This window comes from Spinacia oleracea, chromosome 1 (assembly GCF_020520425.1).
Source record: "Spinacia oleracea cultivar Varoflay chromosome 1, BTI_SOV_V1, whole genome shotgun sequence".
Classification (NCBI taxonomy): domain Eukaryota; kingdom Viridiplantae; phylum Streptophyta; class Magnoliopsida; order Caryophyllales; family Amaranthaceae; genus Spinacia; species Spinacia oleracea.
The window spans coordinates 122,930,641-123,002,077 of record NC_079487.1 but is presented as its reverse complement, the minus strand read 5'-3'; the positions used below and the strand labels follow the sequence as shown (position 1 = coordinate 123,002,077).

The 71,437-nt window shown below is 35.3% G+C and overlaps 6 protein-coding genes and 1 long non-coding RNA gene across 9 annotated transcripts; 3 read left to right on the top strand and 4 right to left on the bottom strand.

Moving 5' to 3' along the window:
* Positions 1-1,070: 1,070 nt before the first annotated feature.
* On the top strand, positions 1,071-8,186 carry LOC110775225 (protein EMBRYONIC FLOWER 1). 3 transcript variants are annotated; one of them, XM_021979834.2, is made up of 6 exons: positions 1,071-1,489; positions 2,932-3,131; positions 3,392-3,771; positions 4,041-4,136; positions 4,260-5,587; positions 6,092-8,186. In XM_021979834.2, the coding sequence occupies exons 2-6, from the start codon at positions 2,974-2,976 to the stop codon at positions 7,721-7,723; spliced, it is 3,594 nt and encodes a 1,197-aa protein (XP_021835526.2). In that variant the 5' UTR covers positions 1,071-1,489; positions 2,932-2,973; the 3' UTR covers positions 7,724-8,186. The 3 variants fall into 3 exon arrangements, with proteins under 3 accessions (XP_021835526.2, XP_021835534.2, XP_021835518.2); XM_021979842.2 differs by having other exon boundaries at positions 1,073-1,489; positions 2,920-3,131; positions 4,263-5,587; XM_021979826.2 differs by having other exon boundaries at positions 1,073-1,489; positions 2,920-3,131.
* Positions 8,187-12,130: 3,944 nt separating this feature from the next.
* LOC110775241 (L-gulonolactone oxidase 3) lies at positions 12,131-16,258 on the bottom strand. Its single transcript, XM_021979852.2, has 4 exons — positions 15,969-16,258; positions 14,895-15,332; positions 13,855-14,110; positions 12,131-13,040 (listed from the first exon to the last, which is right to left on the bottom strand). The coding sequence occupies exons 1-4, from the start codon at positions 16,236-16,238 to the stop codon at positions 12,211-12,213; spliced, it is 1,794 nt and encodes a 597-aa protein (XP_021835544.2). The 5' UTR covers positions 16,239-16,258; the 3' UTR covers positions 12,131-12,210.
* Positions 16,259-27,724: 11,466 nt separating this feature from the next.
* On the bottom strand, positions 27,725-29,730 carry LOC110775247 (U-box domain-containing protein 26). The gene has a single exon (XM_021979856.2). The coding sequence runs from the start codon at positions 29,198-29,200 to the stop codon at positions 28,130-28,132; it is 1,071 nt and encodes a 356-aa protein (XP_021835548.2). The 5' UTR covers positions 29,201-29,730; the 3' UTR covers positions 27,725-28,129.
* Positions 29,731-30,216: 486 nt separating this feature from the next.
* On the bottom strand, positions 30,217-37,663 carry LOC110775256 (uncharacterized). The gene is made up of 12 exons (XM_021979865.2): positions 37,452-37,663; positions 37,221-37,348; positions 37,066-37,128; positions 36,132-36,253; positions 35,670-35,779; positions 34,768-35,575; positions 33,540-34,271; positions 32,290-32,511; positions 32,097-32,192; positions 31,812-32,006; positions 31,617-31,730; positions 30,217-30,727 (listed from the first exon to the last, which is right to left on the bottom strand). Exons 1-12 carry the CDS (start codon positions 37,556-37,558, stop codon positions 30,467-30,469), a joined length of 2,958 nt encoding a protein of 985 aa, XP_021835557.2. The 5' UTR covers positions 37,559-37,663; the 3' UTR covers positions 30,217-30,466.
* Positions 37,664-42,344: 4,681 nt separating this feature from the next.
* LOC110775267 (probable beta-1,4-xylosyltransferase IRX9H) lies at positions 42,345-47,972 on the top strand. The gene is made up of 4 exons (XM_021979875.2): positions 42,345-42,609; positions 43,072-44,070; positions 46,900-47,140; positions 47,777-47,972. The coding sequence occupies exons 2-4, from the start codon at positions 43,139-43,141 to the stop codon at positions 47,951-47,953; spliced, it is 1,350 nt and encodes a 449-aa protein (XP_021835567.1). The 5' UTR covers positions 42,345-42,609; positions 43,072-43,138; the 3' UTR covers positions 47,954-47,972.
* A 5,132-nt stretch (positions 47,973-53,104) lies between these two features.
* Positions 53,105-54,403, bottom strand: LOC130472388 (uncharacterized). Its single transcript, XR_008932539.1, has 2 exons — positions 53,951-54,403; positions 53,105-53,547 (listed from the first exon to the last, which is right to left on the bottom strand). It is a non-coding gene; the product is annotated as an uncharacterized lncRNA (long non-coding RNA).
* An 89-nt stretch (positions 54,404-54,492) lies between these two features.
* On the top strand, positions 54,493-62,166 carry LOC110775274 (tocopherol cyclase, chloroplastic). Its single transcript, XM_021979880.2, has 10 exons — positions 54,493-54,950; positions 56,034-56,278; positions 56,776-56,855; positions 57,853-57,929; positions 58,634-58,803; positions 59,291-59,388; positions 60,163-60,264; positions 60,902-61,018; positions 61,265-61,414; positions 61,821-62,166. Exons 1-10 carry the CDS (start codon positions 54,643-54,645, stop codon positions 61,995-61,997), a joined length of 1,524 nt encoding a protein of 507 aa, XP_021835572.1. The 5' UTR covers positions 54,493-54,642; the 3' UTR covers positions 61,998-62,166.
* Positions 62,167-71,437: the final 9,271 nt, after the last annotated feature.

The following is a 71,437-nucleotide window of genomic DNA, read 5'->3' as shown; positions in this document are numbered from 1 at the left end:
TATAAATAAAAATAAAAAGTAAATTTTTTAAAAATTACCCTATAATTTATTCCCCCACCACCTTTAAAGGCCCCAGGTTTTAGGGTTAGATTTCACTTGCCACAAATTTAGGGTTTTTTTACCTTAAATATCTAGGGTTGGTGGGACAAACCAACTCAACTTTTTTCCCATACCTTAATCCCCTTACAACATACCCACGTGCATTACACGCTCCAATAATATTCCAGATTTGTGGGGGATGTATGGCATCTAATGCCAAACCTCTGACAAGATGGCGCGTGGATCCCAATTTCTAGGGTTTTCCAACATTTTTTCTTCCTTATTTTTACTTTTTCTTAAAATATTATTATTATTTTGAAAAAAGAAAAACATTAAATGGATTGTGATAAGAACGCACTAGCTAAGCTAGCACTGTAGTATAGCCAGATAGAGATAGAAAATTAAATAGTAGATGCCTTTCTTTTCCCTTTCTTTCTCCTTTTCTCCCCTCTCTCTCTAAAACATGTATGGTATGATACATTTTAGACAATAGACATGTCATGTCTTATCAACAAATAAAAAAATTCCGTAATTTCATTTTTTTTAATTTTTAAATTTAAGTAGAAGAACTTATAATAATTTATGTTAAAAATTAAAAAAAATTAACGTACTTCTACGAAGAATAGTCGATCAAAGGTGTTAATATGGTAAGATATCATGATACGTTAATTTTTTTTTAAAATATGGTAAGATATTATCGGTTTCACATTAGAGATGATCATAATAAGTGAGATCAACTTACAATAATTCATTATATTATCTGTACAGGTAACAACTGATCGGCGATCATCAAAATAGTAATGTATCTTAGGTTTCATATTGGATAGGATCGTTGGACATGAGACGAACTAACAATAACTTACCGTTCAGGTAATTATCGAGCATAATTTTTTAGTATAAATAGATGGAAAAGGGAGGGTTAGATGGGCATAGAGATGTGTGTAGTTCAATACAACAAAACCACCTTTCAAGGACAAACACCATCAACTAGACTATAAAAATAAAATAAATAAAATAAAAAAAAGGATAGAAGCCTCTTTCTCTCTCTCTTACCCACACCCTTATTTTTCTCTCTTTCTCTCTCTCTCTCTCTCTCTCTCTCTCTCTCATTTTCAGTCTCCCCATTTTCTCTCACTACACTTTCTCTCTCCTCTTTTGGAGAATCGAAACCTCATCTCTTTCATCCAACCCCAAATTAAACCCACAAAAATCAAATCCAAATTACAAGAAGTTTAGGGTTTTAATTTAAGCAATTAAAATCTCTCTCCTCGAATTCACACAACCCAGTTATGAACTTCTGATTCATCTCTCTCCTGGATTAAAAGCTCCCATCTTTCAGCTATTTTAGATGGTGGATGAGCTTAAAACGGTGTCGTTTCAGATCCAAGCCAAGCCCGAAGGCCCGACCCACTGGTCCTTTTCCCCCCATTTCTGAGCTCACCCGACCCAGGTCAGTTTTTTTCTTCAATTTGTTTTATGATTATTTATTAATTTAGTTCAGCTCAACTTTTTTTTTTTTAACTTCTTATTTTTCTTCAACTTTACTAATTCTATTTTTTTAGTTGGTAGTTAATTAATTCCCTGTATTTCTTTGCTCATAAACTTTTAAACTTCCCATTTCTAATTAATGTAATTTTAGTAGAATTGATGAACTAGCATTTTCTGAAGGAAACCCTAGATTTTTTATTTAATTTTTTTGGGTATTTGGGTTATAACCCTAAGTTTTTTGATAATCTAGTATTAAAGTTGATACCTTTCTCTGACTTGTGAGGCTAAAACTTTGTAGTGTGAAATGGGTTTTGGGGGGTGTTCTCAATTTTGGATATTTCTGTGGTTTTTATATTTTATGTGCAAAATGATCCCATTTCCATTGGAACAAAACCCTAATGACCTTATCGAATCGAATTGGAGAAGATTTTCTTTTGATTTCATTTGTTGGTTTGTTAATTAATCACTTACATTAATATGTCGCGAATTAGCGGATTCAATTGATTGTGTTGTGGTTGGTAACATCTTTGCTATCATTTGAGATCTAGGGTTTGGATTTTTTTTTCTTGACTTGAATTCATTTTGATTGGGTTCATCATAAATAAAAATCTAATGTACTTTTTTTCAATTGCTTTCAAACTTTAATCTTTGATTGAGTGCCTTGATAGCATCCACAAGTTTTGAGGTTCGCGCTCCGCTGTCATGTCACTAATGCTATTCATAGGTCAAGCCACTAATTGAGGCCTTTGGGGGGGCCGGGCCGGACACACATTTTGTTTCATTTTCAAACTCATGGTCATGGCATCTTGTTAGCTTTTGTTTTCAATTTGCTTTTTCTTTTCGTGTTTCGAGTTAAATGTTGTTCATTTGTTTCTAAGATGTATCATAGCTTGATTCATTTCATGATTTCATGTGAGGGTTTTTGATGTCATTTAGGTTTATAATAACCAATTTTAACGGATAACTTAGGTTGAGTACCCTTTTAAGTTTTAACACATGTAAAAGTTAATCCAATGACTCATAATTCCAACAAGATTCAGTTCACATGTAATCTAATGATGGATCAAGATTTTATTTTGATTTGAAAACAAGGAAGGAGCTGGGAGTAGTTATATCCTACCATTTTTGTTTGATTACGTGATCTTCATTTAATAAACAACAATTATTAAAACATCTCGACTACTTAGCTTAACAATTCAGACTCAATCAATACCAATAAGATCTTTTAGTTGCCTTAGATCAATTAGCATACAAAGGTTTGTGTCTTTATCACATATTCCAAAACTTTTGAGTTCAGTCTTCATGCGAATGGAGTCATAGTAATTTGATATAAATGCTTTCACGACAAATCTACAATATCATAACATTTTCTACTCTTACATGGTGTTATAGTGATCGTATCAGGAAACTTCTGAAGGTTTAGCTTGTGTATGTTGACCATCCAACATGGCAAGCGCTATGGCGGAGTTAAATCAGCAAAGTGTCTCTAATCTTGCTTCCAAGTCTACAAAACAGCAAGCTCAAATGGATGTGTTACCACTAAATAACCTTTCTGGTGAGAAACACAACGAGGTCAAAGTAAAGTGCAGCCATTTCTCCATACGGTAAGATTCAGGCCTCACCCGTAGTTTTATCTTCAGTTTAATGCTTATGCTTATGCATGTAACTGATGTCTACTGAAAACTGACAAAACTATTTATGACAAGTTCAACTCAACTGTCAAATTGTCTTTTTGTTTTGTTTTAAGAGTAAGATTGTATGTTTTTAGCATACATCAGCTTGGTTACATTAACAGACTTCATTGTCAGCATTTAGTTGTAAACTTATTACTGAACCAAACTGTTTCAACTGCTGTTATCTGCAGTGGTTATGTATCAGAAGTTCGCAAAAGGGATCCAAAAGTTTGCTATCCTTTTTCGCGGAAGGACTCCACTGAACCACTATCTATCGAGCTGCCTCCTATGGTGGTTCCCAAATTCCGGTGGTGGCAGTGTAACAGTTGTGTCCCAGAAACTAGTGTCATTGCTGATAATAAAGAAGCTCAGAAGCCTGGAGAAAATGTGAATGCTCAGTTGGCTCTAGTAACGCAACCCTCAAAGGTCAATGTTTCTAAAGTAGGAAATGCTGAAGCTAGTACCTCTCTCGATTCAAACGATAACAGAAATTATACTCCAATTAATATAGTTGCTGATCTTAAAGGGAAAGGCAAAGCTCATGTTGAAGATGAGCCTGCACCACCCTCAGGTTTTTTCCATATACCCTTTCAACTCCTTTTTCATCTAATATCAATGTACTTCATGTATGCTCTGAATTGTACAGTACATTCCCATAACCGTACTGTTATACTGTCGCGGCTTATTGGTTATTGACTAAAATTGTCAAAAATTTATAATCCCTTTTATGCAGACTGAATGGAAAGCTTTCCGAAGATTCATTTACTATTGAGAGACTTAATTTTTATTTAGTGGAAAAAGGGACCTTGAACTAAACTGTATGCTCTTGTTTTTCCTCAGCCTGGGAAAACGGCTTTCTCAAGGATTCAAGTCGGAAAATTCTGCAACAAACTACTGGCGAAATTGAAGTTAGCATTATAGCTTCTGAAAGTGAAGGTAGTGCACATTACACAAAGAATTCTTGAATAATTTGTTCGAGGCAGTAGCAGTTTTATTTCCCCTTTTGTTATTTGGTGTCTGGTGAATGAGTGATATTGAGGATGATATTGTCTTTTGCAGCAGATAAACTTGAACTTGGATCAAGATGCAATGGAAATGGAGTCATCAAAAATCTTCAGAAAGACAGCAGAGTGGGTAGAATTGAAGTCAGACCTGCTCAAGAATATGTGAACCATAATGGGGAGTATGCCAATGGAAACTATGGAGAAAAATCACAAGCTTCTTCAGAGGACAGCATTGCAGATTCACCAACAAACAATATGGAGGCAGAGGTAGTTAGAGTAGGTAATGGAGCTAGCAATGACAGAAAAAGTCGGGTAGTAAACTTGCCAGATTTGAATGAGTGTAGTGGAGAACCTTCTTTGTATGATGGAAATAACGAGGCTATAATCACAAATAGTAGTAATGATGTATTCTGTGAAGATGATGACGATTACTTGGGGGCAGAGCGCCGGAAATATCCTAAGGTACGGCTTTTGAGTGAATTATTGGGGTTGAAAGAAAACCCAAGTTCTGGTAGGGGGAGAAAGAGAAATCCTTCATTGGCTAGTTCTTTGGATGAGAGTGTCAAACGAAGGAAGGTGAGTTCTCAGGATGAAGGATCAAAATCTGTGGAGATCAGGGTTTCAAATGATGAAACCAAGAAGACAACTGATTCAGAGTATGCACTTGATTCAGATGATATATCAACAGAGGTTATCTCCAAGGCTTTGGCAAAAAGGCGGTGCAAGTCTAAAGTTCCTGTAATTGAGAAGAAGAATAAGAAGAGTAAATTCGACCATGTCGGTTCTTCTTCAGTATATCGACAGAAGCATATGTCTAGATCAGCATGTCATGAAAAAGGAAGCACTTCTGAGATTCTGCCTCAAAAAAGTGCTGTTTCTGACCAGTTAGTTGAGAGAAGCTCAGTTATGACCAAGAAGAGAGGAAAGGCCTCTCAGTCAAGAAAGGATGTGGGTTCTGTAAATCCCTGCAAAAACCAGACTCCGAAAGACTTTGAATTCGCCCAAAAAGATGACAATGCTGATAAAAACCCTGTTCTGCAAGTTCAAAAAGATTCTGAAAGTGTTCATTCTATCCCCAGAAACTATATTATTAAGAGGCACTGTCAGGTTCATGATCCTTCAGGGGAGGAAGGGTTACATCTTCCTTCATTTCAGGCAGAACCGTTGCCTAGTAGTGCGAGAAAACATCAAGATAACATAAATAATGTTGGGGAGACTAGTGTAGATTTTAGTACTATTTCTGTTGGCACTCCTTCTCCGGGAAATCCATTTAATGGAAATGTAGAGAGAAGCAATTATGTAAAGAATAGTTTGAAGGAGAAGAAATCTGCGATCCCTGAAGCTGAAGAGGGCAGTCCTCTGACACAGGATATCTGTTTGCAGGTTTGCATGTCTACTTCTGTACCACTGACTTTTGTCATAGCGCTTCTGCATTTTTGCTATGCTATTGTATTTTTTGGTTATTGCGTGTTAAGTTAGTCATGTCTGAGGTCTGTCTATCCATGCTGCAGAACAATTGCCGTGAATTTAGAACTTTAAGGTGCAATTTATCTATGCTGTGGAATGCAGTTAGTTTACCGCTTAAGCTCTGTTGGCTGTAATACATATGTGGTGAAAAAGAAGCCAGTAAATAGCCTTTTAATATCCAGGATCAACTTTCACATGTACTTTTTCCAACTGATTCATCCTCTGTTGTATAGATTGGCTATCGTTTGCCTATAAGTGAAAGTAGAGTTGGTGATTCTGGTACAAGCACGGGTCTGGTTTTGGTTTCAGTTCCAAATTCTTTCCTTTGTGTTTGTTGGTTTTCAGTGAAATTGCTGTCTAGAATATCTCTGTAATTATCATACATGTTCTAATTTTTAATTTATTTTTTGTAACCTCTAGGTGCCTAACTCAGTTGTGAATCAGAAGGTACAGACAAATGAAGTTCGAGGGCGTATACATGATATTGATATAAATAGTATCCCAACAGATGACAAAGTAACAGACCAAGGCGTTACTGACGATATACCTATGGATATTGTGGAGCTGATGGCTAAAAATCAATACGAGAGGCATCTAGGTGACCCAAAAGGGAAGCAAACTCAGCCAACCCCTTCTGGTAATTCTGGAAGATGCATCAGAGATAACCAAGTCAGTGGTTCGCAATGGAAAAACACCGGACAATCCCATTTTCTCAGCATGCAAAATCCGCCATCTACTGATGCTAGAAACTGTATGGTGAATGGAAATTTGGGTCACTTCTCAGACTTCAACCGCAACCCTCTAGGTTCCCCGGGTTGTCTTCCGAGAGAAAATCAAGTTCCTGCAAGGTTTTTGTCTCTTTCTCAAGGGCAAGAGCAAAGTCCCCCTTACCCTCCATGTGATTTGAGTTTAAACAATTGGAACGGGAATATTAATGTGTCCGCGACAACACAAAGGTACCCTCCGAGTTTTCTCCAAGCAGTAGAATCATATAGACTTCAACCTTGTGCTGCACCGAGACAGAATGCTACAACTGGTGCCGCCTCCCATGTATGGTCGTCTGTTGTAGCAAGTCGCATGCCTTTGGGAATTACAAACCCGCAGATGATCTCTCAAAGTACTAATGGTCTGAATAAAGGGAAACTACACCATCAGAGTTCTGGCAGTATTTTAAACTTCAATTCCCCTGCTTCTACCAGCTATGGGAAACAGCACAACCTTAATTTCTCAAACAGTTACAACAACATTGGAGGCTATCCAGAAAGTTCTGGAGGAGGGTCAGTTGATCCGTATACCAATGATGCCATTTCTGCTATGCATTTATTGAGCATGATGCAAAATGCAGCAAAAATGCAAAGTGCAGGGTTGTCCTTAGGCCCTCAGAAGGCGGTACGGCCTAGTAGCTCAAGGCAGCCCTTCGTTGAAAACAACTCTCGTCATCATCCGTGTTATCCTGCTTCCGTTCCCATTCCCACAGCTCAGCCTTTTGGCCCGTCGTTTCAGGGTGATGTGGCCAACACAAGGTTTATGGGGCCAATTCCATTGACATTGCAAGGGCAAAGGAACATGGACAGCTCCCATTTCTCCCTCCAAGGTGAAATCCATCGACCTCAAAGACAACAAATGGGTTCTTCCCTGCAGAATCAGAATCAGAATCAGAATCAGAATCAGAATCAGAAGGGGAAGGGGAAGGATATCTCTGTCATTTCACACCCCCCTTATGTCAAAAACACTTCACAGGGTATGAATAAGGATGCTGCACCTAACTTCCTGAGTAGAGAGAGTGTTAGACGAGAAGAGAAGACCACTCCACCAACTCCTGATAAAATAATTTGCAAGTTAAACCAGAATCCAAGTGAATTCAATGACTTGAAGGAGTTGTCTCGGTATATGATCGGACCAGATGAACTGAGGCCAAGGGAAATTGCCCGTGATAGTAGATTAGCGCAGTCCAGACGAGATGCCAGGAGACAATTCATCAAGCAGAACAGCAGGCCTATCCCTATCCCTATCCCTTCCGGTAAAGACCGGGAAAGGCAGAGGAAATTCTGAGCATGCATTGGAATTGAACTTAATTAATTAAGGCGGCCTTTTGATTATAAATAAAATTAGTGGATCGAGCAGTTCCCATCAAGGTAGTAGAGGAGTTTCCTCAAGGAGAAATATTAGCACACAGTTGTTTTTGTTGGATAAAATTAGGGTGAGTGAGACTATTTGTAGAGTAGTACTACCCCTTAACCTTTGGAGAAAATGGGGTGGGTTGAATTTAAATTACTGTTTTTATTATACTGTAATGTGTATTTGTTGAAGCCTTTGAATAAGACTGAGGATGCAGTAAGTTAATGATGTTTACAGAGTATAGTAACTGTCCTTTTGTAACAATGGTCATGTATTACATATATAGGTTTTTTGTCCACTTTTGGATGGTATTATTGGTCTGTAAAGCTGAGATTGGAACTTCCATTTTGCTGTGTTTTTTTTTTTACTGTAATGGTAACAGAGTCTGTTCTAGCAATTATTTACTGGCCTGCCATATTTGGGGTGAAATATTTTCAAAAGAATGATTAAGGATGTGAAATTGTACATGCGCATTAGTAGGCTACCCCCTTCGATTCATACTAAATGTAATTTAAAGGATGTGAAAAGTCTATACTAAATGTCACTCCATATATGCTAGCCTGGAGAGGTGATAAATGGGTCGTTCTTATTGAATTTGAATACAATAAAGGTAGTTTATGTTTATTATTCGCGTTGACAAGGGAGCTTTGTTAGTGGCGGAAGCCGATTAAGGCTCTTCACCCGGAGGACTCCATCCTATTTGATGAAACTTCTGTACTTTAAGAAGGAATCAAAAGTGTGGTGGCAATTGGGTGCAAAAATCTCATTATTGAAGGGGAAAATTAACTTGGTGGTGATCAATTCAATGCACAAGATTTGTCAGGTCTCGTGGGAGATTAGTGGGCTTGTTGAGGATGCTAGTCGAGATTTATCAATTTTGGTTTCATTTTCGGTCATTCATTATTACCGGGAAGCGAATCAAGCGGCGGATTTATCAATTTTGGGCTCTTGTTCTATATATTATGTCGTTATGGTTTTCGTCTTTTGATCATTATTTTTCCATTATCATCCGAAATGATGATTTAGGTTTTCCCTCTCAAAGGGATTAACCTGATTTTTTCCTTATAAAAAAAAGAAGAGAGGTTTGGATCAATTTTGACATGCCTTTTGAAGAATAAATAATGCATTGCTACTCTGAAAGAACAATGTATTCAAAGACAATCATGCATTTCTAGTTTCTACCTCAAAAAAACAATATATTCAAGGACAATAAGATGTGGCTGCTTCTGATATCTTAATATAATTTCCCCCTTGATGGGTTACTTAAAAAAAACAATATATTCATGGACAATAAGATTAACAAGTCCATCGCTCTGAGTACTTCCCTATTTTCTTAATAAGTCCATCACTTTTTATATTGATACGGAGTAATTTTCTACTCCGTAATATTTTTTCATGGCTTCTCTTTCTTTTACCATGGTCCCACTGGGATACATTTACCGGAGTATTCAATTTTTATTTATTTATTTATTTATTGTGTTTTCTCTCTTTAATCTACTTCTTCGTCTTTTTACTTGGACAATTGTATTGGGATAAACATAAGAAACAATTGTTTTTTAAGAGATACATAAGAAACAAATTAGGTAGAAAACGTTATACTTCATATAAAATATGTATAAGAGTAAAATGGACAATTAGTATGTGAACACAAAAAAAAAAAAAAAAAAAAAAAAACATGTGGCATACTATGAAAGAAAATGTTGGAAGTAATAGGCTACTTAAAAAAAATGGTGCTAATAAAAGAAATAGAGGAAGTACGGAGTACTCCGTATTAATTTTCAGTTTCTTTACTTATTGTTTGTTTTCTTATATAAAATATTTATTAGAATAAAAAATTCATCTGCTCGCTTGCCCTACTTTCAGAACAAAACACTTAATTGCATGGAGACACGGAGTATAACTGTATCAATATGTATGAAATCTCCTACTCCGTATTTTTTATGTGTTTACGCAAGTGGAACATTTATAGAAACGGGTGGAGGGTAATTAATTAAGTGATTATACAACAAAATTAGACAAAATGTCCGATACGGAGTACAATTTACAAAAGCCAAGGGAAAAATATGCTGATATGATAAAAAGTAGTGGAAAAAACAAGTGGGTTTTGCTGGTAGTAATAGAATTATGAAGTACGGACTAAGCATTTTCTCTCTCCTTATCTTTGAGTATCCCAACTTTTTTTTTTTTTTTTCACACAAAAGAAATACAGTTTTTATTCAAATGAGAACTTAGTTGTATCTTAATTAGAGGAAGATCTAGCAACAAACTACTCCCTCTATTTCTATTTCTATTTGTTCTTCGTAGTTTGATTTTTTTTGTCTAAAAGATTTTAAACAGAAAGAAGACAGACGGAGTAAAATTAAAGAAATTAAACGAACAAAAATCAACACATTATTACAGAGAGATTAAGCATCGTAATGCCACATCCCTAAGATCCTTCTCTAAAATACAACTATGCTCTGTTCTGTTCGACTTAATTTGACTTATTTAAGACTAAATAAGTTCAGATAAGTTTAGTTAAGTTCCGATAAAAGTTCAAATAATATAAGTTCAGCAAAAATAAGTTTTTTTCAGACATTTTCACACACAAATAAGTTAAATTCAGATAAAATAAGTTCAGATAAATTCAGTTAAGTTCAGATAAGTTCAGTTAAGTTCAAATAATATAAATTCAGTCAAAATAAGTCCAATAAAACGGAACATAAGTTCTAATGGAACACTTTGAGATTAAAGAAGTAGATCGAGTACAAATAAGTAGAAATCATTAATAACAGCCTGCCCCAGCAATGTTTGTACTCTTTCAAAATCTACTTTCCTATCTAGAAGATTAAATACTTCACTTTTTTCAATCGAAGGATCACTGTTTTTTGTTTTTTTTTTTGGGGTTAGGATCATTGTTTATGGAATTATGGTGGATCTTAATTAGTACCTGGGTTTAAAGTTAAGTTAAACAAATTACCCGATAAATATAGACTACTGTTAATAATTGAAGCCAACTAAAAGTGGAAAAGCAATGTCGTTCACTTGATTAATTTAGTTAATTAATGAATGTAGTTTAAAAAAATGTTAATTAATTAATGTTGTTCAAAAAAAGTTAATTATTTAATGTAGTTTCAAAAAAATATTAATTAATTAATTTGGGACCATGTATCAAGTAAGACAGCTGTTAATATAGGACTAGAAATAGAGAAAACCTAATTTAATAGTTTTAAAATGTAGTCTGGTAAGGTAGCTAATAGGTCAATTTAAATCCCAATCCAACATTAACCTTTTTAATTTTAGGTATTCAATAGTTTCCTTAATTTTGTTCATGGTCAACTTTATTACGGAGTACTTGTAAAAGAACCTCTTCAACAGGTGGTACCCACCAATATAATCAGATCTCGCCTACATCATTTGCTCTCTCCATCATTCTTACGCCAAAGAACATAAACAATGAGTGAGTTTGAGTAAATTATAATTTTAAACCCTTTATGATATACACATTGATAAGGATTTAGTAAGATGGTGGAAAAAATTGAACATCGATTCGGCAACCCAAAAACATAACGAACCAATACATATTAAGTTGTACATTAATTGTTAGTCAACCCAAAACATATACTACCTCTGAAAGTTTACACTTTCCATTTTAGTATGTTCCTAAAAGTTCTTTACACTCTATTTCCTTCTATTTTTAGCATATAAATTTTACATTTATACCCTCATTTGGCCCACTAAAACATACAACTTGCAATATTTTATCGTGTAAATCCATCATAAGCACCCACAATATTTTAATATTAATTTTCATCAACTTACATTGTTGGACAATTTATAGCCACTCATTTCCCCGGCCCATTTGTTACCCAACAATTATGTGTTCATCAAAGTTCCTTAATTACCGTGCAAACAATAAGCGTAAATAACATTTAGTAACGGAGATAATACTTTATACTCTGTATATGTTTCAAAACAGTGGTTTCCAAACATAGTAGCATTAATTTGTATTCAATGTTCGAAACACATATACAATATACAAATATGATTTGAGTAGATGAGCATATACATTGCATACTTTTTGTCAATATTTTAGTTTTAAATTTTAAGTTAAAATTCTAGCCAGTGTGAACGCTAACTAGTCTCGTGGATGGATCAAGTGTACGGTTGATGTCGAACCAATTTATATCATTGTTAAGCCTTGTTCTTTTGAGTTTAATTTTACTTTACTGCATTATACTGAAATTCAACTAAAAAGAACAGGGCATTAATTATTTGGTCCATTGTGTAATGTTCCACACCAATTGAAAGTTTAAAACCCTAATCAAACAACAAGACTTGATTTATTTTAGCACTTAAATATTCTTTATAAATGACATCTTTAATTTTGTTACTTGAAACATCTTCACAAAAACTAAATTATTTGGTATGAATTTCTAAATTTAGAATGAACTTGAAACTTGACCTTGTAAAAACCTACAAACTCTAGCCTGAGAATACAAAAAACCTGGCTTACAAAAATAGCCTTTAGATGGACTACAATGTCTATCCTCTGAACAAACACACAACCCTTCCAAAGCACATCCATCTCCATCTTCTCTGTTTTCTCCATACAATATTTCATCTGACCATTCACTCGAAAACATACCTTGAGGATCAAGTAACTTCTTTACATCAATAAACTTACTCCAATTAGGGTACTTTTTATGCACACCTAAAAACACCAAGTTCCTATTTTTACCCCAATGTGGTTTAGCTCCATACTTAAAGAATGCCATTTGCTCAATCTCTTCAACCACATCTTGATTTAATCTCGGAAGTTTAGGATCATCACCGCGAAAATAATTGAAATCAACAACAACAGAATCCTCATGTTGTCCTAGATATGCATCTGAGCCCTTAATGAAACGAACTAAGAAGCCATTGTAGATATCAATACCACAAAGTTTAAGGGGACTAATTAGGTCCCTTAGTTTCTTGACATCTTTAACAAAATCTCCAAATTTTGAAGCAGGGAAAATGGCGGTGGATTCATAGAAGGATAGCCCTTTGATTGTAGGGTCCCAAGCACAAGTAAGGTCTAGTCTTAGAGGAGAAGAGTATAAGCATGAACCAGATGCTTGTATGTTGGCTTGTGTGCCTATAACTGGATAGCTTGTGAAGAGTAATTTGTTGTTCTTTAATCCATTTGCTATTAGTTTCTTGTATGAAATAAATGTTGTTGCCATTCTGCATTTACCATTCTCGTCTTTGGTACTTTCAAATGACTTCTCTATGTAAATTAAATTATATACACACGGGGGAAAAACATGTCAGTAATAAAGATTATAGTGATGACGAAGGACATACAACACTTATATTCAAAATTTAAACTCAAGTCGTGTTTGACAATTAGTGGTTAGTTGTTAGCTGTTTGTATAACATCTTTGATTAGCTGGTGTGGTAAAATTGATAGTCGTTGTATTAGTTGTTAGCTATTTTATTGCGTAAATTGACAAATAATAATATCATATAATTTAGTAGTGATGTGTAATCTTGGTAAAGGGTAGTGGATTGGACAAGAATTAAGATTGAATAGTCATTTTCTCTTACCATCACTAAAACCTCTATCACTAAAAAGCTTGTATTAGAGCATCTCTAATGCTAAGCTAATTTGACAATTACTACGTAGCTTGTTATGCCACATAAGATTTCAAGCTATTTTATAGTCTAACTAATTTATGCTCCAATAGCTAGCAAATAGCTTATTATTTAAATTGGTCATACTTGTTCCACTTGTCAATTATTTATTTGGCAAATTTAGGAGCTAGTTGTCAAGTAAATTTGGGAGCTTGTTTAAGCTAATTTGCTTGGCCAAGCTAATTTGTTATTTTCACTCCAATGGTCTAGCTATTAGTTTGAAACTTTTATAAATTTCAAGCTAGTCCCTATCTACAACCATTGAAGATGCTCTAAGCTTTTTCAAAATTAGCTATTTGGGCTAAAAACCTGTCTTTCAATCCTCTCTCAATCAAACCCTTAACACTCAAACTAGAAGTTTGAGATAGTCTAACCTCTCTTTTTACCGGAGGGAGATAGATTATTACCGAGTGATCGAGTAGCTTGAGAGATTAAAACAGATTGAGATTGAAATCCAAGAAAATCATTGATTCCATTTCCAGAAGTATTGAAATCAACTCTATCATCATATCTGTAAACTGATGTGTACTTTGATGGATACCACGTTATGTCACCAAATTCATATTTCTTGGCGTGATTAATGTACTTATCTTCGATGTCATCATCTTTTGTAAAATCATACGTAATTCTTCTCTTGAAAGCTGCTTCCAACGATAACTTCACCTATTTAATTTATCATCAATTAAACAATTAATAAATAAATTTTTTAAAAAAACCATGTTTATTTTACTCTTACTCAATCATAGAGTACTTCCCCCCCACACATCATGAGTTGGCACTCTCACCTTTAAATTAAGTGGGGTCAAAAGATGTGTTTTTTTATTGGACGATGATTAAGATTTTCTTACCTTTTTTATAACATATATAATAAAAAATATAAGTTAAATATTTTAATTTTCAATTTAAATCATGACACATAAGCATGTCACGTCATCATTGTGACACGGCTTAAAGGTCGCATGTTGCGACCTTTATTATTTTCGTTTTTTATTAGGTATGCAGACCGGCGCAAAAAAAGTCGTCGGTATAAATGGTTTAAACGAAAATCGATTCTAATTTTTAAGCCCAACAATAATAAGGACATTTTATTTGGAGAAAACACTTTGATAATTTTTTTTAGGGAAACCTGATAAAATTAATTTGTTGCTCCATGAATATGTAATGTACTGCGTAGTACGGAGCTTGTACTATGTGTAAATTATTCGTTGACAACTTTTTTTTGTCTTAATGTGGTAAAAAGGTAAATGATCAACTACAGCTAAAAATGAAAGCACACTAGGTCTATTTGACAACAACAATAAAATTAAAGCAATTATATCTATTTATCCAATCCACCAATAAATTAAATTACGATAAAGATTACGGAGTACTTTGTATTTTCTAAATTATTCCATAATAAAATAATTTAAAAAAAATAACGTAGACAAGTGGAAAGAAGTTGACATACCTTAGAGATGACACCAAGAACACCCAAAGACAGCTTAGCACCCTTAAAAAGAGGGTCATTACCCTCTAATAACCTAAGAACCTTGGCATACCCTTCGGACTCCTTCCCAGGAACCACAAGGCTAATACCAACAACGTGGTCATGAACCGCTCCACCCTTCCCCCACCACGAGCTCCCGTGGGCCCCGGTGCTTATAAGGCCGCCTACGGTCACCCCTTCCCAGTAGGGTGCCGCGACCAAGCTCAACGCGGCACCCTCCACCTTGTTCATCAAGTCTCTTAGACTCACCCCTGCATCAACTGTTACCACCTTGTTTTTAACATCAATTTCGATACCGGAATTATATTTTTCTGTGCTTATAAGCATTGTCTTATTTGATTTGCTGCTAGGACATGCCAATTTTGGTATAGTGTGTGAAAATTTAGTCACCACTTTAACCTGTTAAAAGAAATAAAAAATAAAATACACGTGAAAAGTCAAACTGTCATAAATAATTAAATGGTAATAAATCCAAAATCATGGTTCACTGGAGATGCCCATCTCAGAGATGTATTTAGCAAATATATCTCATCTCACAAAACGACGAAATAGGGATAAGACAAGCATTAGAACATATGTCATTTTTTAAAGAACAGATGCAATTTTTCAAAAACAAATGTCATTTTTCAAAAAAATTGATTTTCTCCTTAAATGTATGTCTATAGCCCATTTTGTCGTTTTATTGGCTGGTATATTTTTGTAAAAACATACTATCTGACATAGAAATATACTTCAATTCCTCGTTCACTAAAGCTCCATAACTAAACAAAAAACGGTAACGAAGGGCCTCTTGATGTCTACATAAAAAAATGGCAACAAATTAAGAAAACTGAATTTCATTTAAACAATTTTAAATTAATAAAAATGAGGTGAAATAGAAAATGGCTAGCTTGGAGTGGTGAAATAATCATATTCAAATAATTAAATAAAATTATAATATTAACAAGAAAATTTTACTTCAGTTTCAAAAATTAACTAGAATGATTATTCCAAAACAAAATAATTACTACGTACTGTAGATGTTAATTAAGTTACCTTGAGTTTATTTTTGTTAGCATTCGCGACAGCCAATCGAAGCTCTTGTTCAGTGGTAGGATAAGTTATGGTGGGAGAGGTGCAATCTGTTCTATCTCCCCATAAACCATAGCCATTCTTGAGGGTGCATAAGTTACCATTACATTGGACCGGGTTCGGTGGCGGTTTAGCATGGAGGTTATGAGGGAAGACAGATAAAATAGTTAAGGAGTAAATGAATGTGATTAAGGTAGTAGTACAAGGAATGTTTAAGATAATCTTTCTTCCCATTTTCAAGAACCTGGTTTTGATCTTGATAAATGATAATGTAGGAGAAATTTATATATTTATAGGAGTCAAGGATGATTTATTATTTATTTTATAATATTATGAATTATTTGTGGGACCAAATCTATATGTTATTTAAAGGGTACGGATTAATTAATTACTTATGTTATTTGCTTAAATTAGAAAGTAAGGATTTTATCCTTTAAATAAGGATTCTCCATTGATTGCTTTGTCTTTTGGTGTAAGGAATCTGTTACGATAGGAGAAAGGTTTAATAATACTTGTCTTTTTTCTTTTCTTTTTTGGGAAAAAGTCTTTGACCTACGGTTACCCACGCTCCTAACTCGACTTTCCCTCCGACCATTCAAACACTAGATCTGTATACACGCAAATATACACATCAAGAGTTGTCTTATATAATACTCCCTCCGTCCCTTAATACTTGCACCGTTTCTACTTGATACGCTTGCCAATGCACAACTTTGATCACCAATATCTTTAACTACATATTATAAAAACTTGTAAAAAATTAATAATTTGAAAATATATATTAAGATGAAGGCAACAATATATTATATACTAACATTTATTTTCATATACTAGGAATAAAATAGGGTCAAAGTGAATTATGTGAATGGTGCAAAAGGTCAAAATGGTGCGAGTATTAAGGGACAGAGGGAGTAGAAATATTCATGGAGAACATGTAATACGTATATTGTATGTTCACTATAAGAAATTGTACTATTAACGACGGGAAATCCCGTCGCGAAAGACCAATATTCGTTGATTAACGACGGGATTTCCTGTCGCGAACCCGTCATAAAAGGGGGCCGACGTTAATAGAAATCTCGTCGTTAATCCGTCGTAAAAGACATTTTGCGACGGTTATTCCCGTAATTGTTTGGTTGTTAGCACCGTCGCAAAAGGCTTTTACGACGCGATTTTTGACCCGTCGTAATTAGGTTGTCGTTAAAGATACAAATTCTTGTAGTGGTTCGAGTATATGTTTAAAAGTTTGTTAACCTTAAAACGTATTAGTTGTACGATTAAAGGAGACTTTCTTCATAAAAACGAAGGAATATAAGTTTTCTGAACAATCATCGATCAAAATGGGATAAAGTATACTCAATTAAATCCACAGAAGTATAAGATTTGGGAGGAAAAAGTTGACCCGGCCAATGAGCTTAGATTGAGAATTTTAACTCGGTCGTTTAATTAGATAATTCAAAATTGACGTGACAAGATTTATTTAATTAAACAAGATGGATTAGGGTTAAATTTCAAATCCAAACATGACATGACATTTTAATGCTAATTAGTGCGTCTTGTATTAATTTAAATAACTTTTCGAAATATAAATACTCCGTATGCAAGATTTCTTTTGTGATTGTTGTATTAATTTCATTTAGATATCAAATATATGCTGGTTAAGTGGGTTAATTAAGTTACTACTTACTACTGAGTATGTATTTATATTAATTAATGTGTGTGTTTGATAAACGGGTCAAGAAACCCGTTTAATAAATGGACCATGTTTCTCCCTCCGTATTTTTTTAAGGGTTAAATATTGACCGGCAAAAGTAAGTGGGATAGTTAATAATAAAGAAATACGAAGTATAACAAAAAGAAGTATGGTGTAAAAGTTGCTTAATAACAATGGTTTATTTGTTTACTCCCTCCGTCCCTTAAAACTTGACCTGTTTTCCTAATCGGGCCGTCCCTTAATACTTGACGTGTTTCTAAAAATGGAAATATTCTAACAATATAATTATATTATTTCTCACTCCCCCTACTAACCCACTTACCCCTTACCCCTTACTCCATACAAAAAATAATTAAAAATTCAACTCCTACTCTCCCCCAACCCCACATCTTTACACATTTTCCACTAACTACATTAAAATAATACCCCACTATCAACTACTACCTATTAAACTAAATAAGTCAATTCAAGTCTCTTAAACTCTGTGCCGGTCAAACCGGGTCGAGTATTAAGGGACGGATGGAGTATGATGGTAGTGGACGTAGGAAATAATAAAGAATTGGGAAATGATTGAATGAATACAAAAGTTACAAAAAATAAACATGTACTTCCTCCGCCCCTTAATACTCGCACCGCTTTCCTTTTTGGGCCGTCCCTTAATACTTGCACCGCTTCTATAAATGGAAATTTATATCAATATTATATTATTTGTCACACTTACTTACTAACCCCACCTACACCCTATTCCCCACAAAAAATCATTTAAAAATTCACACCCCCACTCACCACTCTCCACCTCTTACCCATTTCCCACTAACTATATTAAAAAAAATACCCACTATCAACTAACACCCATTAAATTAATAAGTCAATTTAAATATCTTAAACTCCGCACCGGTCAAACCGGTGCGAGTATTAAGGAACGGAGGGAGTAACTCATAATAAAATACGGCCGCAAATAGTAATTGTAACCCCTAAAAAATAGGGAGGCAGTAATTTATTAAATTACATTTGGGATTAGAGGAGAAGGTACACATAAGTCAACCAAATACGAATCAACAGGGCTCGATAATCCGTTTACCAACTCTAATAACACAACAAAATTAAATTGTGTAGAACATTTTGATCCAAGATAATGTTTTTTGATCCAAGATAATGTTAGATGCCTAATGTACTTGTAAAATGTAAATTCTTTGGAACTTGTTTTTAAAAAAATCCAGTGGTTGAAAAAGCTCCTAAAATCTAAAACTATATGATCAGTAGTGCTGACAGGGACCTGCAGATACACAAAATACAACCATTAAATTTCGATAGCTGTCGTAAAAATGGCATTCCTTTGAAGGAGTGTTTAATTCCGACAACGATATCAGGCAGAGAGTGGTGGTTTTGGTGGTGGAAGGGGCGGAAGCAGTGATCGTGGAGCCATTCGTTTTTCTCTTCTACCATTGTAAAGGGAAAAATGTCGTTTGAGAACTTTGAGGCGATCGTCTAGGGGATTTATAAACTTATCTGAATTTATTTTTCACTGAATGGAGTCATAATCGAATTTAACTAATTATAAATGTAAAGTTGTATACGAAAATTTGTTAATTTGTGCCCATATTTTGTATATTTATTACCTAAATTAATGATACGCGTTTTAAAATCTCCCAACCCATTGAATAGACTCGAACCCGAAAGCTTTGGGTTTTAAACAAACATTTGTAAAATCCGAACACGAAAGTGACCGGCCCAAATAACTCAAACTCAAAAATAAACTTTTTACAACCCGATCCGACTAACCCGTTTGACAGGTCTTTTAGGTTGGGTCTAAGCTTACCTCTTTTGCCCAACGGACCTGAAATGGCAAAAACCAAAAATCCCTTTTACGGGCTTGATTTCTTGTCCATATACGCCTGTTAAACGAGGCGAACATTCTCACACCCTAATGAGCCTCCAAATATGTATATTTTTTTCCCCTAAATTTAATTAATTAATTTAATATTTATGGTTTAAAAAATTAATTATTTCTAAATTTTCAAGTCCATCAAATAAAACAAAGTGAAAAGTTAAAACCATAATATATCTACCTTACATAGGGACCTTTATTGAGATATATTAATGAGACTATATAAACAATAAATTAAGGTCTATTTGTATGTAAAAGATTGATAGAAAATTATTGATTTTGGGTCCACACTAATATTATTTTGGATCAGGTCCGCGCAAAAATAATTTCTTTTCTACTACTTTGAAAAATAATACTACGTACATACTTATTTTGTATGTCACTTCATATAGGGAGTACTGTGTTTAATTGGACATGAATACTTCAGTCATTTTATCAATAATTTGATTTGTTTAAATAACAATTGGATACGATTGTTTACATAATATTAGGAACTTTTATGTTATAATATGAAAAGAAATATTCCAAATGTAAGATATGATTAAAATAGGACACCAAAAACAGAATACGTAAATAACAAAAATGGACGGAAGGAATACTCCATACTCAACTCCATTTCCTTACATAAAAATAAAAATAAAAATAAATAAAAATAAAACCAGAGACCCTTTTTTATTGGGAGGATATGCCTGAGAATATATAAGGTAATATCCAAGCTAGCAATGCTTGGTATTTCAAATTAATAAATACAAAAATAAATTAGGGATTATATATCCATTACATATTTACATTATACTAAAAAAGACACCAGGAATGACACATGTCGATCACTTTCTAGTGCAAATTTTTCCCGCCAAAATCTCCTCTCCAAAATAACTTATCTACTTTATTTGTATAAGTTGTTTATTTATGGGGAAAAATATTGGATTATAGAATATGACAATATTAGACGATTTAGGTAATATTTTAATCAAATCGTTGTATCAATAATATAAAATATACTTACTCAATATTTTAGATAATAAGGCTACGTTCTATTCACCTGATTTCCACTTATTTTTCCTAAACTTATCTTATCTGAACTTATCTGAACTTAACTGAACTTATCTGAACTTATTAGAACTTATCAGAACTTATTTTAGTTATAAATTGTACTTGGCCAACCCTTATTTTTCCTGAACTTATCTTATCTGAACTCATCTGAACTTATCTGAACTTATTTTTCCTGAAATAAAGTGAACAGAACAGGGCCTAAACGTATTAAGTATATCGAATATTTTTATCAAATTATTATATTAAACATATAAAATATAAAACATATAAAGTATTACGTAGTATGAGAAAAAATGCATATTGATTATTAAATGAGTATGTTTAGAATTTATTAATTACACATTAATTAGCTTTAAGTGATAAATATTTCAGTTAAATATTTTACATAAAAAGATGGTCAAATAATAATTTTCGAATATCCGTGCATGCACGAGACCTAATCTAGTTAATGTAATTTCCGAGCCTATAATAAAATAATAAGTTAAATGTATGTGTTGGAAATCACATTTTTCTATAAATAATTATTGTTCAATATTCAATAAGACATTTGCTCATACTTTCAATGCAATTATGTATTTAGGAGGTAAATCTTTTTTTTTTACAAATTTATCAAACTTGCTTTAATATAATATATATCTGTATTATAAGAGAAAACATTTGAGGCAGCGTCAAAAATAATTGTATATTTTATCTTTACTTAAATCAGAAAAATTAAAGCAAATTAAACACAAAATATTTCATATTACAACATGGAGGGAATCAATTGAAAAGATATTCAATTACCAAAATCACAAGAGATATTAAAACTAGAAAAACTTATAAATAAATAAGGGTAAAAGACTAAAAGACACTTAATTAATTAATCAGTTACTAAATATTATCGTAGGTGCAATTTAAATAGCATGTAATACGAAGTATATGTAAGAGCATCAATACTAACTAACTCTTAGCCCCCTCTTAACTTTTCTCTTTCCTTAAGAGTTAACTCTTAGATAAAATGTGGTAACTCTTAGCCTCCTCTTATTTAGAGGTTGATTGAGACATCCTCTAAATAAGAGGTAACTCTTAGAAATAAGAGTGGGGTTGAGGTGGAGGTTTGTGTTTGATTTGTGATTTTTATTTTATTTTTAAAAAGGAAAAATATGTTAAAAGGTAGTTAAGAGATAGTAAATAAGAAATAGTCTATTTCTTGGGTTTGTTGATGGGTAACTCTTATTAAGAGATGGTGGTGATGTGGATGAGAGAAGGGACTAAGAGGGGGTAAATAAGAGTTATCTTACAATTGATGCTCTAATATATTATGAGTTTTTTAACCGCCCATCTATTACAACATGACGTGGGTTTAAACAAAAAATAAATAAAAATTAACAGAGTACTTGGTTTAACTAACTCAAAAACTAAGAGCAACTCCGATCCAATAGTTTTCTATTGAAATTTGTTTGCAAATATTATAAATGCTGAGATAGTTTAAATCATTGTTGCACATTTTATAAATTAGCTATGTTAGGCAAATTAGCTTTGTAGAGCTAATTAGCTTGAAAAACGTGGCAGAAACCAATCTGTTTAAAAGCATAAAAATAACAATTGACAAGTAGCCAACCATTAGAGTAACAAATAGCTTAAAATTGTGTAACTTAAAAGGTTGATGTGACATTCCAAGCTATAATATAATTTAGCCAACCATTAATGTTACTCTAATTAACGCAATGCACAGATACATGATGTTATAAATCACACAAACTTCATAGCTAGTTTTTAGCTTGTAAGATATACAAATTTCTTAATTAAAATTGTTGTCTTGATATTATAGGAGAAGATCGATACAATTTACTTTTGTAGCAAGTTAGCAACATATGAGAGACGCATTTGGAGTGTGATCATGAAATTGGATTAGGAGTGTGAAATAAGTAAAATTAATTGTAGAGAAAAGTACATATTTTTATACGGAGTAACATCTACGAAATACTCCCTCTGTCCCAGAATACTCGCACCGGTTCGAGTCGATACGATTGTCAATGCACAACTTTGACCACCAATATCTTTAAGTACATATTATAAAAACTTATGAAATATTAATATTTTAAAAATATATGTTAAGATGAAGCCAATAATATATTATATGCTAACTTTTGTTTTCATATACTAGAAATAAAATAGGTCAAAGTGAATTATATGAATAGTGCAAAAAGTCAAACCGGTGCGGGTATTCCGGGACGGAGGGAGTACTTCATAAGAAGGAAAAAATCGAGGTAATGATAGGTAAAGAGGGGAAACTGCATGATGATTTATAAATCTTAAAGCACTAAAAAAATATATTAAAAAGAGCAACACGTGACATCGTGATATTCAAAATTTTCTATTTTAAAATATAAGTATAGAATATAGATGATATAGTTCCTTGTTTGGGCCCATCATTAATGAGGGAATTGGCCTGAAACAACATTTTAATGAGTTAGATCCAAATAGTACAGTAATTGTTGGGTCTACCACATCACCCTCGAATGACTTATCTATGTCTTTGTAGGCCATATAGTCATATACTCTTCTCATGTTTATTGCTTGTTGAGTTATTGGTTCTATGCTTCTATTGTTGCAGGGGAATTTACCAACGTAGTCATTAATCTAAACCCATATGAAATCTGTATTCCGTACTGCGTTATCATCGTAAATATTTACGAGTTACATTTTTTTTTTTAATTAGGTAAAAGAAAAAAAACCTATTGAACTAACATCTATCACATATTTACAGGTTAGCCAATCCAGTAATGAAAAATTTATCCACTTAAACTTAAGGACATACGTAGTACAACTAATAGTTATTCCCTAGTGGAATCAACTACAACTTCTCGTCAAAAAAGAAAATAAAAAATAACTAAAACCACTCTAGCTTATGTATGGTACAATTTGCGTTCTATGGCGGCAAGGTATAACCAAAGTTTTTTAGCCCATTTGGAAAAAAAAAATCTTATAATATAAAGTAAAATCGGTTGTATAATAACACCATAACCGAACAAAATCGTTATCCATTATTTGTGACTGGATTATTTAATTAACTAGCTTTTGGCCCGTTCTATGCACGGGCTATATTTTAGGAAATTCAACTAAAAAAAATGGTAAATTAACATACCAAAATGATAAAGGTATAAATGTATAATACTTCACTAAAAACTTTCACTAATAATTTTGATACGTAGACATACTAAAATTCCCAAGATATATTGAAGCATTATTTTTATGGAATATATTATGAGCTCCCCAAGACCACAAATACATTCTTAGTTTAAGAGTATACGGAACATCTTTTTATCCAAGGGGTTAAAAAAAATGAGAATAAGAGAAATATGCTAGTACGGAGTAACTAAGTTAAGCATATGTATTCTTTGAATTAAACCAAAGAAATCAACAAATCTTCAATATGCTAAGAAATTCACTATTGTTGTTTGTTGGATTAAAAACTATGTTTCAGTTGCCAAGTATACATGAAGTTTCGCACCCTATCCTTTGCATCACAATCAAGAAAAATACCCAAAAAGAAAATGACCTAAGAATTAAGAGTTGTGATCAAGAACGACACGTGATATGTCAAAATTCTGGAAAATATCAAAAACTAAACCATTTTTTTAAAACTCAAAATTATGCTTATAGAGTTGGGGGTGTGGTAGTAGTAGATGTCATACAGATTTCAAAACAAAAATGCATCCATGTTTGTCGGTTTTTAAGTCGTTTGTAAAAGAACTTGAAATATGATGACGCTTGAGGCAAGTCAGGCAACAGGATGCAAAGAAGATGCACTGTTGATTTAAATGGGCTAAAAAAATGAATATAATGGTAGCTTTAACTAATACCAACCTCATTAGAAGAAATATTTTTCCAAAAAACAATGGGGTGGACATGAATTAGAAGTTCATAACATAATTTTAACTTCCACCCACCTATAGAAAAATAATCAAATTCTTCAAAATGAACAAATTTAGCAAAATAAGTCAGGGAGGAATATCGGTCTATAAAAAATTGTAAACATGTAGGTTTAATAAATGGTCAAATTTATTAACCAGCGAATTATAACCATCTGAAACATTTCTCATTCTTGATTCACCATAACCGCCAATGTATTAATCAATGGCTCTAATTAAATTGTTCTAAACGGTGATAAACTAAAATTGGAAAGGGAAAGATGAAATGTTGAGGTGACTTATTATGTTTTAAATGAAGAATTGATTATGTATTCTTGGCCACATGTTTTCTAAGTGTTCATGATTATGTGTCCCGTGTCCGTCACGTGTCTTCAAAATGGTGTTGCTTACGTGTCGTATTGATTGATGGGTTATGTGGCGATTTCTAGGTTAACTGCACTGTTCTCTCTCCCTTTTCATAGATAAAACACGTATGAAGTTATACGGAGTAACACGTTAATATATTCAAAGAACTAAAATCATTACGGAGTAATTAATAAAGATTTTGAAAATCCGCCAAACTTAATTCTTTATAAAAATATTTTTGATGCATGAGGACAAATTGGATCGATAGAGGTGAACTAATAGTTAGATATAATGCATTTATGTATTATTCATTTATTTGCAATGTATTAATAATGTATTTACGTAATTACCCTACAGAGTACTCACTACGCATGCAATATTTATGCAATTCTTAAAATATGGATAGTGATTTACACAAGTATCATAAGTGAAAAAGTAAAAGAACATAACGTTACTTCGTAAGATTGATAAAAAAATATTTTTTTGTTAGACCTATTAATAAAAAATATAAATCGATTATATTCTTTTAATATAACGTCATATTGTTTTACAAAAATACTTGTATTATTTGGATGCACATTATTCTATATCTTATTATACACCCTTATCCACCATCTAAATTATTAAGACTATCAAAGTATGCACCAAAGGTGTCTAACTCTTACTATCTTAGATTGCCAAACTCCCTTTTCCACATGAAACAAAAATAATAAATGCAAGTATTTTTGTAAAAGTTTGTGTAATTTCTAAGAAATTTACCAAAAAGAAAAGTGGGCATTTAATCCAAGTTCCTATAGGAACAAAGGACATGAAGATTGTGGGACAAAAGTAGGGCAGAGCATTACTCTTATGCTTTCAGAAGTTGGCCAAATGTGTGTCCTTAAGGAATCTTATAAATTTTGTAGGCCTTTGAACTGTTATTTTCATCGTTTTGGCTTTATGTCACCCCTTAATCTGACATATGCTCGCCATACTTGTTCCACTACACAATCTTTTTTCATCTAACTCAACCCCACCACATGTGATTTCATTTTTGTGACCTTTTATCATTGTATACGTTGTTACTTTGTTCATTATTACTCTGTATATATCATTTCTCGATATGTACGTGTCATCCTTACACGAGATCATATTAATTTTCTCATGGATAAATTCAAAATATTTTGAACGACATTATTAGACATTTTTGTGTAGGTGTCATGTGATAAGAAAGTAATTTTAACACACAGACTTAATTAATTTTGGCACACTTCATATGACTATAACACAAATTTTGTGATCTTATAAATAGTGTGCCAAAAAATCATCTAACTGATTTACTAATCGGTTGTTTGAAGCTCTTTTGAAAGTGCAAAAAAAAAGAGGGGAAAAATCTCACATTGATAAAATGCAAACTTTCTTACTTGTTTATATTTGGGGGCTAGAGTCTAATACTTGTTTATAAAGTGTGAGAATGGTATGGGTGGACACATAAACACACGCGCCAGTTGGCCGGAACGTGATCTGTGGAATGCACGGGTGTGGGGTGGGTTTTGTGGACCCGTATATTCTTTTTGGTCACTTAATTAACTGCTCCATTACTTCTATGTTTATTTCTAGTCGTTTTATGGTTGTTGCAGTTCCTGAAACTCTCAATAGATATTTTTCACTTTCGTTTTTCATAAACACATGCATTCACAGAAACTGTAAACTCGTTCTCTCTCAAATTCTCTCTTCTGTTTTGGGCAAATGTTCTGGTCTCCAACCGAGCCTTATAAGTGCACTCAATCGTTGGTGGCGTCATGTTAACCCTGGAGGACAACCACAAACGTTCTGCTGCATCGGGGTAGCGCAGAATTGTCTTTTAGAACCGTGGTTCAGCCACAGCGCGACAATCGTTCACATCGTAATTCGTAACATCCAGATAATTTCTACTAATTGTTTTTTTACCATCAATTTCCTATACTTCGTATAATACAATGAAAAAACGTGAAATTTAAGAAGAAGGATCCTACTGAACCAACAACACCTAGCACGGGTTAACGCGATGAGTCACTCCTAAGCATTTCGCAGCTGATGGGGCTCGACCCTGTGACCTCTAAGTCACAAGGTGGTTCTCCTCCAACTCCACGCGACAATCGATTCACATCGTAATTCGTAACATCCAGATGATTTGTTCTAATTGTTTATTTACCATCAATTTCCTATACTTCATATAATACAATGCAAAAACGTGAAATTTTAGGACTCTACTGAACCAACAACACCTGACGGATTAACGCGATGAGTCACTCCCAAACATGTCGCAGCTGATGAATCTCAACTCTGGAACCTCTAAATCACAAAGTAAATTCCTTACAAACTCCACCAACTTCTGTTGATTCAAGGACGGGGAAAATGTAACAAGCTACAAATATCAGCTTTCAATTAGACATCATAATTAATATGCTTAGTAATCAAAATTCAAAACTACTTGTGAGTTATGACGTAAGCAAATCCCCTATTCATCCTCTTTGTTTTCTTATGTAAAGAACCCTCCATGAACAATTGCTCTATAAAATAATTCTCATTGTGACTTCACTCCATTTTTCCGCCATTGTTCCCTCGTATTCTTAAATTACGGAGTACGACGCAGTAATTCACAACCCCATAACTGAGTCCTAGTGTTTTTTTTTCAGAACTTTGTATTTCCCCTAAATTTTCAGAGATCAGCTCCATCAACTTAAGTTCAAGGTAAAGAATAGGGCTTAAATTCAATGAAGTACTTAAATGACGTACACGTATAAAACAATTTAAGTTTATATCATACAAAGAAGTAATACAAGAATCAAGAAGAAACTTCGATGTCATACACGAGCTTAAAAAAAAACCTTGTTTTACACGGAGTATGGTAGTCGTGTAGCATCGATATATCAATATCGATAGATAATTGATAATGCGACACAATCTTGAACAACAAAAGCCCACTAGAAAGCTAGCATATTTGATCTATATATTTTCGATCGTAGTTAACTGTACAAAGATAATCATGAACAGAAAATTCAACATTAAACTGTTATAACCAGGAATCAAAACATGGACGAGTATAATACTTCCGAAATTCGATGAAGATTCTTCCTGGAAAGGGAATCATCAGAATGAATCTGGGCTTGCTTAATTCATAATTTATCAAACCATCTAATAATATATTCATATAATATTATATTGATCATGCATCATTAACAGTAATTAATTACTGAGTTAAGTCCACCTTTCCATTTTCTTGAAGAACCTTAAGAAGCTGAGCACCTTTCCTCTTCCCCCTAGCACTACAATCCCCCTGCTGCATGGCCAACACCACCGCACGTGCCACCTCTTCCGGTGGTGCCGCCTCCCATAACTGGTGATCCTCATCACCACTACCGTATACTGCCGTTAAAACGCTAATTGCATACTCCCTCCCTCGGCCCTCCATCCTTCCCATGGTCGCCACCAGCATTGGCACCGCGAGTGCGTGGGCACGCACCTCGGCCGCTCCCTCGGGGACCGTGCACATGAGCTCGAGCGCTGCCAATGCCCGCTCTACCACCGCCCCTTCAAGGTCTGGCAATGCGTCCACCACCCGAGATGGGGCTCCACACTCGACTGCCACACGTCGGTTACCCTCCGCCAGGCAGAGCGCAAGGAGAATCTTTGTGGCTGACTTTGCTGAGACTGATTGGCTCATATGCTGGAGCACCTCGGCCACCACCACCGCCGGAACAATCACAGAAGCGCCGCTCTCAGGGATAGCATCCGAGGGCGGGTTCGGAACCAAGGATTGCTCCAGCATTTGGAGGGCGGCGATACGGTCCGAGTCCGACCCGGAGGCGAAATGGAGCTCCGCCATGTGGAAGAGCTCTAATAGATCAGGAAATTGAAACCCTTGTTTCTGAACCGCCGTCGAAGAGGAGTCCGTTGGAGGAGTAGGAAAGGTAGGAGGAAAGCGCCACTGCGTAAAACTCTGCGAAGTAGAAGAGGAGGATGTTTCAGAGTCAGAAGGTTTAGTACTTGGGTGGTGAGACAGTAGTGGTGATGGAGCTGGTGCAGGATTATGAGATGCAGAAGAAAGAAGTCTGGTTGTTACTTGAGGTGGCGGAAGTGAAGGTTGGAGTGCCAGAGGGGGAGGAAAGTGCGGCGGCGAAGAGCGAGGGGTAGTAGGACTAAGAGGGGAATCAGTACAGTGGCGGAAGAAAGCACAGGAGAATATAGAAGTAGTGCTTCTCTTCTGAGGTTGGTGGTGATGGTTCTGATTATGGTGGTGATTGTGTGGATGAGTCTTCATGATGGTGGATGATAGGGGAGGAGAGAGAAAGATGGAAATAGAGGGAGAGAGATGTGCTTAGTTAGAAATGGCAAGAGAATTGAGATTCCAAACTCCAAGAAAGCTAACAAAAGGGGTGGGGAGAGAGTACGGAAGAAATGTGGAGTTTAGCAGAAGTTGTCAGAATCAGTCTGATTCTGATAATATGGGTTGGGATTGGTGTAAAAATTGAAGGCAGTTTCCTCACAAGGAGATTTGGGGATGTAGGAATTACCCTTATAATGGGAGGTACTATGCCCATAAATTTAAGAGAGAACCTAAAATAAGAGGGTCTTTTACTCAAAGGACTGGCATTATTGACCATACAAGTTAAAATAGTTATACAGGGAAAAGGAGAAAGTAGCAGTAGAAAGTAGAAAGTAGAAAGTAGAAACACACAGAAGTTGCTGAAGCTTATTCTGTAATTTATTAAGGTTTTCCCTTCCATCAAAATAAAGTAACAACCAATATACGTAGTAGTTTTTCCCCTCACATTTTAATCGCCACAGAGAACACTAAGATACAGCCATAAATCAACCCCTCATAATAAGGTTCCATGCGGAATCTCCGCCTTGTTTGATAAAGACTAAAGAGATGTTTGGACAAAGGAATGGTGACATTTTGGGATTAGAACGATTTTACATTTAGACTTGTCAAAGTTTGCTTGCTTGCAAATATGAATAAAGATAGTTGGCCAAAAAATCATGTCAGCATTTATCAAGTGTCGTTTCCATGATTATAACCAAACATCTCTTATAGACAAACAATGAATTGAATGGTCAAATCATGTACTTGTATTACCTAATAAATTCATTACTTAAATTCAAACCTTAATTAGCTAATTAAAATTATACGGTGTATGTATATCAGCGTATGGCTAATAAACAGCCTTAAATGAGAAGATTGGCCAATTATTGAACCAGTAACCACTACAAAAGAAAGTAAACTTTTTGCTCAATCAAGATAATGGCAACGGGAAAGATTACTTCACTGCAAACTGTAAAGAAACTATATCTATAGTCAAAGAATTTAGATGTCAAAACATGATAGTGGTTCTAACTACAAACTTAAGTTCAACAATGCGAGTAAACCTTATAACGTGAAAATACCCTCCAGTATTTCTAGATTTACAAGACGATGGGCTACCTCTGAGACAATAATGCTACAAAATTTGTTAAAAGTTACAGGAGTGAACGTTGTTCAAAGAAAATGCAAAATTGAAAAGAAAAAAAAAGTCATACAGGGAAATCACCTCCATTTATCTCTTAATTCTTTTCGCTCAGACATGATCCAGGTGACGAAGATTCCAGCCACGAGAGCAAAAATGGTTAAGAGGAGTAACGCATAGCTGAACTCATCTGTCAGGGAGTCGTAAGTTTTTGAGGGAGCAAGGTGGGTGAAAAACAAGTCAGCTCCATATGCAAACATAAGGGTAGTAGACTCTAGCTTGGAAGGTACAGAAACTATGCCTCTAAGACCTTCTACTTTGAGTGCATGTGTCGCATAAGCCTGCAAAACATCCCGTTATAAGATACACAGAAATAGTATAAAAAACAACAACATACGGAGTATATTATATGGTCTACACAAACGGGACAGTTAAATCACAAATTCCAGTTTATAGACCACAAATACTAGATTAACACATGGCTATTTAACCAGGTCTTGAAAGAATTTAACACGAGAATGGAACTTAATAGACTGTATGAGGCTCCTGCAACTTTGCAATCAGATCCTCATAGAGTCATAGTTGTACGAATCTGAGCATCAGAAGGATGGGGTAGGAATGTAAAGAAAACATAAACTCTTCGTATATTTTAGAAGGGGAAAGGGAAGGGGTGACCTGCGGGTCGCTTAACAAACTTTGAAGTTTGTGGAGTACATGAGACTTCTAAAGATGGATGCTCAAGTTTTATCACATAAGACTAAGAAAAGAAGGAAAAACTCTCAGCTACTAGTATAGACGTATAGCCATCAAGGTGACAGATTTAGCAAAACTTCACTCTGCCGTCCAAAAACAACAATCATTTAGGCACTTAGCCTAAAGTCAGAAATCTTTCTTATGCAGCATAAGAAAATCCAAAAATAAATGTGTTTGGTTAGCTATCAAAGAGGGAAGGTCAGAGATGGGAAGGAGGGAAGGAAGGAGTCGACTTGCATTATTCTTCCAAATCTTTCCCAAATTTGCTATATCAAAAGGGGAAGGAAAATGGATCCTCCACTTCTCTTCCCCGTTTCCATATCCAAAAAGGGAAAACGAATCCCTGATCCCTTCCCTCCAAATTCTCTATCCAAACACATTGTAAAAGTGGTTTGGAGCTTCATGTATCGATGTGTTGAACTATAAGAGGAATAAAGAAAGACCAAGTAATCGCAAAACCAATTTCCTACAACACACCTGTAGATTGATAGGTAACGTATCCGTAAGAGGTATAATTCCATCTTCCAATTCAGTTGCAGTTGGGGCTGGAGACCGCCGAGGGTCAAGAAAGCGCTTGTCAAGAGCCAAAACCTACAGTTGATATAGCGTAGAGTTAGCATAATTAGCCACAGTAGTTGAAAAAGGAGCCTAAACCCAGCAGTCCAGCCTAACCTGATCACCAATAGTTCCTATCAGAAGTTGTTTTGATGTTATGCCTTTCGCGGTCAATGTTACAGATATTGACTTCACAGAATGGGTGAAAAAATAAGTTTGTGATTTTGTCATAACTTCAGGTCGAGAGTAAGAAGAAACTGGTGAGGAAAGATTATGCTTTCCGAGAATGAGCTTCCAAATATTCTTGTTGTCCTGCAGATAGGAAGAATATCGAAGAACATAAATGAGCGGATTAAATATGTTAATAACTTAATACAATACTCATGAAGTTTAAAATATTACCGCTCGGGATTGATCATAGATCTCAATCACTGACATTTCATATCGGTTGGCCCTGAGATTAAAATAGTGGTAGACAACCCAGTTCTCACTGAAAACCTACAAGAAGAAAGGAAAAAAAGAAAGGAATGTAAGAAGAGGAGAATTTGGCAAATACTAGAACTAATGTCATAGAAAACAACTGTAAACAACTTACTGCGCGGACAGGGCCCTGTGAACCTTGATGTGTCACACGGTGTAATATCCGACCAGTAACAGTATCTATAAGGTACACAACCAACCATGACTCGTCTGGGGTCACTGATCCAATTTCACCAGCACCTTTGGGTGCAACAGTAGCAACAAATAATATATTTTTGGCAATATACTTGTACAGCACACTTCGATCAGACATCACTTTAGCTTGAGTGTGCACGACCTAAAAAATAGCAAACATGTTATTAGAATCCACACCAAATGATCAACTTAATACACTACAGAATAAAAAATACTACAAATATCACATCACTGCCAATCCCACCAACAACTAAGGAAAATATATATACATATAGGATCCATATTGGTGCAGTTATCAGTTCCGGACTTCTTGTACCATGTTACACATCGATCAGACCAACAACTTACTATTCATGATTCATCGCACATTCATACACATGTATCAACTATCAAGGCATAGTAGGGTCTACACAGCTTAATGGTATATCCTGTAATCCTTCAAAAATAATAAGACTTCAAAAGAAGAGAGCTTCACAATCAGGGATTCACCAGACCACGGAAGGACACAGTCAAACTTCTTGAACGCCATTAAGGTATAAAATGATAAAGGAAACTCGGATTTAGGGAAGATCCAAAATGAAAATAGAATTGCCTCAGATAGAGATCAGAATGTAATTAAACAAAGACTTCCTCTCTTACACGCTCCCTTAGTTACCATTTCCCCGTATACCTTTCCACCAGGTTGCAATTCCATGATTAGAAGAAGAAAAAAAGGCTCCTTAAATGAACAATGCAGAAAATTTAGCATTACAGTCTAAGGGCCACAAACAGACAGACATCTAATATAATGTGGAAGCAAAAAGAGCTCAACACTAAAGCCGCCACTCCTCCAACAACTGCATTTGCAGCAAGAAATATGGTATTTCGACTGCTAATGTTTTAACATACCCTCTCTTATTTTCAAATAATCCCAACAATTATCAACCACCAATTACCAAATGTACGTCTTCGACCGAATACAAATTCATCTGTTACTTCACACTATACTTGGCAGCAGTAAAAACATGCATAAAGACCTGACTACATTAGAAGATGCCAGTGTTGCAGTCTTTCGTTTTTAGACCAGAATCTTCTAATAAGATTATAAGAATAAATCTTTAAGAACAGAACAGAACAAAAAGGTTTCAGCATAGACTAATTCCAGTAGATAAAACTGGTAGCAAATTGTACCTCGCTTGATTTCTTAGCAACAGTTGCAATGATCTTCTCCGACTCCGAAGGGAATACAATTGACCATAGATCCCTAGAGCTGAAGCAAAATTCATCAGCTACCTCGCTCATGCAATTTCTCTTCAATGTATGTCCTCTCAACATGTTATTTTCAGCATCAACAGAGTACCAGTACACATTAGAAAATTCATGCTCAAAGATGGCAGCCGCTTCAGAAGTCTTAGGGTATAAATGCAGATTTCTATTTTCGTCTACTACTAAATGAAGACGCTTTTCTGTCGAATCAGTAAATGGCAATGGGATGACATCGACAACCGAATGAGTCAAACTCAGAGAGTTAAGCTCCTTCCCCGAGTAGGTGTCAACAATTGAAAATATGCCGGGTGCGTCAATTCCATTCCCACAGCGGCCAACAACAAGAACAGCTGGATTCTCATCCAGAGCGTGATGGTGAGGAACCTGCCACTGATACAAATTAAGAGCAACCGGATATTCACATGCTTCAGACTTGCGCAAGTTAGGCATAAAAGTGGACCAAACAACTCGCCCATCTCCAGTATGCAGTGCATAAACTTTCCCGGCTTTTGTCAGCACTATTAGCAACTTCCTGAAACCATTATGATCTCGGGTCAATTTGCTTTTCTCGGAACTTTTTAACCTCAATTCCTGGATAGCAACCATATCTTCGGGGCTTGCAAGCATCAGAGTTCCTTTAAGTTTCAACATGTGTCCCTGTGTCATAAAAGTCAATCAGCAAAACAACACAAGTGGAGAAAAATCTAACAAATACTTGACTGCAGCAAAATTTGTGAAACTACATTTGCAAGGAAGCAACATGGTCTACTGGTGAGTTGGTAGAAGAAACCAGTAAATAGCATACATATCTCTTGAATTCCACTCTCAAGTTACATATTGAATTCCATCATTCACATAGGCCTTTCTTTGGTAAAGGAAGAAGATATTAAGATGCTCGCTTCTCAAAGAGCTCGTCGTTCATAGTCACAAGCATCCCTGTTGACTACAAGAAGATTTCAACCGAACTAATTCATTCATGCATTACAGTACAAAACACTTATAGAATAGCAGAATTAAATAAGAACTGCAAAAGCAATAAAGACTGGAATAAGTTTTTATGCAATGGTCATATACAAGAACAAATCACCAAATTTTTATTTACTCCACAACTAACCCACTATATATAAATATAAACCTAGATTGATATGCATACCTTCAGCCACTCAAGAAGACCCTCCTCCACTTTGGCAACTGATACTCCTTTCTTTTCCAGGGGTAGCTCTGAAGTCGTTACATCTACAATTGAAGCAAGCCCATCTTCCCTACTCCAAACAATGTTTCCTTGTTGCAGTAATGATAAAGAGTGATCTTCCATGACAACTAATGCTCTAAAGCCATAAGATCTGTCAGTACGGATATAAGTATTTATGAAAACCTTCTGAACAAGCCCTCGAGTAGGATCAATCTGAATGCTTTCTTTCAGAATATCTGAACTATAATCATGACCAAGCTTCACAGTGAGATGAATGTTATTTCCCCCTTGTTTAACAATTCCAAAAGCTAGCTGATCTTCTTCGAATGCAAGAGCATCACTAACAGCTGCAGAAGCCTCGATTTTATCCACAATTTCAAGCTTGCTTTGGCCATTCACTCTCAAAAATACCATATAGGAACTGCACTTTAGAGCGAACATCCCTTCTAGGTTTACAGGCAACATATCTGCTCTTCCAGAAAATTGTGGAACAAGATCATGGATATCTGTCTTCTCGAAACTGATTTTTCCATCTATTAAGCTTATTATTACCAGTAATGTGCGACGAGCATCCAGAGCTACTAAAATCTCCCTGGAGACTAGAGATATTTCCCCAGAGAAGCCACCAGGAAAGTCTACAACATCTTGCTTGAGTAACTCACCGGTCTTGATATTGATTCCATAGGAATGTAACTTAGAAGAGCCTGAAAACCCTACAGCATAAACGACTTCTCCATCAACAGGCTTGATCAACCGTTTAAGCTCCACACTGGCAAAAAAAATAGGCATATGAAACATAAAGTTAGGAATAGGAACTTTAGGACAGTTGGGGCACAGAAACTAAAATAGGCAAGTTCACCAACCTTTCAAGTTCCATATTCCATAATACTGCACCATCAACACTTGAAATTGCATGAAGGCAACCACTACTATAAACAAGAATTACATTATCACGCTCCACCTTCAAATCAATCTGCATGACAATACCCAATTAAAGTTATTAAGAAGTGATATCACTGATATGACGTCAAGTGCAAGAATACCAAATTGTTTGGGGAAGTTAAGATAATAAACCAACCTATTGAAATACATTTCCTCAGTAACATAAATACACACTGATTAGAGAGCTGAGTCTGTCTTAGCAGTATGACATGAAAAAGAACCTTAATGCTACAAGAGAGTGATATATACTACGTATTACAGAGTACAGTTTACAGACAAAGTCATTAAGCTAGAAAACAAGAACAAAATAGACATGGTAACAGCTATAGCATACAGAAGAATTAATATCTATAACATTGTATTTAAGAAATGTTATGACCAACCACTGTCAACAATGATGATTCTGAGGGATTCTTGCCAACAAGGGATGACTCCCACACCATCTGACCATCCGGAAGATTCCATGCTCTAATGATACTTCCCTTTGACGAGAGTGTAATGACATCTGGACCAAAATCAAAACAATAATACATATGTTAATGAACGCTGCTCCTGTTTGACATTGACATCAGCAACACAACACAATCACACACATTATTCTTTATTTACAGTTTTTTCACCAGAACACTCGGCCTATCAGAAAAGCGGAAAACTTAACCCCATCTCAGATAATGGACTAAAAGAGTCCGCTCTCAAGGGTTTGTACATTGAAAAGGCCCTCGTATTATTTAGTAAAACCCAATAACACCTCCTATTCGTCAGGAAAGGGTCTCAAAACAGACCAGTATATGGACATTGTTTACTCTCTAGGATGTGACAATCATCCCTCGCTACTTCACTGGGGGTGGCGTAAGCTAGAAACCGTAAGATCCGCTGACAAAACAGAAGGCTTGAGGAACTTTTTACCAGCCAACTCTTGTACGGGCGTGGGCAATGTGAAGGTTGTGCAATCCAATTACTTAATGAATACAAACTTGATTCTGCATGAAAATTGAAAACTAGGACACCGTCTCCATCTCCCCTTTCAAGACATAAAAGAAAAAGCTTTTCTTCCACAATTCCTAAACAGGAGTTACAAAGTCAACACTAACAGCACAGCAAATACACGTATTCGTTTATGATTTAATTAGTACAGGGTTCAAATATCATCGTATCGACCCATCACATAAATACTAGTACAAGATGCATTAATCAACATCATCAAACTCCCAATTTCCCAATTAAAATACTAATTCAATCAACCTATCTACAACTGTTAATCCAGAATCATAACAAACAAATGCAACCTTATCGAATTCAATGCGTTGACACACTTACATTTTCCCAGGGCGATATCAATGTGATCAATCCGATCATTGTCCCCAAGCACATGCCTCCAAACTTCCACAAAAACACCAAATCAAAATTAAAATCTATCATTCCAACATACTGAAAACCACAATTCAATCATAAGAAAATATTCAAAAACTTACAAATCTCGCCGCGGCGAAGATCGAGCGACGCGATGGCGCTCTCCTCAGTGGACACCACAAGCCTCTTCCTCCCCGCCTTCGGAGTGTGGAAAACTGCTTGCTTTACTTTCCCTAAGTATTGCTGATGCCTGCGATTGTTTCGGAAAAAAACATGAAATTTAGCAAAATTGAAAAGCAAACAAAAAAGATGAGGAGTGAGTTGAAACAATTGAATTTGGAGAGAGAAAATACCAGTCAGTGAGGCCAGCTTGATCTTCGTAGAGAGAAAAAACGAGGAGAGAAGAAGAAAGGAGGAGGAAAAAGAGAAGAGAAACCCTAATCGCCATTGCCATTGCCATGGCGACTAGCTAAAACGTTGAAACCTCTCTAGGAGAGAGAAAATCGTGGTAGAGATCTGATTGGGGTTCAACACTCTGAGGGAGAGATGCTTGGAACTCCTCTAGGCTCTAGCTGGGATCGTTTATACGGAGCATCAAACTTTGATACGACATACGGATTACTTACGTATTTTATTTTATTTTTATCTCTATTCGACGTCTTCGTTCGCTAAAAAGGTCCGAATATTTTATGTGGAATGACGGTTGTGCCCTTTTAAAACTCTACCACAAATAAACGCGTCAAAATCATTTTAACAACAATTACAAAATAATTTCAATTATGTAAATGGAGCGCTAAAAGCCGCCCCATATTAATCGAAACCGCCCAACTATTTTCCCTTATTTTCCATTAGTACCCTTACTTAATCTTACTTTCCGATTCTCTCACACCACACCACACAACCACCTCCGGTCACCATCGCCGGCCACTACCTCCTACCACCACCATCACGTCGTAGGCGACAAAATGGTCGAGTCTTCACAAGAGGCTTTTTTTTGTCCGTTTTTTTTTAGAAACATATGCATTTTTAGCTTGTACCATGGTACAGGCTTATGAATTTTAAGCTTGTACCATGGTACAAACTTATAAGTTTTTAGCTTCGACCCATGGTATTGACTTATGCAATTTAAGCTTGTACCATGAAAGGAGCTTAAAATTCATAAGCCCGTACCATGGAATAAACTAAAAATTCATAAGTCTCTATATTTTTTTGGAAAATTTGGTAATATTAATCCAACCTTTGACCGATTTTCTTTTATTAAGCCCACCTACGACATATTTTTTAATAATCCCACCTTTATTACCCAACAACTTTTATTGGGCCCAACAGGTCATAAAACTGTTGTAAGCGGCATTATTTCTCTACATGGCAGTACTCTCTCTCGATATATTCAGTCATCGTCATCAATTCATCACCATCTCGTTGAATTTTTCACCGATTACCGGCCACTTAAGCCCAATAAAAGTCGTCGGGTAGTAAAGGTGGGATTATTAAAAAATATGTCGTAGGTGGGATTAATAAAAGAAAATCGGCCAAAGGTTGGATTAATATTACCAAATTTTCCTATTTTTTTTTTCCAATTACATTAAATCCAATGCAACAACAAATCAAAATCTTAAATAATATAGACTTATGAATATTTAGCTTGTACCATGATACAGACTTGTGAATTTTTAGCTCCTTCCATGGTACAAGCTTAAACTGCATAAGTCAATACCATGGTTGAAGCTAAAAACTCATAAGTCTGTACCATGGTACAAGCTCAAAACTCATAAGCATGTACCATGGAACAAGCTAAAAATGCATAAGTTTCTAAAAAAAAATCCGGACAAAAAAAAAACTCTTGTGAAGACTCGGGCAATTTATCGCCTACGACGTGATGGTAGTGGCCGGCGATGGTGGCGGGAGGTGGGGCCGGCGGTGGTGGTTAGATTTGGGGTAGGTATATGGGTAAGTGTTGAATGAGGGGGGGTAAATAAAGAAGGGTATATGGGTAATATGGGGCGGTAAATAGTAAGCCCCATATTTAATTAAAACACAAAAAATAATTTTCATAATTAAAAAAAAAAAAGTAAAAATTTACAAAATTCACATAAACTAATTATCATAATTTTAAAATATCACAAAATCAATAAAATCTAATTTTTTTCCCATAAATTTTATAAACTTTTTCAAAAATAATATGAAAATTCACAAAATCACAATATTTTAAACATTTAAATTTTAGAAATTTTATAAAATCCCGAATGAATTTATAATTAAGGAAATAATTTGTTATAAAAAAACTAAATCTCAAAAATGGTGGTTGAATTTTTTTTTAATTTTGATTTTTTTAAAAATCAAGGAGGCAACCCGGAATCGACGGCCATGACCATGGTTGTGCCGCCCAGAAAAAGCGACAGCGACCATAGTTCCGCCACCCAAGATCTACGGCTGCACCATAGTCGCCGCCGCTTTTACTGACGGCACAACAATGATTAGGGCCGTCAATTATGGGTGACACCCTAGCGCAACCATAATTAAATAAAATTAAAAAAATCGAAATAACCTAACGCAGCGGAGCCCGAATGGACGGAGGTGCCATGGTGATCTCTTTGGTGGCATCTCCTCTATGTTTTCCGACGTCGTGTATACTGATCTGCTCCTCCTCTTGCGTCTCTGTTTTACGGTGGTCTGCTACTCCTCTTGCGTCCTTTTCTCCTCCTCTATTTTGTTATACCGAATCGGCCAGGCTGCGCGCATATAACAGAGCAAAGGACCAGGACAACCAGGCGGCGCGACAGGTGGTGGGTTTTCTGAGCATCGAGTGGGTTGGGCCAGGGACACGTCGGCGACGACAAAACTTGGTCGGGGCAACGAGTGGTTTATGGAAGGGGTGAAAGGGAGAGGCGATTGATTTTTCAAAAGGGCAATGTCTTCTTTTTATCATAAATACGCAGACGTTTTTAATGAACGAGGACGTCGAATGCAATCCCCCTTTTTTTGGTACCGTAGATAAAAAAAGAATGGTGTAACGTTATTCGACGTACTCTTACGTTAAAATTGCCTGCATTTTTACATGAAAAGACAATTTTGCCCTTAGGATCAATAATTCGAGAGGAGTTGTGGGCTAGTACAATTGTTAAAAATGGTCACCTATTCAAATTTTGATGAGACTGGACCCACCTAGACCGATCAAAAATCATAATTTTGATAATTCAAAATGCGAAGACCAGACCGGTTATGCTTTGCCCAAAATTTGATAAGACCGTTTTGGACTGGTTGTGCACTCATATAAAAAAAATCAATTCGTCTACAAACTACAGTAAAAAGGAAAAATATATATACGTAGTACTCCTTATGAAGGACCGAGAAGAGTTGTGGGCTAGTACAATTGTCAAGGGTGTTCACCGGTCCAAAATCACATTGGATAGGATCCACTTGGACAGATAAAAAAAACTAGAACTTTGATGATTTAAGACGCTGAGACCGGACCAACTATGCTTGTTCTGGAATAGGACTAGACTGTTTTGGATTGGTTGTATACTCATTTCAATGTTTTACTTTTTCTACAAACTACAATAAAAAGGAAAAAAAACTTATATACTCCTTATATAGAAAACTAATTGTTTAATTCCTTTTTTAAAAGACAAAATAAAATATCTCATAATAAAGTGATTTTTATCCCCTTATAAAAAAAGTAATATTTCTAAGTATATAAAAGGAGAAAGTTAAGTTTTTAAATAGTTTTTACTTATTTTGTTTTAAGGAAAAACCGGTCCGATCCTTATTTCCGATCTAATAAAACCTTACTAGACCTTTTTTAAAGTTTATTACGGAGTAGATTAGATCTAAACTTTTAGCAATTAGAATATTATAATAGTTGATTGAATATTAATAACTACAAATCAATAAATTAATTATTACGAGTATTTACTTCTTGTATTAATAATTATATATTTTATGTTATTATTAATATAACTTATTACTCCGTACTATTATAGTACTTTATTTTCAAAATTCAAGTTCGAATCCGACTTAAAATCCGGCCTAATTCGATCCAATTTGTAAAATACTTGTGATTAGCTATTTGATAATCATAGTTGTTAATACTCCCTCCGTCCCAGAATACATGCACTGGTTTGACTGTTTGCATTATTCACATAATTCACTTCGACCCTATTTTATTTCTATTATATGAAAACAAAAGTTAGCATATAACATATTGTTGGCTTCATCCTAACATATATTTTCAAAATATTAATATTTCATAAGTTTTTATAATACTTCCTCCGTTCTTTTTTAAATGACACAATTATTTAGACACGTTTGCCAATGCACGATTTCAAACATTAATATCTCCAATTGTGTATCGGAAAAAATTATAAAAAGTTGATATTTAAATAATATTTACTGATACGAATCTAATAAGACCCCACACAACTATGTTTTTCCTTATGTATAAACCACAAAAGTAAGTCAAAGGTGTTTGCGTGAATAATGTCTAAAACCCCATTGTGTCATGTAAATGAGGATAGAGGAATTATGTAGTTAAAAATATTGGTGGTCAAAGTTGTGCATTGGCAAGCGTGTCGACTCGAACCGGTGCGAGTATTCTAGGAAAGAGGGAGTACTTTTTTGTAAGGTAAAATTAGTTCATTAATAAAATTGTCATACAACGTCTATACAAAAAAAATCAAATACAAATTAATTTGGATCAGACGAAATTCTAATCCGGCAAAACTACGAGAACTGATAATGATGAATTTCCTATTTCACATCGCTATTTTATACAACCTTCAACGAGAGGTTTTTTCGACCTGATGTAGTTTTGGTATAGTTATAAACCACTAAACCAGTGCCTCAAATACAACCAATTTTAATACTAACGTATAATACCAATACCAAACGCAAATAATATTAGTGACCGGCTCAAGCCAAATACCAATACCAATACAAATCCATTTGGGGCACTTTGAGGGAGGGTTCCCCTTATCACTCCCCCCACTCTCAAAGTGTCTAGCCTGCTAACCCGGACGGATTGACCCGTGCGGGATTCCTACCTGGTAGGGCCTATTCATCTTACCTTGCAAAAAAAAATAAAAAAAAATACCAATACAAATACCAATACCAATACCAATACGAAGACGAAATAATACCAATACCAATACCAATACGAAGACCAAATCAATACGAGTCCACTTCTATTCGAACACAAGCCCGTTGAGACGAGCTCCTCTAGTTTCATAGTCGCATCTCCTATTCTCCCATTAGGCCATGATGTACTACTGAAGATTCCCCGGGTGCATATGATGATATGAATGCGAATGTGATATTTCTATTTCCCACTTTCTCTCTCCTCTTTTAAGGTAATAGAGATCTTGAACACTCCCACCTTTACGCTGCTCATCATTTCCTGTCAATTGTCAAAAATCATCTTCCAACCGCATTTAATAAAGTACAAAGAAAGGGGCTGCTCGCTGCTCAGTGTAGTTTGGCGCAAAACTGGAGATTTAAATCACACATTTAGTGGTAATTGTCATTTATGATTCTGATTTTTAAAATTTGATGCCCAAGTTGAAATCTTTGAATTTTCTGCTCATTTAAGCTTCTGGGTGTTGCTTAATTTTTGGTGGGTTTCTTTATTTATATGAATTTCTGTTGATGGTTTGTTCGCTTTTTGCTCTCCAATTTCGATCTATTGCTTAGTTTTTCATATTTCCTGAGATAGATCTTCATGGTATGTTATTGAACAACTTGAGTTAACTTCAAGTGGTAAAAAAAGGTGGAAATTTATACTGCCAATAGCTTAGAAATGGGGTTTGGGCATGGTTTTCACTTTTGAATGCCACTGTGGGTACAAAAAGTATGCCCGACGTTAGTGTTTGATGTTAATTGTGGATTAATTGCAAATTTGGAGTTGTAAAGTTACTGACATAGTTGGAAGAAGAAACTTTGGAGTGATAATCTGATTAGTTTTCTTAACCATTCTAGTGTCCCGGATGTTCTTGATCTCCGAGAGATTGCTGCCAGTGTATTGAGGATAACTTGATTTGTTCTAATGGCTTCCATTAGAAGAACACTTTCTCCGGTTCCACGACCAGGTTCGAGATCGAATGGGGAAGCGTGCTCGGTAGCATCCCCCTTATCTAAATCATCCTCAGCTGAGAAGAACCCTTTACAACCAAGTGGATTATCATGTTCATCTTTTAATTCTTTGGAGTATGCACTGTATAGAGTTAATAACTTTGTAATTGGTTTGTTCTCAAATAGATCATCGCGTCCCCTAGATAAATCGAAACCAAAAGGGCAAGGGCAAGTGTGGAAGAGGGCTCTCCTGCATTTCTTAGTCTTCTTTTTGGTTGGGGCTTTCATTGGGTTAACTCCTTTTGGTTCCTCGAATTTTCCGGGAAGAATCTTACCCCAGCATCAAACTCTCTTCTTTGACATGATCCCTTCTGCAGTTAAATATAACTCTTTTAGTGCAACAAATGTTACCTCTGCAGATGAGATCCCCCCAGAAAATCATACATCTATAGGTGAGATGCATGATAATGAGAATACTACCTCGGAAGAGAAACTCGGAAGGATATCAAGTGAAACACTTACTGTTAAATTAGTGAATGAGGATCCACCATTGGAAGTTCGCAAGCTCTTGATAGTTGTCACCCCTACATACACTCGGCCATTTCAAGCTTACTATCTCAATCGTCTGGCACAAACATTGAAACTTGTCCCACCACCTTTGATATGGATTGTAATTGAGATGAACGCTCAATCTGCCGAAACTACTGAGATTTTGAGGAAGACTGGACTTATGTACAGACATCTGGTATGCAATAAGAACATGACAGATGTGAGGGATAGAAATGTTCACCAGAGAAATGTGGCTTTGGCACACATTGAAATGCACCGCTTAGATGGGATTGTCTATTTTGCAGATGATGCCAATGTCTACTCAGTAGATCTTTTTGCAGATTTGAGGCAGATAAGGTAGAGTCCTCTTACAAAATTTCCTTTCATGGTTTATGTTCTTTCTTCCATTCATTAGCATCTTTTAAGGTTTATTGTATCTACACGATTTTCTTGAGTTTTATTTAATCAATGCAATAATGCTTATGAGTTATGATCCATTACATTTTCACATATGGTCTGTTTTTTACTTGATTTTTTTGGGCAGTATTTGATTTTGTTTTGAAAATTGTATTTTGAGCTCTTGGTTACATAAAAAAGAATGCTGAATACCTCATTAATTCATAACCGTCCCCAACTTGTCTCCATACTCTCCGTTGGCTATATAAACTCTGTTCTGTGTCTTGGGTCTTGCAGCTTCAATTAGTGTACAAAAGGGAAACAACTCACTTGTCTTGCAATAGGAGTTGGTTATCAACCTCTCTCCACCAGAAAACTCAGTAGATTTACTTCTCTCTCTCGTCAAAATTTTACATAACTGTCTTGCTTGGGCAGCCGATGGTGGAACATTATATTAGTCTAGGTGACACTCTTGAAAGGTTCTAATTTAAGCAAAACCGACTGCAACTCAGTGATGAGTCTTCCACCTAACATTTGGTTCCGCTGTGAAGATACACAATCTTACTTTAGAGAGCTGGTTTATATGTTTTTAATTAGTTAGCATCCATGCAAAACAATATTCAAAGTCATATTGACTAGATGTAAAGCAATAATAAGCTTTTCTCTGTTTAAGCTGTCTCGATCTCCTTGTTTTCCTAGTGTAGGTTAGCCTTGCATGCTTTTCAGAACTGGATCAGTTATCACCAAAGAAGTGGTTTATTGGAGTATCTGGTTATCATTTCTATTTTGTAGGTTTAATTGTATTTGCTGAAAGTGAAACCATCATTGTTTTTCGATCTTGAGTACCATAACTGTGCAAAGTCGCTTCAGAATTGAAGCCCCCACAACATGTTCATGTAATCATCAGAACTTGTTCTTCCTAGAGTTAAGTAGTAATCACTTACCAGATTCTCCAGAAATTTTCCCACTTTATAGTTTATAGTGACTTTAATCAGTCAACAAAAGCTAGGCGCATTGCACATGGATTATCTCCTGCCTATTAAACTTGCTGTGCAACACCATAAATGTCTGGTAGGCATTGTTGTTATCAAATCATTTTGGGACTAAGGCTTTGTTGTTGTTGTTGTTGTTGTTGTTGTTGTTGTTGTTGTTGTTGTTGTATCAGACTTGAACTCTTAACCGTAAACTAGGAAAAGAGCCTTGACAGGCAATGAAGGAGACTCCAGCATTCAAACAAACTCATAGCCCTGGGTTGTGCCAAAGTTTTGTTTACACTAAAAAGTAGGAAAAGGTGGCTGATAGGAGTAAAAGAACTTGGTTTTATTTAACGCATCGGTGCTTCCTTTATATTTTGGAATGTATTGGTGTTGGTCAGTGTGAAACACTTTTCATCTTATAATTACAAGATACAGTCACGAGTTTTCAGCTGGTTGGCAAATCATCTTCAAGGAAATGTCTGGAGATAAGACAAGATGATTAGACTGAATTTGTGGTTTAGGTCCTACTCTAGGATTTTACTTCCTTTTTTTAATGTACTTCTTGATCTGTTTGTTGGTGAAGATTGTTTTATTCTAATTAGGCCCTGTTCTCTTCACCTTAATTTTACTATACTGATTTCTTTTACAGATTAAATCTGATTTCGAATGATCAAACTTAATTTTATTGTTTGAAACTGATTTTTATCTATATGAACTAATTTTTACTGATTTCAATGAAGTTACTGATTTTTTATATATTAAAACTTACTTTTCTTGATTGAGATCGATTGAAATATTTTTACTGATTACAACTGATTTTTACTTAATATTATGTTGTTAAGGTGACTGGTTTCATAATTTAATCTCATAAAGGTCAGTTTTGGGCTCAACTTGACCAGCTATCACTTCTTTCCATTTTGGTACTTATTCTCATCTAGCAAAGTGCCAACAGGTGGAGAAAAGGGCCCAGAAATGAATTGTGCATCTGTCATAGTTTTAACCTATTTGCTTGTTGCCTACCTCATGGCTGTCCTTTTGAGATTCTTGGCATCCATCATCTCACCATGTACTGTGTATCTGTGATCAGTTTCTTTTTATATGCACACACTGCACAGTACGTTATAGTTGTTCCTGGAAGTCCTCTTAAACTACCTTTCTTCACTTCCAGGAAAAATTAATTAATAAACAAACAAATCAACCTATCAAAACTAGTTTCAGCTTTGTGGTTGGTTGATCCTATGATATTCTTCCTTATGTCTATGTGTCCAAGTGGTAGAGCTGTTCTTGTCAGAGTGCTGATGTATCTATGGACGTAAAAGATTCACCTCTGCATTGCTCTTTTAGATTAGCAGGAAAGTATATATGGATATTTGCAATTCCAGTTTCTTACTTTTATCTGGGTGTATGTGATCGCTTTTCTCCTAGTCGTGGCTTGCTAAGTTTCTAGATTAAGAATGGTTATGGATTTTGGTGTACCCTCTAGGTTAAAAGAAAACTTTTCACTGTCAGTTAGATCTGTCTGTATCAACAAGTTACTTGGGTGAATAGATTTTCTGTGCTATTTCATCAAAGCCTTTGAAGTTGAGCTTGCATTTCCCAGGGGTTTCTTTTCAACTGAATAGAAATGTCATAGATGGTACTTTATGTCCGGAATAAATTGTCATATTGTTAGGGTCATTAGAACTAGGAACGTGACAACTCAATCTGTAGTCTGGATTTAGGTAGTACATTTTTTGTTAAAATAACTTTCTAGTCTACATTCGTAGAGTGCCTTTCCTTCAATGATTTCTAATGCCCTGGTATATGATTCCAGGAGATTTGGGACTTGGAAATTGGCCACACTTTCAGTGACTCGTGGTGCTACTTTTCTTGATGGTCCTGTATGTAATGGGAGTGAGATTATTGGTTGGAGGACTAATGAAAAGACTCGAAGATTTCATGCTGACATTTCCGGTTTTGCTTTCAATAGTACCATACTATGGGATCCAAAGAGATGGAATCGCCCTATCATTGAGCCTATTCGGCAGCTTGACACTGTGAAACAGAAATTCTTGGTTGGTGTCCCTTTTTTCCTGCAAATATTTTCTTGGCAAAGTATGCAATTTTCTTCTCTTCCAGCTGGAAGAAGTAGTATTCTCAAAGCTGTGCAGCTTTGCGCATGCGAGAAAAACTTATTATTGACATTTTAAAATATGACACTTCCTCCGTTCTTTTACTATTGCATTGTTTCCTTTTATGGAAGGTTCATATTATTGCAACATTTCTCTTTACCCCTCCATATCACATGGGCTTCTTTGACGCCGCACATCCCCACATGTTGCATTAATAAAAGAACAGAGGAAGTATTACATCATCCCTAACATCAGTGTCTCTGTTTAAAGGAAAGAATTATCAATTTATGAGATCTGGCGTCTCATTTATCTCTTACTTCTAATTTCTCACTGTAATAGGTGTATTATAAGCAATTAAGTGTCTTCTATGTTATGAAGGGTGGGAAGGGGCAAGGTCAGATGTTAATAGAACTTGAGAAATAGGGTGATCATAGTTGGGGGGGGGGGGGGGGATTTAGTGAAAGCATATATTTTCTTACGTGTTCTGTGGAGTGCAAGCTTTCTTGCTGAAGAGGGACTTATCAAATTGCATATAGACGGTTGATGTAATGCATCTTTTTACCTGTCATGTATTTTCAGGTGAGCACATTCATTGAGCAAGTTGTGGAAGATGAAAGCCAAATGGAAGGGTTACTAGGGAATTGTTTGAGCATCATGGCGTGGCGTCTTCCCCTTGAATCATCTTCCTTGTCATACCCTCAACAGTGGTCCATAAGCAAGAATTTGGAAAAGCAGCGCACCTTGCGACTGAAGTAGTCTGATCTGAAGTGAGAAGGTACATGAACGTACTCCTCTTTGTTTTCTACTTGATTGTAATTAGTTCAACTAAAAGAAACTATAGGTAATTTTCAAGAAAAGATCCAGCAGCTTTCTTAATAGATACTCATCAACCAAATAAACTATCCTGTAATTGTGCTGTTTGGCAATTAGCGTCTCTCCATTTTTTTCTTCTGGATTTCATCTGGACTGATAATCACTGAAAATTATCCTGTTTGGTACTTGGAATAACTCCTAGCACATGGTGCCTGGCATCTGAGGACTACAGACGTGTGTGCATGGTTCAGTAATCAGTATCTAAAAGCTTTTCCAAATAAGTGTTACTCCCCTAACAGTCTTTATGTCTTGTATGTCACTATATTTCAACCACCATATATAACCCCGGGAGTCGCAAATAGCAATCCCTTAGTTTTTCACCTCCTATTCTTAGTTTCTCAACCTAGACCCTGAGATACTAATCTACCAAAATGCCTGCAAACCATTTCCCTGACCATGAGCAACCTTTGTTATGATGACAGACAGTTGAAATGATGTCCTATAGGGAAATTATTTTTCGAAGATTTCAAATAGCTAACTTTTTCCTAATTAGGACAACTATAAAGGCACGCGCGAACTCAGCAATTGACACAGGGAGTGTTAATTTATTTGTGCAGAATTTGAGATATTTGTGAACTCAGCAAGTCAGCATTTGACCTAATATGTTGTGCATAATCCCTCTCCTACATACATGAAGACTAATGATGATAAATGAACTTCTACTTTTCTAGTTATTTTTGTCTGAAATATATCTAGTCCACCTTCCTGCCCTTTCATATAACACTGATATCTTTTGAAATGCAGAAAGAAAATTGTTAAAGCATAAAAAAAAAGGAGCTAGTTTCCATTGAAGTAGAGGCTTTGCATTGCAAACTACATTTGGTTGCAAGACTTGACATGTCTTATGCTGTGATCGCGTAACCAGGACAGCAACTGCAGGTTATACTAAGATTTACGCCCCATACAACAAGAGGGTGGGAGCGCATGCACATCTATCTAGGTATTGTTTTTGTACAGGTCTTCTGTGATCTTCTGCTTTCCTTTGAATTATTTGATTTACCTTTATATTAATTTTTGCCTTTGCTAAGATGCAAAAGTGCATTGAAAATTTCATGCTATAGTATGGTAAAGTTACTCAAACTAGATTCACCGTCCATTGATCGAGAGAGTTGATGCCCTTTTTCAGAATTATTTTTTTTGGTAGTCTTAGGCTCATGACAAACTGTAATTTATGTCTGCAATTGCGAGGAACCCCTTTTGCTTATCTTTGTGCCTACTAGCTTTAAGCTAATCAGTTGTATCTCAAATGTATACCGCTGATATGAAATGTATTTTGTCGTCCATCCTTGGTAGTTGGTATTCTTCATGTTTTGCTTCTAATAATTGGTTAAATTAAATTAAATATCATGTAATTTCTTGATATTTCCTGATCCTTTTGAAGAAGAAGACTGAGAATAAACAGCAAACTTGCAAGATCGTATCACAAGGAGTAAGCTTATTGTATTTATAGACTTATGGTCCACTTGTTCCTTTCTATAAAGCAAAATGGAGAAAACCCAGATTTTAATTTTACTACTCTGAACTTCAACCCCTGCAACGAGAAGCCGAGAACTGTCAAGTCGGTTATTTCAGTTTTGAGATTGGATAACTTCGGGTTGGGTTCAGGTTGCTCTTGGCTCGAACTATCTTTTCAGTCACTTTTCTCGGGTTGCTTTGGGTATCTTAACCCTAAGTTTACGGGTGGACTCTAACCGTGTTTAGGGGTCGGGTAAAGTATTGCCTAGTCAACAAAGTAAAGTTCAAGTTCATAGTATAAGAATAACTTGACACCAGCATTTTCTTTATGCTCATCCTAGTTCAAAAAAAACATCAAAAAGATGATGATGGGCCCACATAGTTTCCAATAGTAAGAGTGCAATTCACTTCATTCTCTTCTGTTTTTTCATAAACTGAAGAAGTACAACACCTCCCTTCTGGGTTTTTTCATGGTGCCAAGTTCCTCTTGCCCATGATAGACCTCATTCTTCTTGCATTTCTCCACGGTACTTTCTTTTCTTGCATTGTTCTTATAGTCGTCTTTTCCATCGTACTTTGCCTCTTGCTCGGGTTTCTAATCTCTCTCCTCTTGCTCGCCGTAGTAGATGTTTACGAAACCTTATTGCAGTCCTCCTCCTATCTCGAAACACTAAGGGCTAATTTCACGTTGGGCGTAGTTTTGGCACTCTGTAGAGCACTACATTTTGCAGTTGTTGTTGGTTTGGCCTTTAAACCATGGGTTCGTCATGTGTTTCTTTGGCATAAATTATTCCGGCACAAGAAGAGACGTTTGTTATGATGAGTAATGAGTTCATGGGCTTTTCCGGCGAAATGCAGATTGAGTTACAGGTTAAGTACAATTGATTAGTCTCTAGATATTATTGATTTATTGATGGGCACCTTCTCACATTTTTGGTGGTGAAAGTGACCCAATTTATACGGGAAGGTTATTTTAGAATACTCCTTCTACAATGGCTACAACTTCATTTTAACCATTGCAATAATTTTCATTTTTGTTTTTACGAGATCATTGCAATATAATTATCTATGTTGTTGATACTAATGATAAATAAGAACGAAATCAAGGATATAGATACTTTTATTTCAATAGTTACAATAAAGTTGTAGCCACCATAAAATTTTCCTTGTTTCTAAGTTGTAAAAAATATTTGACTTCTAAATTTGATTAATTTCATTTTATTAAACATATATTGCACATATATTGTACAAGTAACTGCATCATGCATCTCAGGTCTTGTCTCCTACAGCAACTGCATCTCAGGTCAAGACCCACCTCTCTTCGGAACCAACCTTGGCCACGATACTCCGCTAAGATCCTCCAATAAAACAACATAAAGATCATTTGGGATCGCCTCAAATATGACAAGTTTTTGAGCTGCTTGAACCCCATAGTTTGCTAACCAATCCGCGGCACGATTAGCTTCTCTATAGCAGTGTTTAATTTTGATTTTCCACTTCGGGCGGAAAATAAGAGCTCTGCACTTTCTTATAAGTACCGTGGGTAAATACTTGCACACCCTGTTGGCTGAGGTTAAATAAATTAATAAGCAGCTAAATATCACAAAAGCAGCATGGTCTGTTGGATAATGAAATTGTTTTTTTGCTCAACAACTTCATACTTCGTCCTTGTTATCGTTAGTTTTACTAATATGTTAATTTTTTTTGCATACCCTATATTGCAATTCTAGATACGCCACTGGTCATACTCCGTACATATTTATTATAAACCACTTACTTAAAAACACAAAAAGGTAATGCACATGGACACAATAGGATTAACGAACCATACAACGATCATATCTATAGATCACATAAGTGAAGAGGTGGGGTTATTTTAGTAAATTGACTTACCCTTCACACTTATAGAATAGAGAATATATATAATGACAACTTACCCAATATTAAAAGCTGAAAGAAGCATTTTAATCAATCTAGCCTCTTGAATAAATACTTACCATTTTAATCATTCGGTTTACACAAATTCTTATTTACAATGGTTGTATAATAATTATTGCACAACGGAGTAAAAGTTAACTCAAAATGCTTAAAAGTTATGCTTATATGTGTAAAAGTTATCTAATTTTTAGTGATAAATTTTTTCATTTTAATAAAACTTATTTCTTCAAAATCTCTAATAATGTATAAAATTAATCATTTAATCCTTAAAAATGTTTATCTATCAACTTTTTTTTACTAATATAAAAGTTAATCAAAACTAGGTTAAAGTTACAAAAAATGGGTTAAAGTTATTTTGGTGTACAATAAATTTATCGTACACCTTGTGCGCGCAAGACTTTTTGTTCTGTTTATATGTGTCCGACTATATCTAACTTATATGTTTCTTATATTAGCACGCATCATATTTATATCAGCATCAGCACACAAATTTGTTTCTTATATTCGCACGCATCGCGTGCATTTAAGACTAGTATCTATAGATCACAAATCTAATAGTCAAAATTTCATCACTTCCTTATCACAATCCTAGGCAAGAACAATCATCTCTCGAATAAGTAAACTAACTCAAACCCGATTCCTCAAACCCGATAACGTCTTGATCAAACCTTGACCATGTAAACTAACTCAAACCCGATTCCTCTTCTAAGGGACACGTATTAAGTTTGAGATTCTCGGTCCGACTCCGACCTAAAGCTATTAAAATCACATGAATCATTTATGACCAAAATCAACCCAATCCGAATACTATATTGATACTTCATATAGAGAGAATCATGTTATTTTTAGATATACTCCGTAATTAATTAATAACTACAAGACCCCAATGAACCAAGACCTGTCTAAACCCAATTAGAATGACCCTATAAGGCTATAACTCATCACCTGTCTTGAATGATCGAGTCCGTTCCATATCCGATCCGAGTGACTGTAGTGCCAAGTCACCGACCTATAGTCACATCTCTAAATCTAAACTGAAATGGGTGTACAATAAATATTGTACACCAGAGTAAAAGTTAACTCAAAATGCTTAAAAGTTAAGCATATATATGTAAAAGTTATCTATTTTTCAATGATAAATTTTTTCATTTTAGTAAAATTTATTTCTTCAAAATAACTAATAATGTATAAAATTAATCATTTAACCCTTTAAAATATTTATCTATCAATTTTCTTTTTACTAATATAAAAATTAATCAAAACTAGATTAAAATTACAAAAAAAAAGGTTAAAGTTATCATGTGCGCACAAGACCTTTTGAAAAAAAAAACGGTTTTTTCATGAAATGCCCTTGAGATTTGCAAAAACGCACCAAATACCCTCGCGTCTTTTGAATCACATAATATACCCCTATTTTTTCCCAAGTTTGCACCAAATACCCCTAAACCGACTTTCCGTTAGTCCTCCGTTAAGTTGTGTTTATAATTCACAAAATACACCTATTTTGAAACTAAGTTGCACCAAATACCCAAACTGCTTTTAAACTGCAGAATTTGATTTCCACAAATCGTTCACCTAAATCAATTTAATCAACCTAAAAGTTAAACCTAAAACAGAAATATAAGTAATAATCAAATAAAATTGTGGAATAACAAGATTTATATAGCGTTTAAGAGTGCTTTATTACATCCCCTGTTAGGAGCCTTTGAAAATCTTTATTCACTCTGCGTATTGCCCTACCTGGAAGCCTGGATGCACTTGGCGTGAATGCAAGGAAAAGAAACAAAAGAAAAAGAGGAGACATTGCTGCTGCTAGCAATGTAGCATCACTATGGGGATTGGAAAGTCAGCTTGTATGCCACTGAGAAATGTAATTACAAGAGGAGATAAAAGAGAAGTGATCCATTCAGAAATCATGTTTTAGCAGCTTTGTGGTTGGGATAGTCTAGCCTCTCGAATGCAAGCTGGTTTCATTGGTTGGTTATCAATACGATTTCCCTTTAATTTCTCTTCTGCAGTCTTGTTTTTCTCCATTCCCGACCTTTCTTCTCTGATCTAAACCCATTCTTGCAGCAGGTGCGGCACTGCAACACACAAAAAAGCCCCGGTAATTCAGTAATTTAGTATCTTAGTTCTTGTTTTGTCAAAGCCCCAAATTTCAATGGGCACAATTTAACCTGCAACACTAATATACTAATCCAATCAACAACCCTTTCTTTGTTAATTACTACCTAAATCGACAATGATATACCCAAATTACCAACACTCAATTACCGAAAAAGCCCCAGTCGAGAACCCTAGTTTTCGAAAAACCCCCAATAAAACAACCCTAGTTTAACCAATCCTTCAATCGAAGAACCCTAATTTTTAGAACCCCCAATAAGAGAACCCTAATTTATAAAGAAACCCCCAATTTCACAACACAAAAACATCACAAAGAGAACATAGTGAAAAAGAATCGAGGGAGGAGTTGAGGAGAGAGATTACTTGTCATCACGGTTAAAGCTTCCAACCTTGGTCAACAATGGTAGAGAGCACAATTAAGAATTGAGGGAGGAGTGAATTCAAGAACAATCCATTTAAATTTGATGGCGCGTGAAGGATCTCAATCTACACCGAAGAACATTGCGGTGGCGCGCGAAGGAGATCGACCACCGCCGACCAGAGAGCAAGAGGAAGAACAGGGGAGAGGAGAGAACAGGGGAGAGGAGAGAGAAAGAGGAAGAACAGGGGAGAGGAGAGAGAAAGATAAGAAGTTTGAGATTTTTTTGGAATTTATGTCGAAAAACATCATTAAGGGCAAAATGGTAAATTGCAACTAACGGTAGACTAACGTCCGTTAGCTCCAAGTGCATCTCATGAACAGTACGAAAAAATAGGGGTATATTATGTGAATCGAAACACGCGAGGGTATTTGGTGCATTTTTGCAAACCTCGAGGGCATTTCATGAAAAAACACTGAGATGCACCAGCACCATCCCAGTCAACCATTACAAAATCACCTCCTCCATCCAAATCAAAACATTTCCCACCCGTAATTCACCCTAAACTTGGCAACTTATTTGACACAATTTCGGAAAGTCACCAACCTCTTTATTTTCTTTTAATTTCTACACAATTAATTCTCTCACTCTGCATTAATTAATTCAATCATTTTCTTAGTATCATCGGAAAAAAGTATGAGTTTTTCAGCAACAACTGACATTTCTTTCGGACTATCATCATCATCTTCAATCACTCAACAATCAATCAAACCCAACAAAATTTATAACCCATTTGACAATTTACCCTTATCAAATCTCCAAAGACCCTTGAATTTAAAGGTTCAAACTACTAATAAACGCATTTTAGTCCCTCATTGTTCAATGGCTGGAAGTGGGGTTTCTCCAGAATCTTCTGTAATGGCGGAGGAGAGAGAAAATGGCGCGATTACTCCGGTCTATGTTCCTACTCCTCCTAACCGTGAGCTTCGGACTCCTCATAGCGGGTATTTTTCTTCATTTTCAGTTTTGGGTTTTTTTTTATTTTACATTTGTTTGATTTTTGTTGCATACTTGTGTGATATAGTTTTTTTTTTGTACACAATACACCTGAAATCAATTCAAATTGAACCTTTTAACCTCAATTGGCAAAAATCAGGAGTAGCCTGAAAAAAGTCAACACTGGCCTTCCTCTAGTCAAAACAACAAAAGTCATCCCTTTGCCAAATTGACTTTTATGTGATTTGGGATGACGGAGTTTGTTGGTAATCAATTGAGTTTGAACTTTTCAATTGGCTAAAAGCAGGAAAAAGCCTGAAAAAAGTAGTCAACTTTGCGTTTCCTCTAGCCCAATTCCTGGTGTGACTGGTGAGTTGGAGAGGGTAAGCCATATACCCAAAATAGTAGTAGTAAATGAGCATACTTTTCTTGAGTTTATGTTCATATGAAAATATAATGGAAATTTATTTAAAATTGTATGATCCTTTGTACAATCTTAATTCCTGATGAGTTGTTTGAACAGTTGCCCGAAATCCACAGCTACTGAGTACTGGCACATTCTCTTTGGATGTCTTAATATCATCCATGTTAATGTTAATGCTAATGCTAATGTCCTCTTGGGATTTGGTTTCATTTAGAGTAAAATGCGACTTTTTATTGGAACTCAAAGTTGTTGACTCATCTTGATCATTCTCCAATGTACTTGATATGCAGTATGCTTAGGTTTGTCCGAGGAAAAAGGCAAAAGCTATTATCATTTCACCTTTTCCTAATGTTCACCCCCAGATAGATTTTTTATCCCACATATTGTTAGCTCTTTGTTCTTGTTTGATTGGTCACATTGACGATCTCCTATGACGATTCATGTTAGCTCTTTGTTGTAGTAGCTTCTATTCTAACCTGTGGTATGCATTCTCTTTTCTCAACTCATATAGGTATTGTGTGTGTCATTTTCTGTTGAAACTGTACATGCATTAATGCAATGTTTTATGGTATGTTTCCCTAGTTGTCATGTGTATTTGAGTGACTAGTTTGACTACTGGATTTGTTGAATTTGTTGATCATGTCTATTTTCTTTTCTCTTTTGGTAGATACCATTTTGATGGGAGCACTAGGCAATTTTTTGAGGGCTGGTATTTTAAGGTCTCTATTCCAGAAAAGAGGCAAAGTTTTTGCTTCATGTATTCAGTTGAGAATCCTGCATTTCGCAAGAAATTAACCCCTATTGAAGAAGCAAAATATGGCCGTCGATTTACTGGAGTCGGGGCTCAGATACTTGGTGCTGATGACAAGTACATATGCCAGTATTCAGAAGAATCTAAGAACTTTTGGGGAAGTAAGTTTCTTGATGATGTTATTTTGTACAATTGTCCTCGTTTTCAATGGGATCTAGGATGAGCTTATAGCTTTACGAAAGAGGCGATTATTGCAGTTAAATTTGTTATTTTAGTGGCTGGTGCTGCCTTTTTCGCTGAATGTTTTTCTGTATGTTAAATTGTTAATCAATTACCTCAACAGTTTTTTTTCCCTCTTTTATTCTTCCATCCTTGTGAAAGGGGAAAATGTAAAAGACTTGTATGTTGCTGTAGGATGTACTTTGCCTTTCTTTGTGAGCCTTTTACTCTTTTTTTTTTTTTTTTTCTTTTCTTAGCAAGTATGTTGATAATTTTTCTTAATATCATTGCAGATAGTAAGTTCCAATCCTGTTGTGATGCTCATATAGTTTATTAGACAAATTGCAAAAATATTAAGCCATTACTTTTCTGTTTAGCGCAATACGCTTAAAGTACCGCTTGTACCCCAGCACTGAAGTGATTCTTCGTTAATGTACAGACAGGCATGAGCTAATGTTGGGACATACATTCAAACCCAGTGGAAGTTCACAGCCTCTCACCACAGAGGTTCCTCCAGAGGTGCCATATACTTCAACTATATCTGTATAAATATCTTTGCATTTATGGATCTTGGAAAGCAAGCTACTTGTTTTCACTTTTGCTCAAGTTTTTTATAGCTATATGAGTTTCTCGGGTGGCTTATTATGTGAATGTTTTGGATTACTTTTTTCTATTAGCATTGATCAGCTACAGTGGAATTGCTTCAACCCTTCAAGTTTTGTGAATTCTTAGGTAAGGTAAATTGATTAGAAAAACCGAGCCAACTGAGCACTGGGTAGTTTCCTTTGACAATGAGACCTTAACATGTGATAAGTTGTGAAGAGCATATGTGACTTTTGTTTCCATCTGCTGCGATGTCAGTAAATTTATAAATGAAAACTGTTTGTTGATGATGTCATTTTGTGAATGTTTTTTGTATGAGGAAGCAACATATAATCAATTAGAACACAAACATAGAATAAAGGCTATTTGTTTTATCGATGAGTAGTAGCTTTATACATGAGGGATATCGATTCATCGCCTCCCCTTTTCTGTCCTTTATGTAAGAGCTTATGTTGTTCATAGTGTTATGGAGCATTGGGATCAAGCGTTATTCACTTCATGAACTAACCAAGTTGTCAAGAAGTAATAACAAAAGGCCAAGATATTAAATTCACAAAAACTTCAATGTGAGGCTCAAAATATTCTTACCAGCAAAGGACTTTTGTTGCTCTTTCTGGGAGTTCTCTATAGACTTAATAAGGAAACAACAATATCTTGCTCATGCACACTTCTGCTTCACATAGACTTTGTATGGAAAATAAATCAATGGAAAGAAAATGCTAGAATTGCATCTTGAGCTCTATTTCTCGTATAGTGATTTCTTTTGAGTTCCTGTAGGAAAATAATGGTGTTTACCTGTATTAAGAATTTAAGATACTACTACTAGTATATGAGTATATGGAGTTTTCACAGTCGTTTATAGGAAACTTTTATTACCATTCTTGCTGATATTTTTTACGGTAATCTTTGATAGGAATTCAACAAGAATGTGTCTGAGGGTTTTCAAGTGACCCCAATTTGGCATCAAGGGTTCATTTGTGACGATGGCAGGTGAATGTTTTCTTCCCAGTTTCTCAGTTTTATCGTGTCTAACTGTGAACCTCCCCACAAGTTAGAAGGAGGCTCATTTTCATGTGATTGTATGGTATTTTTCCTGAATTTCGTACATTTTATGTATTTAATTGTTATCCATGTTTCATCTATTGTGTTACAGACAAAGTGTTAGTTTTCTCTTACTTTTTCTGGAGACTTAGCAACATCAAAAAATTACAAAAGTTGATTTTAATTCTTAAAAATAAGGTGTTCAGGATGGCTTCTGGTATAAATTTATTTTGGGGTCACTTTAGCTTTACTAATGTTCTGATTACTTGAAGTATGTGTATAATATAATCTTTATAGGCCTCTGCGTTTGTTTAGTTTTTGTTTAGCAAGTCTCATGTCTACAGTTTGACTCTGCACCTTTTCACGAAGTTCTCTTCCCCCAAATTTAAGCGTGTGGCTACAGTAAGTATGAAGGGTTTATTAGTTACATGAATGAGTCTTCTGTTTGAAGTCCCTACTCTTTGCATCTTTCCTTGGCTCACTACTTTCCTCATTGATAGCATGCTTTGTGAAGGGATTTGTTTTAACTTTCTTGTAACTCAAATATGCACTTCTAATTTCAACGTAAGTTTATCTCAGGTGCTAATGGACTCTGTATGTTACTTTTTGTTGGCTCACATAACAATATAACATATAATGCCTTTTTCTGACAGGTCAGACTATGTTGAAACAGTCAAAACAGCTCGCTGGGAGTATAGTACCCGTCCTGTATATGGCTGGGGTAATGTCAGTTCGAAACAAAAATCCACTGCAGGATGGCTTGCTGCTTTTCCCGTTTTTGAACCTCACTGGCAAGTATGCATGGCAGGGGGACTATCAACAGGTACTTTTATGGTCTCAATAATTCTTTGGCTTAATGGAATGAGCGTGTTTCATAATAACTTGTGCAGTTGGAAGTCAGTATATATTTACATGTCATCTAACTAAAATGAGCTGGTAAGGGTTTCTTTGATAGGCTTGAGATATTATGCTGAGAAAGTATTATATCCTTCTTTTCCTTGTGTTACTATATTGCTGTTATTATTGATGAAATCAATTCTCTTTTTGCACTCTTTTATGAATCAAGATGTTATGAAAAGTTTTTGTTGAACTTTAAGAAAAAAAAGCGAAACAATTATGTTTATAGATGGCCCTTATGAAGAACATCAATTAGAAATCTTGAGACCCTACATACTTACTGGACTATCAGCAGTCTTATTGTGTCTCAATTATAACTTGGAACATATTTTATGCTTCTTTCAAATTGCTGCTCTTGCTGAGAGTTTATTCTGCTCTGTTGGATTTACACCTGATCATGATCTTCATTTCAGGTTGGATAGAGTGGGATGGTGAAAGATTTGAGTTTGAAAATGCTCCTTCATATTCGGAAAAGAATTGGGGTGCTGGTTTCCCCAAAAGATGGTTTTGGGTAAGTGCAATATTCCCCATCTCTGATATGGTTACATGTTTTATTGTCTATGCTCTTACACACATATTCAAGGATAAACATTCTTGAATAACCATCTCACAAGCGGAAAGTTTGTATTCCATATGAACCGCTTAGTTGATTGGATGCATTTCCTGGGTACTAAATATGATTGTTATGCAGGTCTTGGCTTCTGTTTTCTAAGGGATGAATGGGCATTTTTCCAATAAATTTTATCTATAAGACTTGAATTCACATATTTTTTGATTTCAAAATTCTCTCCCTCAAAATTATGGTCTCCTCTCCATATTTCAAAACCTTCCGACAACAAGTCCTTGAAATAAATTTGATTTTTTAATTTTGCGTAGGCATGTGTGTCTATCTTCTGCTTGTCAAGTTGTCATTTAAGTTTGCCTATAAATTTTATGACTATTAGTTTAGGAGTCCACGTTGAGCCGTATGTGATTTGTCAACTTGTCTTGGGTAGTCAAATAAAAACATTCACCATTTCATGAATTTTGAATCTATGATTTAGATGCACTAGACAATTGTCTTTTGCTGTATGATTTTGCATTACGGGAATTTATGCATTAAACTTTTGTCGTTGCCTTGGCCTCAACATCCTTGCGGTTCAAGGTGCTTCCTAGATTTCAGGCTCTTCTATCTGTCTGTGTGATAGTGTCTAGTGACTCTAGCTACTGGAGTAGTGGTTCATGAAGAATGTTTGGTTTTCGTGTAAATGAGGACAAAACTAAACAATTTCCGCTTCATTTTCAGGCCCAGTGTAATGTGTTTCAGGGTGCAACAGGAGATGTTGCTTTAACTGCTGCAGGAGGATTGAGAGAGCTTCCTGGTGGTAGAATAGAGAATGCGGCATTGGTATGCTTCTCCAATTACATCTTATGCAATCTCCACTCTTTCATTATGGCGAAACTGTTTAGTGTCTTCCATATTTGGTTTTCTAAGCTCATTGAGATTTAGTTGTGTCCTTGTGTGATCAACGACATTCACGTAGATAGTTTCCTGAACTTTAGTTAAAAAATAGTACCTGAATATGCTACTGAGCCTACTTTGTGGAATCTTTTGTTATTTTGGGCATTTATTTATCACAAAAATTGGAAGTTGGTTGGTTTTATGCATCATCTCTTGAAATTTAGCAGTGGCATTCAAAATGAAGCTTGTTGAGAAAGTTTTATGCTCTTTCTGCTGGCTGCATAAGCCTTAAACTGGTTAAGAAATTAACATTGGAATAATCTAGCAATTAAGGTATTATTGAGTGGAGATATGGGTGACTTAGAAGGAATAGATGAACAGCAAATGATAGATACAAATTCACTAAACAAAAATTCATTAACCAACATTCGGAAGAAATAGTTACTACATGAAAAATACACAATTCCGAGTTCAGATTGGGGTATTGGCTAAAGCTATTGCATTCATGTTTGTTTTGCGGAATTTATTGCAAAAATTGACTTCATTGTTCGAATTTTCTAATATCCTATGAGTTCTTTCACAGGTAGGAGTGCACTGTGGTGGAACTTTCTATGAATTTGTGCCATGGAATGGGTTTGTGGAGTGGGAGATTGCACCATGGGGCTACTGGAAAATTTCTGCTGATAATGGATCATACCTGGTAAGGTCGCCAGTAATGGCATATTCTGATACAATATCTTTTTCCAAAACTGATAAAATCATTGTTAGATACGAAGTATTATTTATGAGAAAAGATTGGACGATACAAATATTTCAAGTTTAACCGAGGACGAATAAACTTAACTTAAACCCGAGTCCCTTGTTGCACAATGGCACAACTCCACACACAGAGTAAAAATTACAAACCTCTGAAAAATCACCTACTTACATTTCCTCTTACCTGTAGGTGGAATTAGAGGCGAGAACGGAGGATCCAGGAACGCCGTTGCGTGCTCCTACCCCAGATAATGGGCTTGCTGTTGCATGCAAAGACACTTGTTTTGGTGAACTGAAATTGCAACTTTGGGAACGAAGATCAGATGGTAGCAAGGGAAAGGTTCTCTCTTTTCTGCCATTTTTGTTTGTTCATTTTCTCATTATTGTTTCGAACATCACTGCGTACCAGGCTGGCAAATAGCAAGTCTCTGATATGTCGGATTAGAACCTTTTCTTATAACCACAAACGTAAAAACATACAACTATACAAAGGCCTTGCTCTCTTCACCTAGTTTTTAGAATTTGACTTAACTGAAAATGTATTTTTTTACTTAATTAAAACTATATTTTGGTATTTGAAACTGTAATTTTATTGACCAAAAGATTCAACACGGCTTCTGCCCCCCGGAAGTGTGCATGGGGGATGAAGATTAAGGCCTCTGTTACTCTTTTCTTTCTCTCTTTTTTTAAAAAAAATGCTGAATTCGATATCCTGATCGATCTGCAAAAAATGTTAAATGTTGAAGGTAATGTTAGAGGTTACAAGTAACATGGCGGCTCTGGAGGTAGGTGGCGGACCATGGTTTGAGGCATGGAAAGGAAGAACAACGACCCCGGAAATCTTGAGTGCAGCTCTTCGGGTTCCTATTGATATGGAGTCAGTTTTTGGTTGGGTTCCATTTTTTAAACCCCCTGGCCTTTGAACTTTGAACCCAGGACACTAGTACATTCTGGTTCAACATGTTTTCTGTAAAAAGTTGAGTCCTTGTGTATCAGAATTCGCAGTATGGTTTCTGTATACATAGCAAAGATTAGGTACAGTTACAAATTATGTGCTTCTTCCACAATATTTATCTGAATATATTCTTCAAATTGTATGGCATTGCATTGAAAGCTGGTTTAGATAAGAGATAACACCTCTTTTAACTCCACTACGTGCGCGGTTTTTTCAAGAAAATTTAATTTTTGGTTGAAATGTGTAAATCACTGTTATAATGCAATCACTTTATTTTTTTTGGTGTAAAAGAGGGGCCAAGCCCCTAAGAAAAGCTAGTACAAACTAAATCAAATTAAATGACAAAAGGAAACCAAACATAAAACAAACAAAACATAAAAAAGAGAATAGTTGCAGTTACTAGTACTAGTGTACTACTACTACTCTCAGCCATCCTTAACAAGAAGATCACGCTGCTAGAGCTGCAATTTTCTAGCTATGGTCATTCCTCCCAAGTCCTCCAATAAAACGGTTTGAAGGTCTCCGGGACCGCCCCAAAAATCTGAAGTCGCTGCTCCATAGTAACTCCATAATTTGCTAACCAATCTGCAGCCCGGTTGGCCTCACGATAATGCAATCACTTTATTAGATATCGAAAAGTTATATCATATTATTAGATTCAATAATGAATTCGAACAATAATTAGAAAACTGGAACCTAAAAATCGGATTGGACATTTTATTTTTATGAGAATCTGGACAAATCTGATTAGTGATTTGAAGCAATTAAGACGGTGTAACTTGGAGAAGAACAAAAATCGATTATGAAAATCTCTACACTTTAAAAAGTGGGAGATAAGTTACTGTTCCTTATAAACAGTAACCAATTGTTTATTTTTAACTAACTATACTAATTTCATTTTAACTAATTTGTCAACTAACTTTATTAAGGGCAATAGTCTTATTGAGACCTTAATATAAACACTTCACTGCATATTTCTTAGAATCTTAGGTACTCAACTCATACTCCTTAGTCTGATAATCTTGCTCCTACGTACGAAGTATATTAGAGTTAGGTACATGTACCAAATGTCTTTTTTTTTTTTTTTGTACTAACTTTATCGGTTTTGTTTATTTACGATTTAGTTCAACCGAGCGATAAGAAAAAAATTCAATTATGAGTACACCTAACTATAAATATAATTAGGAACAAAATAAATTTCTCACATACGTTTGCATGTCATTTTTTATTCAAATGAAATGTAGCACATGTACTGTATATAGTATATTTCGAGTATCCAACTTGTCAAATCTTTTTTTTGAAAAGGAAAAGTACATTGAAATTAGGATAGCCTTATGTCATTACTATATCCTAATTTATCTAAGGTAATAAAACGTAGAACATATACTAAGTATCAGGGGAGTTCAATTCCGGATATTGAATCTGATTCGATCTGAAATTTCCAGATCGGAAAAATGTGATCCGGATTCAATCCGAAAGTTTGGGATACCAGAATTTTTTGGATCGGATACCCGAAAATCCAAAATCGATCCGAATTAAAGAAAAAAATAAAAAAATATTGGGTTGCTAGAACACCCTCGGTGGCAAATTTGAAATTTCCAGCCACGCCTAGTTTGGGAAAAAGTTTGACCCATTAATCTTCATCGCGCTAACCACCAACTCCCAGCCACCATTGCATGTTCGCCTAGCCATAACTCAACTAAGACCAAGCCCTAATACACAAACTGACATCATCTTTTCTGAGACATCATCTCCATCATCATCATCATCATCATCATCATCATCGTCGTCGTCATCTCTATTTCACAAAAATACCCCCCACTTAAACAAGAAAAAAAAATGCACAACCACCACTGTCGTAAGGGAGGGTGCCATAGATGAAGGTCGTAGCTCATTGATTTGAAACAAACTAGAAAAAGAGAGGAGAATGATGTCAAAAGAGAGGGAGCCATTAATGAACGACGGACAAAATTAATTAGGTAGGCAAACAAAAATGGCAAGGGAAGAGGGTATCCAAACAAAAGTAGCAAGGAAAGATGGCTAAATTGTACTCCCTCCGCTCCTAAGACCCTGTTCTTTTGGACTTTTCCCGTTTCATTCAGTTCAATTCAGTCCAGTTCCGCTCCATTCAGTTCATTTCATTTCAGTTCAGTTCAGCTTCATTCAGTTCAATTCAGTTCAGTTCAAAAGAACGGATTCATCTTTCTTTGTAATTATTTTTATTTTTGATATTGCAATTAAAATTGACATTTATTACTTATATGTTATATATATATATATACATATATTATTATTATTATTATTATTATTATTATTATCGTTATTATTACTTATTACTATTATTATATTAATATTATATATAATTATTGTTATTAATAAATAATTATGATTATTGTAGTTATTATTTATTATTATGAGTATTTTTATAAATATTAATTAATATTATATTAATTATTAATTATTTTATTATTTTACTATTTACTATTTATTATTTACTATTTACTATTTACTATTTACTATTTACTATTTACTATTTACTATTTACTATTTACTATTCATTCATTCAGTTCAGTTCAGTTCAGCTCCATTAAGGCTCTGTTTGGCAAAAATAGCTGAAATTGAGCTGAAACTGATAAGGCAGCTGAAACTGATAAGGTAGTACCTGAAACTGATAAGATGCTGAAAGTGATAAGGTAGATGTTTATATTGTCTGTTTGGTAGAACTATTTTTTTTAAGTACCTGAAATTTTTAGTAGTTTAATTGACACTCTATATATTTTAAAATCTATAATTATTATGATTTTTATAATGTTAGTTGATATTATACGAATGATAACTCCCTTAATGTGATGTATTTACTCCGTAAAAGAGAATATCGGAACTTTTTTTTAATCTTTATTGATTTATCGTATGTATGAAATATCAACACAAACTACATATATCGCAATTTAGAAGGTGGACCATGGTGCACATAGAGCATGGTGCACCTTAAGAACATTAGTATATAATTAAAAGAACATCTGTTTACGTAAAAAGAACATGGACATATATTTTTTTATATTTTTAATAAATTGTGATTTTTTATAACAAAAAAGTAAAACATTATATTGCATGTTCTTTTGTCGTAGTGTCATGTTCTTTTGTTTATGCACATGTGTTCTTTTGGTGCACATGGTGCACCATGCTCTATGTCCACCATGGTCCATAGTCCACGGATTACTACATATATTAATGACCATGAAACAACACAACAACAAACATCGAGAACTAATAAACCGCCATTACTGAAATTATAAACCCCAAAAAAATTATGAGAAAAAAAAATACATGCTTGATAAAAAATACCCATAAAAAAAAGATCAGAATTGAAGGTAGAAGAAGGTCCCCTACTTCTGACATGTGGCTTGCCGGGAAAAGTCAGGCAAATCCAAGATCCGATTGGATCCCGAAAAACGATGGTCGAACACAACCCATGTAAAACCCTTCATCGCATCGCAGAGTAACAACTCTACTTCGCGCTTTACATCCGAATAATCTTTTCTCTCAACCATTCTGTTATCAATGGTTTTTTTTGAAGAAAATAATAATTTCAGGAGCTGAAACTCAAACGTTAATCAGATTAACGTTTCAATATCAGTCACTTTATCCACCTTAAATTTTATTTCAGCTACCTGCCAAACACTCCTAATTGTTTAAGGTGACTTATCATATTAGCACCTAATCATTTAAGGTGACTGAAAGTGCTTACCAAACAGACCCTAAGTTCAGTTCAGTTCAGTTTAGTTCAGTTTAGCTCCATTCAATTCAGTTCAGTTCAGTTCAGTTCAGCTCCATTTAGTTCAGTTCAATTTAGCCAAATAAAGTCCAGAAAAACAGGGCCATAATAACCTAGGTAGTAATTTGTAAATTTTCCTAAATAATAAACGAAGATATCCGCACCCACGTGAAAATGCAAGGAACGGTATGTAATTGTTTCCCAATAATTGTCTTTTATTTATTTAATTTTGTGATTTGTGAATGACTCGTGTTGATTTGATCGATCAATGAGTCAATCATACAAACTAAAATAAACACACAAAGTATGGCTTATTGTACATTATTACTACCCATCCGTTCTTGAATATTAGTCGTATTTGGAATCTTAACACTATTTACAATTCAAGAGAATATTCAAATTTTCTTCCAATACGTATTTCTAAACATATTCATGTAAGATCTTGTTTTGTTCGTGTCAAAGTGTAGTGTACGAATCTCAAATTGTATATTTTTTTAACATACATATTTTGAGATATTTACGTTTAAATATAGAGTTGAAACGGGTTAAAAAATTAAAAGGGGACTAATATTTAAGAACGGAGGGAGTACTCCGTTTATGTTTGGGAGTAACATTTATCATTTTCGGCGGTATTTTATTAGAAGTCACACTTTCAATTTTAGCAACTTTTCTTACTTCAAATTCTACTTATTTAATATATTTAATTTCATATAGGGACCACCGACCACCACTACACTAAACTCTCTCCCTATTTTGATTAAAATACTTTTTCTATCATTTTTTTTCTTCTATTTGTTAATTTCCTCCACTTGCTTTATAATTATACTCCTCCCGTCCCATATTTATAGTCCCGTTTGACTAAAAATACGGGTTTTATGAAAAATGAAATATACACTAGTAGAAAAACGCTTATTTGCATCCCCGCATTTGCCACGCCATTCTGAACATGTGACGCAAATGACAAATTTTAGAATAAAATTTAGTCATTTGCGTCGCAACTTTGTTAAACTGCGAGGCAAATGACTCTAAGATGCCCCCCAGAGTCATTTGTGTCGCAGATTAACAAAGCTGCGAGGCAAATAACTCAATCAAGTGCGTCGCACATTTGTTAATCTGCGACGCAAATGACTCTGGGGGCATCCCAAAGTCATTTGCCTCGCAGATTAACAAATGTGCGACGTAGTGCCTGCCATATTCCTCCAACATTATTTCAGATATGATAGAACCCTACATTAATTTCGCCGCTCAGCTCCTCACTTTCTCTCTCATCCTCTTCCTAGAAACTCCATTTTCAACGGCGACTTCACCTGAAATATCCTCTAACCAACCTATCTTCATCTCGATCTCGAAATATAAAACCAAAAAACCCCAAAAGAGATAGTGCGGGATTGAAAAAACAAAACCCAGCAACAGAAAACCCCCAAATTAATTGGGCGGTGACGCAAAACCCAGCCAATCAACCCTTGCAGCGCCGGCGTAATCGCTTATACCCTCACCGTCGACCACCGGCCTGCTCTTTCATCTCTGTTCGTCAGCGGCCCTAGCACCCCAGCCAGCCACCAGCACGAAGCAGGGTAACTACGAAGCATCCCCGCAACACTTGCGCGATCCCGCGCGCTTTCCTGGCTTGTGCAGCCTTGCTCGACAACCCAGAACCTCTCGCCCTCCCTCGCATCCTCTTAGAAGATGGGCACAACGTAATTTCTTCATCTTTTAATTAGATTAATCTGATTGATTTATTTCATGTAATTACTCATGCATTTTCGTAATTTGGTTCCTCTGAACTTCTGATTTTTGTGCAATTGGATTCAAAGGAGAAAAGGGGGGTAATTGAATTCAATTTGATTTTTGCGCTTCTGTAATTTTTGCTGCAGGTGTTTGCATTTGTTGCAGCTGAGTATGAAACCCATAAACATGTACTGAATCAGGTAATTAGCCATTGCTATCTTGTGATTAGTAACTATAATTTTTCTTTTTGGATCTTAAACCAGAATAAGTTTCTTCTGAAAGAAATTGTACCAAGCAGCTGAAGTCAAAAAAAATTGTTGTTGAATTGTTTATGATATGCATAGATTTAATATTTCTATACTTTGAAGTTCATTATTTATATTCTTTGTGAACTATTATTGTTCTGGAAGCGTTTATGTATGACCTGCTTGCCTTAGGAGAGCTGTTTAGGACATCCGATTTTTCAGATGTGAGTTTCTTCGTAGGATAAATCACTTCGTCCACAACCCAACCCACCCACCCAAAGAGTTCCCTAACTTATGAGGTTGAGTTTGTTGGTAATTACATCCGTGTCTCGAGTGATAAGTCCCAAAATGGATTGATTGTAACATTAAAAGATAAGAACCGTGAATATCTACATGGGGGTGATCAAGACACTTAACCGTGAATTATTGTCTGTTTAGCTGCAAGGCAGCAGCTTTTAACAAATTAGTGAAAGCTAGGCAATCAGTTGTCCTGCTGATCCGCCTCCTTAGAATATTTCAGATGCTCTTAAGTCTTAACATTACGGAGTACTCCTTACTGTTACTTGTTCATTTTATCAGCTGCGCATTCTATACTGCATGTCTGCATATGCCTACACTGAAAATAGTTGGAGACCCTTGATCCAATACGAATTGAGTAGGTCTTCTTGTGCAGGTTAATGCTGCAGGTGCAGGTGCTATAGTTGGAGCTGCTATTGCTGTTGGGACTCGTAGCAAGAAGGAGATTGCTGGGATGGCTGCTCTTCTTTCCATTCTAGGAGCTGCAGCTGATTATTCCAGGACTGAGCTGCAGCTGCTCTTCTTTTTGTCTTTTATTTTCAGTTTGCCCATATGGTTACATGATTGCTTTCTTGTTGAAGTGATTAATTTTTGATTCTAGGTTCTTGCCTAGATCAGTTATTCTGTTAACACTTAACACTAGAGTATGAGTCATGGTGATTATACAGTTATGCTTGTATCGAATGAGTTAAGACAACCATATGTGGCGGTTTGCCTGTTCCCCAAAAGAATATATTGTGTCTGTTACAAGTGTTTGGTGCTACTTTCAGCCACTTGGAAGCCTTTTCCATCTCTAAAACGTACTGGTGTGTCGTATTCAGAACTCACATTTTTGCTCTATTGCTCGTTGCCTTGCTGAACTCACTATATAATAGGTTTCATTTTAATATATATATATATATATATATATATATATATATATATATATATATATATATATATATATTAAAATGAAACCTATTTTTTTTACAAAATTCAAAGTCATTTGCGTCGCACATTAGCTTAATGTGCGACGCAAATGACTTATTTTTTTTGGCACCAAAAGGTCATTTGCCACGCACATTAAGCTAATGTGCGTGGCAAATGACTTTTCAGCACCATGCTGAAAAGTCATTTGCCACGCACATTAGCTTAATGCGCGTGGCAAATGAGAGTTATTTGCGTCGCACTTTTGTGCGACGCAAATGACTTTTAGTCATTTGCGTCGCGACCTTTTGCGTCGCGCAATGTGCGACGCAAATGACCTTAAACGTGCGATGCAAATGAGTCATTTTCCACTAGTGATAGTACATGAAAAAGTGAAATAAAATATAAATGATGATTGGTTTGTATGAAAAAGTGGAATAAATTATACTCCCTCCGTCCCGGAATACTTGACCTGTTTTCCTTATCGGGCCGTCCCTTAATACTTGACCTGTTTCTAAAAATGGAAATATTCTAACAATATTATATTATTTCTCACTCCACCCCTATTAACCCACCTACCCCTACTCCATACAAAAAATAATTAAAAATTCAACTCCTACTCTCCCCAACCCCACCCATTTACACATTTCCCACTAACTACATTAAAATAATACCCCACTATCAACTACTACCTATTAAATTAATAAGTCAATTAAAGTCCCTTAAACTATGTGCCGGTCAAATCGGGTCGAGTATTCCGAGACGGAGGGAGTATAGGAAAGAAAAATATAGTACAAGGGGAAGTGGACTATAGTACTGTACTTGATTTTGTTTTTGTTGTGTTTTCAATGCATTTTTTAATTAATATAGTACATGAGAAAGTGATAACCTTAATAACCAAAAATAGAAACATGACTATAATTTTGAAACGCTCGATATGAAAAACAGGACTATAATTTTGAAACGTAGGAGTATTTATTGGATTCAACTCTCATTTTTTAATATGTATGCCTGTCAATTTGTGTCTAATAATTAAAATACGAAGGGAGTATAACTTGAGAGGTATACTATTATCTAATCAAGTTTTAACTAAATCAGAAAAGAACGTAATTGATCGATCGATTACGTGCAGCTATAAGTTGATCTTCCCGCATTAATATCCGTTTTCCATATCTATCTAGAACAACAAAAGTTGATATAGTCAAACTTGTTTAGAAGTACAAACTCATTTGATAAAAGTCTCCCAGTCCTGAATCAGTATTGATTGAAATTTGAATATGCAAATAGTGCTTATGTTTAAACATTACTCTGTACAAAGCTCAGTTGGTTAGAGCTTCCCTCCCGATTTCAGGTGATCATGAGATCGATTCTCATCCCCGCCATTATGGCTCATTTGCACCAAAAAATAAATAAAAAATAAACGGAATAGAACTATTGAATATGATAAATTGTTATATTATCCTTTCACAGATCGATCTTCTTCATATATACGAACTACGAAGTGTATATATTACTGCACCATAAACGGAATAGTATATTTCAAGGTGACATGCCACGTATGCCCTTTAATTTCATTTTTTTAAGCTAAAATTAATTCATTAATAAAAAGTTATACGACATTTATATTGATCTTTTTCATATACGACTCTTTTAATTATGAATATTCCAGAATACAATTTCAAACAATATACTCCCTCCGTCTCTTAATACTCGACCTGTTTTGACCGGAGAGACTTGTCAATGCACAACTTCGACCACCAATTTCTTTAACTACCTATTATAAAAACTTATAAAAATATTAATATTTTGAAAATATATATTAAGATGAAGCCAACAATATATTATATATACAAACATTTGTTTTTATATAATATAAATAAAATAGGGTCAAAGTGAATTATGTGAATAGTGTAATAAGTCAAAGTGGATCGAGTATTAAGTGACGAAGGGAGTATAGATCTAATACGTAGAAAGGTAGAATACTGAATATGAATTGTCGTATGCTACTGGCCAGTTATACCCAAAACCTGTGATCGAATTTTAATCGACCCTCTGCTTGATCAGTTCCCTTTGTGACTGATCCGTACTACAAAAATCACTTCACACAATCACATCCCTTTTATGAATCCAATTCTAGATAAAATTTGCATTATCACAGATAATATTTTTCGTGATTATGACCCGTGAGAAGTGCTACATGTAAATATATACATACCAAAAAAATAATAATTAAATACGTGCAAAACTCTGCAGGTCGCTATAGGTTAATTACTTTTCAAAACTTGCTTTCTTTTTTGCGCTTGAGTTATAAGGGCAACTTAAGTCACAAACGGGGGAGAGGGTGATTCAAACATGAGACATATCGTACACGGATCTCAGTCTTAACCACTGGGTCTAGACCTCATTGATAATATAATTAAGCTAGCTTAGCCATCTAACTAACTTTCTATATATATG

Excerpts from the sequence above, each read along its gene's own strand:
- LOC110775256 (XM_021979865.2), bottom strand. The coding sequence starts at position 37,558 with ATGGCAATGGCAATGGCGATTAGGGTTTCTCTTCTCTTTTTCCTCCTC. Across the intron at positions 37,349-37,451 it reads CAAGCTGGCCTCACTGACTG|GCATCAGCAATACTTAGGGA; the intron begins GTATTTTCTCTC and ends AAACAATCGCAG. Across the intron at positions 32,512-33,539 it reads TTGCTAAGAAATCAAGCGAG|GTCGTGCACACTCAAGCTAA; the intron begins GTACAATTTGCT and ends GCTATTTTTTAG.
- LOC110775225 (XM_021979834.2), top strand. The coding sequence starts at position 2,974 with ATGGCAAGCGCTATGGCGGAGTTAAATCAGCAAAGTGTCTCTAATCTT. Across the intron at positions 3,132-3,391 it reads TGCAGCCATTTCTCCATACG|TGGTTATGTATCAGAAGTTC; the intron begins GTAAGATTCAGG and ends TGTTATCTGCAG. Across the intron at positions 5,588-6,091 it reads CACAGGATATCTGTTTGCAG|GTGCCTAACTCAGTTGTGAA; the intron begins GTTTGCATGTCT and ends TGTAACCTCTAG.
- LOC110775267 (XM_021979875.2), top strand. The coding sequence starts at position 43,139 with ATGGCTTCCATTAGAAGAACACTTTCTCCGGTTCCACGACCAGGTTCG. Across the intron at positions 44,071-46,899 it reads GCAGATTTGAGGCAGATAAG|GAGATTTGGGACTTGGAAAT; the intron begins GTAGAGTCCTCT and ends ATATGATTCCAG. Across the intron at positions 47,141-47,776 it reads CTGTGAAACAGAAATTCTTG|GTGAGCACATTCATTGAGCA; the intron begins GTTGGTGTCCCT and ends ATGTATTTTCAG.
- LOC110775241 (XM_021979852.2), bottom strand. The coding sequence starts at position 16,238 with ATGGGAAGAAAGATTATCTTAAACATTCCTTGTACTACTACCTTAATC. Across the intron at positions 14,111-14,894 it reads TTCTTGGTGTCATCTCTAAG|GTGAAGTTATCGTTGGAAGC; the intron begins GTATGTCAACTT and ends TAAATTAAATAG. Across the intron at positions 13,041-13,854 it reads TCAAGCTACTCGATCACTCG|AGAAGTCATTTGAAAGTACC; the intron begins GTAATAATCTAT and ends TAATTTACATAG.
- LOC110775247 (XM_021979856.2), bottom strand. The coding sequence starts at position 29,200 with ATGAAGACTCATCCACACAATCACCACCATAATCAGAACCATCACCAC.
- LOC110775274 (XM_021979880.2), top strand. The coding sequence starts at position 54,643 with ATGAGTTTTTCAGCAACAACTGACATTTCTTTCGGACTATCATCATCA. Across the intron at positions 54,951-56,033 it reads CTTCGGACTCCTCATAGCGG|ATACCATTTTGATGGGAGCA; the intron begins GTATTTTTCTTC and ends CTCTTTTGGTAG. Across the intron at positions 56,279-56,775 it reads ATCTAAGAACTTTTGGGGAA|ACAGGCATGAGCTAATGTTG; the intron begins GTAAGTTTCTTG and ends GTTAATGTACAG.